The sequence below is a fragment of the Condylura cristata genome, unplaced genomic scaffold, assembly GCF_000260355.1.
Source record: "Condylura cristata isolate star-nosed mole 26May11 unplaced genomic scaffold, ConCri1.0 scaffold00005, whole genome shotgun sequence".
Lineage (NCBI taxonomy): Eukaryota > Metazoa > Chordata > Mammalia > Eulipotyphla > Talpidae > Condylura > Condylura cristata.
In genome coordinates this window covers 10,376,689-10,446,923 of record NW_004567106.1, presented here as the reverse complement: position 1 = coordinate 10,446,923, position 70,235 = coordinate 10,376,689, and the positions used below count along the sequence as shown (strand labels likewise).

General features: G+C 34.2%; 2 protein-coding genes across 7 annotated transcripts in view; one reads left to right on the top strand and one right to left on the bottom strand.

Annotated features, from left to right (window-relative positions):
- The window catches only part of SGCE (sarcoglycan, epsilon), a 66,145-nt gene extending 57,529 nt beyond the window's left edge, over window positions 1–8,616 (top strand). For 2 of the 6 annotated variants that reach the window (XM_004676696.2, XM_012721079.1), the window contains 2 exons: window positions 5,602–5,645; window positions 8,183–8,466. In XM_004676696.2, coding sequence (XP_004676753.1) covers window positions 5,602–5,645; window positions 8,183–8,199 — 61 coding nt within the window. In that variant the 3' untranslated portion in view covers window positions 8,200–8,466. Of the gene's footprint in view, window positions 1–5,601; window positions 5,646–6,496; window positions 6,532–8,182 lie in introns of all 6 variants that reach the window. The other 4 variants (XM_012721078.1, XM_012721077.1, XM_012721080.1 and 1 more) reach the window with 4 other exon arrangements.
- Window positions 8,617–33,473: 24,857 nt separating this feature from the next.
- Window positions 33,474–62,580, bottom strand: CASD1 (CAS1 domain containing 1). Its single transcript, XM_012720710.1, has 15 exons — window positions 62,540–62,580; window positions 61,492–61,554; window positions 57,181–57,225; window positions 56,628–56,751; window positions 55,182–55,396; window positions 53,194–53,616; window positions 52,086–52,175; window positions 46,109–46,228; window positions 45,033–45,189; window positions 43,562–43,641; window positions 41,275–41,376; window positions 39,857–39,997; window positions 39,227–39,304; window positions 36,826–36,918; window positions 33,474–34,964 (listed from the first exon to the last, which is right to left on the bottom strand). The coding sequence occupies exons 2-15, from the start codon at window positions 61,519–61,521 to the stop codon at window positions 34,698–34,700; spliced, it is 1,965 nt and encodes a 654-aa protein (XP_012576164.1). The 5' UTR covers window positions 61,522–61,554; window positions 62,540–62,580; the 3' UTR covers window positions 33,474–34,697.
- Window positions 62,581–70,235: the final 7,655 nt, after the last annotated feature.

Here is a 70,235-nt window from a genome sequence, read left to right as displayed (position 1 = left end):
GGTGGGTCAGGAGAGTTCTTCCACACCATGTGGATTTCCTCAAGGGCAGGCGGGGATCGGACTCATGTGGAAGTGGCTTTAGCTTCTTTTGCTGTGCTTTAACCTGCTGCGCCACCAGGGAAGGCCGATAAAATTTACTTTTTAATGATTTTAGAGGTGCAGAGAAGTTGCAGAGGTAATTGAGTTCCAAGGTAGCCTTCTTCAGTTTCTCTCATGGTTAACATTTAATAGCGATAGCATATTTGTCACAAGGAAGAAACCAATATTAGAGTACATTGTCATCTAGACTTCAGATATTTTTAGATTTCATTAGTTTTTCCAGATACCCTTCTCTTTCAGGATTTTGTCAAGGGCACAATCAGCATGTCTCTTTAGTCTCTTCTGTCTGGGTAGTTTCTCAGACCTGGATACTCTTATGGAGTGCTGAGATGCTGTAATAAAGCCTCCCACTTGCTAATATAGCTAGGGTTTTTACCAGTACTAACAAAAATATTTTCCTTCTTTAGGCAGCTTTTCATTGCTGGACATGCTGGGTATAGGTATATTGTATTATAAAAATATTTCTTGGAATTTACTTTGTGTAGAGAATCACTGTCCAGATGAGGGGATATGTTTTGCCCAGAGACTTAACATCAAAACTATACTACAAATTTGTTAGATACCTCCAAGGTATATCTTTATAATTATTTTAAAAAAATTAAATTTTGGCTCCTAAAATGAATGTTGAATGAAAGTCGGGTCTGGTTTTCACCAAGCCAACTTACAGGTCACATTTCTGGTGGGGCTTCTACTTCACAGATTCCAGGGCTGTACTTCTGGGCATTTTGATGGATGCATGTGATGGTGAAGCAGGAGAAAAGGTCGAGACTTCATGGGGAAGAGGTTGTTACTTATACTCCAGCATGTGGAGTTTTAAAGGGTGGACACTTCCTCCTAGTTCCTCCTGAGAGGTTTGTGCAAAAAAGTGTTAAAGAGGGTCAGTCTACGTGCACTATTGATAATGTGGAAATTCAAGTCTACCAGCCTCCAACCTCTTGACAGCTACCTTAAGTTGCCTGAAGAGATTGGGATAGAGAAGTGAGAGATGAGTCCATTGGAAAATAATGCCTGAAGGGGACAGAAATGTTAAAGCTTGATGAGAGACTAACCATCAATGGAAATTATAGGTGTTTTGTAATTTTACAGGAGGCATTGACTGGAGCATCCCCAAAATGTGGTAGTATCTGTCTATACCTTCATTCTTTTCATATGCCAATGGTGGTGTCAGATTTCCCTCTGAGTTGAGGCATTTTCATAGAGGATTTTTTTTTTTTTTAAAGATTTATTTATTCATACAGAACTGGGGTACAGGCCAGAGACGCGGAGGGTGAGAGGATTCACCAGAGACAGAGTGGGGAGCAGAACAGGCAGATCGACGAAGTACACTGCTGAGGGGAGCAGCGGGCGGGTCAGGAGAGGTCTGCCACGCCATGTGGACTCCTCCGGGGCAGGCGGGAATCGAACTCATGAGGAAGTGGCTTTAGCTTCTCAGTGCAGTGCTTTAACCCGCTGCGCCACCAGGGAGGGCCTTTCATAGAGGATTTTAATTGGCTATCTAAAATATTTCCTTATTCATTATACTAAACACCTAGTCCAGGGTAATTTAGTCTCCCTCAAAACAGGAGGCAGGGGATATTTAATCTTTTGCAAATTAACAAAAGTAGACTTCAGTCTAATTAAAGATATTTATTAAGGAATTATGAGTTTTTATCCAAAGTATTTTCCCATTTATTTTCTGTGGTAATAATGAGAACAAAATATTTTATTGTAAAATTCCATAAAATCAGGTTTTAATGAACACATTGGTTGAAGATAATGTGTGAGGGGACCAACGACTGTGGTTTTCTGTTGGACAGAAGTGTTAAGCTGCAAAGGATGTTTCAGAGACATTTGACTTTTTTAATTCACTGAGGATAGTCTCAGAATAGTAGAGGCAGTATTTCTGATAGCTGGGTTCTATCGGTTTGTAACTCATTCAATGTAAAGCCGTGTACACTTGCTTTTAGCTTTATACAAACAGTAGAAAAGAACAAGAAGTGAATGCCTCCCATATCCTTTATATTCCATGTTTATTCTGCATGGTTTTTAATGCAAATTAGGTTTAGAAATTACAGATTGATGATGTTTTCAATTTCCTTCCCTCCTTTTTTTCTTTACTTCAAATAATGGCCTGACTCTTTGGTAAAAGTAGTGTTAAGGTCCAAAATCATTATTTTGTAGAAAATTCAGTCTGAGCAATTTTGCTCTACTACTAATTGGGAAATTTCTAAAAATATTTTTTTTATTGTCAGATGTCTCCATACTAATTCATAGTCCACATAACTCTTCCATTCAGTTTCATATGGTATTTTCTGTGACTTTATGTAAATCACATAACCCTTTTTGCTTTGGAATATCCAAGCAAGTAGGGATAGAATTGATAATCATCTATCTTACTCATAGAATTACTCTATAGGTTAGCCAAGAATGTCAAATTACCTTAAAAATGATTGTATAAATAATAAACATTCCCTCCCAAATCACATACTATTGTACAAGCTATTACCTTTGCTTTCTTGAAGTTTGTACAATAATTAATGTACGTGATTGTCTATTTAAATGTAATTAATGGTAGAAAAATTAGAACATAATGCTAATAATTTAGAGAATTATAGCTTTAAATTTTCTTCTATGTAATTCAGTTTACATATAATATGGACTAAGTAGTTTTATGACTTTATAGGTCATTTCTCTGCAGGTCCTTTCAACTTCAGCTCCTCAAGTTGAAGTCAGTTTCCACTCTCCTACACTTAGCAGCCTGTTATCACCAACATGGAAGTGCCACCCCTAGAGCAGTGAGAAACCTGCTTAGGCGGTACCTATCTTCAGTTCTTAAATAGTTCTTAAATAGTTCTTCAAATATGCCCATCATAGATGCACTCACGGGCTCACTTGTGGTTGTGAGTTTGGGCACAGAGCTAAATGTGTGCACACACCTTGGGGAATCTAGGGAAGTTGAATCTGGCTTCTATCGAGTACCTTCTTGCACACATACACACTTTTATCTAACACATCTAAGTTGCATTTCAAGTAACAGAGAGTGCATATACAGCATTCAAACTTCACCAGTTGGGACACTTGATACAGAGATATCTTTAAATCCTGAAACCAAGATAATACACACAATTGCTGTCTATACTTCATATTTCCTACTCGCTTGTGTGTGGTAATTTCTCTTCCATCCTAATCAACCTTTGCTACTTAGAAAGTTTAACAGGGTAGCAGAAACTGGAAAAAAAAAAAAGAGGCTAGAGAAGAAATGACAGGATGTGGATTAATTTTGATCAGTGACCTTCAAACTGTGTGCACAAAAGGGTAAGTTGGGTGAGCCAGTGGGAGAAGCAGTCCAACTAACTGAGTTTTGGGTATCTGCAATCTAAGCCTTTTGAAGTTTTTTTTTTTTCCCCCATTGGTATTTTTATTTTATAAAAGTGTGGATTTAATCCATTAATAAGCAAGGTAGAACTGGAGATGATAGGCAGTGAGAAAGTACATATGTGTGGTTTGTGTACAGAAGGTCTAAGGTGTGCTAAAATAGATACAGATTGGTTATAACTGAGTACTTCAAACAAAATCATACCTCCTTCCCAAATGTCCATGATATTCCATTTAACTTCTCTAGCAAGGATGTTTTTCTTTAAATCTAGAATTTATTTCTTCTTTGCGTTTTATAAATTTTTTACTTTCATAATCATATATTCTGTGAAATACTGGTAACAGAAACAAACTAAAATCAGACCACACAAGGGTAAGTGGGCCTCACAGGTAATCACAGAAAATGTAATTGAGATTAATTATCAAATGTCTTCCTGAAATTGAGTTAGAATTGACTGTTATTTCCTTAATTGTTTTTTTTAATACAGTTTCATTTTTTAAATACTGTTAAGTCATTAGCACTACTATAGAGTAAGAATTTAAACAATATTTAATGAGCATGCACTTGTCCTTTGGAACATAACATGGCCTGATTGAAATCATTCAAATCAATGGTTTTCCAACGGTTTCTTAGAAATGCCTTAGGGGTCAGCATGCAGGGCAAAGGAAACAAAGCAGGTGGGGGATTCCTGGCTCCCTTACTTCATCCTGGGCCCGCCTCACATTTCTCTTTTGTACATCAAGAGTTCTGCTTAGGATTTCAATTGAAAGGAATTCCATTGCTGAAGAAAGAAAACAGTTGAAAATCCCTGGCTTGGAGGAAACCATACTCTGTTATAAGGGCCTGACTCTTAGAATTTCTTTCACACAGAATATTAGCTGTACATTTTGTAAACTAATTTTAATATAAAATTTGAAGCTACATGGTATGTCGAGAAACACAGGTATATGAATCTAAGTACTTCACTTTTATATGTACTCATTCAATATTTTGTTGTTGCATTCTTACTGCTGGAGATACCCAACAAATGATTTTTACTGTTAAAGTGCTTTGAAGCAATTAGATGTTTTGTGAATAGAAATAATGATAATCAGCACAATCAGCATGTGTAAAAATCCATGTATGCTAAGTGGTGGCCTAATTGGGGTGGGGGGGAGGGACTGCTTAAGGAGTGAGGAGATAGGAAGATGTCTTTTAACTTAAAAAAAAAAAAGTTACAAACACCTTAGTTACCTTTCCTGTGATTGTTAGTTGTACCAAATTTTAGAAGGTAATGCATTTTGAATTGAGTTTGTAAAGACAAGTGGTAGCTGTTTGAGTGCAGAAGATAGCAGTGACCATGGTGGTTGATAGTTCTGTTTCAGGCAGTCAGAGGATTCCAAATATAGTTAAGGCCTTCTAAATTACACTAAACAACTTGAATCTTATTTTGAAGGTAGGTATAAGGAAATACTGAAATGTGTGTTATTTGGATGACATTAGTCAGATATCTTAGAAAATCTGATAGCAATGTGTAGAGTACATCATAAAGAAACAAGAATGAAGTAATTTAGACCCGTTTCAAAGACCCAAATGAGAAATGATGTTGGTGTGCCTGAAATTTGCAATGGAATGGGGTAGAAGAGGGCAGATTCAGAGAATATTGAGAATTGTCAAATCCCCAAGTGACTAATGAGGGAGTTGAAAAGGAAGGAAGGTTTAATGATGACTTCTATATTTTGTCTCTTCTGGGAGAAGAGACAGTGTTATCCCTTGAATGGGGGTAGCAGACCACAGTGAATGCAGGGGATTATGTTTACATTGTTCCACAAGTATGTAGTATGTGTAGGGTTCCAGACTTATATCTGAAAGTGTACAGGTTACAGGGACAAACCCTGGAGGCACATTGTACATGTCTTTTTCCACTGCTTCCTCTTTCAAGCTTTGGGCTCCTAACCCCTATTTCCTCATCAGTAAATTGGGGGTTGGGGGGGGAGATAATTCCCAAGATTGTTGTGAGGTAATTTACTGTGTAGCATCTGATGGAACTCCATGAATGTTAGTCATTATCCTTTGCAAACCTCAGAGTCCTCATGTATAATCTGTTTGCTCTTTATTTACTTACAAGTATATAAACAGTTTTACTCAAAAATGTTTATCCTTTCTAGGAATTTGCCACATCAGACTCAGATTCCCCAACAGCAGACTACAGGTGAGTACTAAAAATACATTGATGCTTATGAACGAAACTAGTAGATATAATTACAGTACTATGTAATTTATGAAACTTTGCTTCACTAAGTAAGGCAAAGCAGTTGTTACTCCTAATCAGAGTTGGAGCCTCAGAATAATAGCTGAGATTATTGCATAGACTTTAGAGTGATAACCCCAGGGTAAATGATCACAGAGCAAAAGCATCCATGGAGGGCCTGTCTAATTAAGGAAAACAGAATAAAATCCCCTTTCCCTCACTGAAGTTTCCTATTCTTCATCTTGGTATGAAAGATTCTTGGTCTGGATGCATCCAGGATTTGTCTCAGTAAGTGAGCAGCTTGAAACCAACTCTTAAAAAAGGAAACCATTGTGACTAATCACTGAGGCTTTGGGGGATAAATGAGAATTGGTTGTCCTGGTTTTAATGCCGCTTTAAAAAGCTGTTATAACATGACCAGTGACGACAAGATGGTGGACAATTCTCCTGGGACTATTCTGTGTCCCTAAGACTTGCTTTCTTTAAGTTTACTTCTTTCAAGTGTCCCTAAAAAATTTCCACAGCCAATTATTTCATTCATCTTGGTACCAAGAAGATAACTTATTCATGATTGTCTTCTAATTAGTGGTTGATTCCTAGTTCTAATTGCCAGGCAACCGGTAATGCCTTTGTAGCTCTTTTGGAAAAGCACAAGAAGTTTTAAAAATGTAAGTTGGATGTGGAATTCTAAGTATGAATAGTAGCATTGTGGTCAGGAAGCTATTAAGTCTCAAAGTTCAGGCACCTATACAAATTTATTGGATGTTTCATTAAAAAATTATCTTCTCTATTACTGCTTTCGGGAATTTAAGGAGATTTTCGTTTGACAACTTTTCAAAGATTTGAGGCAAGTATAAATGAGAAGTTGCTCATCAGATTTTAATTATGAAATATCAGCATTATCCACCCCTGATTACTTATTATCATTAAATGCAAAACATGTTTCAACAAAACTGTTTAATATATTAATGTACTGCTGTTTAAGCTACAAATGTGTTGAATAAAGAGTAAAGAAACAATGAATCCCTACTACCACTAATTTGAAGACTTTTCTTTCTCAAGAGTAACTTTTTTAGTAGTTCTACAATGGAAATGTTAGAGTGCATTTCCTCTGACTCTTAGAGTAAATATTTCTTTCCAGATTTTAAAAATCCAGGTATTTCCCAGTAGGGAAAGTAGACAATATTAGGGAGATTTATTTGATAGTAGTCCATTTTTTATCAACTAGTGAGCTTGTTAGCAGGCTACATTTTAGTAATAGCAACATTTCCAAATACAACTTATGCCTGAGCAAATGTGACAGGAGACAAAACCCCCTAGGGGAATTTTAGGTTGTTCAACCTAATTTTCTAAATTATTTTCTGAAACAGGTTTGGGGGAGCAGGCATTTTGCTTGAGTCAAGAAAGCTTTGATCTTGCTTTAATTAATGCTATAACTTATTACCTTACTGTTTTCTGATATTCTTCTGTAATTTGGAGCAGATTGTTGACTAAAGTACAGCATCTCCCCGTTTGTTTTCTGTTGCTTTTGGTGAGTCCCAAAGTATCTATGTTCTAAAGGAAGAGAGATCACCCTAGCATGTTTTATAATTATGATAGATTACTTTCACATTCAAGGCAGAAGCATAAATAAAGAGCTGTACCTCCTGGAAAGAGCTAAATGAGCAACTTACATTTCTTATCCTCATTCAATTCATTGAATAAAAAAAAGTTTCTCAATTTTGAAATTGTTTTTTTGCATGGATTTGGGTTATGTATAGTCATGAGTACACTAGCTTTTCTGTTCCTTCATCCTGATCATCCTATTATGTCACAGAGGCAACATGTGCACAATGATCATGATTTGTTTTTTCCAAGTGCCTCCAAGCATTATGCTGGTGTCAGTTTCCATATGAAGGCAATTTAAATGCAAAGTTTATCTCTTGGATACCAAGTCATTTTATTTGTAACTACATATATGGAATTTGTGAAAGAAGCATCTGTTCTGAGGTTTGTTTCACCTAGTTGTTTTTTTGGTAAATGATCGTCAGAAGTTTAGGAAATGAGCTAACTGCTGGTGTTGTAATCCTGAGCTCAAGCCCTGACTGGGATAACAGAGTAGTTAAAAGCTGATAACTGTACTTACTACCTTTTGGACTAGGCCAAAGTCATTAGGTTTAATGCCCCTTCAGTTTGTTTCTTTGTTGTTGTTTTTCATTTTCTTTGCCCTTCCGGCTCACGTTTTCTACAAAGCCACGATTAGAAGGTGCAGTCATACACCCCACAGTTAATCTCATTCTTTTTGCTTACTGTAGGCGGCATTTAGAGGTAGTATCTTGAGAAACACAAGATCTTTGGCCCGAAAAGGCCAATTTTGACTTTTTCCTTTGTTTTGAAAAACCAAAGGTGGAGAAATCATACAACATAATCATTTTAATTGTTAATAGAATTTTTTTTTCTCAAAATGAGTCTCCATGCCCTGACTAATTCATGCCCATGTTTATTCTTACATGTTACAGGTAAATGGTATCCCTGAAGAAAGAAAACTGACTGAAGCAATGAATTTATAATCACACAATATACCAGTTAATGCTTACTTCTAATGGCTTCCAATAATGCATGAGCTTTTCTGACATTTGATTTGCATGTCAACAGTATTACATGTGTACCAAATAATACAGCATAATTTTCATTTTACTAAACTTTTTTTTGTACTTAAAGCATTTTTGACAATTTGTAAAACACTGATGACTTTATATTTGTTACAATAAAAAGTGATCTTTAAAATAAATATTAATGAAGCTTAAAGTATGTTGAAATTTATGTTAGGAAGTAGGTGACTGCCTCCTATTTAATAGGAACCTTTACTTGCTAGAACAGGTACATAGATTCATTCTTCAACAAAATGTTACTAAGCACATCCTATTAATATACTAAATGTCTGCTCTGCGTTCCAAGTAAACAACCTATTTAAATAATACTTTTATCCTTGTGACCTGCCAAGTCTGTTCTTTTTGTACCACTTTGTGGGGTGCTTTAGGGTGAACTGATTTTCTGAATTATGTATCTGATGACACTCAGTTCATAAGCAGTAGGCCAAATTGCTTGCTTACCTGATTCTAATCAGATATTTGGTTTTAGAAGCAAGTTGGAAATGGTTACTCAAAAAGAGTAGTTGATATGAGTTAGCTCTAAAATCTCAAGGTTCCCTCTAAGTAACACTCCTTTCCACCGTGTTGGTCAGCTCCATGCAATCTGGACACTATTGGAGATAGTCATTAGCCAGCTAGCAGGACCATATCTGTTGCAGACTTGATCAGTTGGGAAAGCCTTCTCTTAACTCTGTTCAACATGCATTTCTATTCGACTTCTAATTGGCTAGCAGACACACATGCTATTTAAATCTGATCCCCCAAATCCAGAAAGATTCCCCATTAACTCAGTATGCAAATTTATCTTTCATTTAGTGGGAAAACTCAGATCCTTGATTTTGGAGTTCTGCCCTTCTAACTCATTCCTGTGACTTAATCAAAGGTATCAGTTCTTCAATTTCTTAAACTATTTACCCTTTCTTACTCCTTTCCAAGACAATGCACTGTCTCTTGCTAGTCTTCAGAACTAACCATTTTGTGGCTGTAAATGTATAGTGGGGTTGGGGGCCATGTCCCAGGAGAAAGGAAAGTTCACCACTTTGGAAGACTAGATTATAGTACAGAATGTAAAGTCACTAAATTGGAAAGTTGCCAGGAGAAGTCAACTGTTCCTGCTAGTCCCAAGCAAAAACAAAATTATATATGATCCACAGTCAGGAGCTACATATAGAGTCAACAGTGTTATTCCTAGTCAAGGAAAGAGCACTGTGGGATTGGAAAATGCAGTAGGAATCTGCACCAGTGTTTGCACTGACTACACAGGAATTAAATGGGGGTAGGAGTCATTGGCCCACAGCTCTCAAAACTGTAATTGCTTTAATCTCTAAACCTCTTTCTGAAAAAGTGATCTTGTATCTGACTTACTATTTTGGTGGGGGAGGAAAAGTTCATAGAATTGCCTAGTGATCATTATTACCTTCATAGGCCGTACGTTAGGGATCCAGAATTTGAGGTTTCTGCTCTATGCTGAGGAGTTCCATCCCAACTAAGCACTCTAATAGTGGGCAAATGACTAGGCAGCGACTTTTGGGTCCAATCTTTAATTTTAAATTGACACCTTCTCCCCACCCCCCCCCCACACACACACCAACTGGCTGCAATAAGCCATTTTCCTAAGTAATAAGCTGCAGTGGCTTTCCAATGCTTTTCAGGAACACAAGAAATTCATATCTAGATTCTAAATATCCCCTAAAAATTTGACATGTCCTGCCTCTAAAATATAAAGTCATCCAATAAAAATTAAAGCTTATCTTTGGAGAGTTTTCATGTCTGCAAATACGCTCTAACCATAGTAAAACAACAAAAAGTAAAAATGTTAAAGCTTAAAGAAAACTAAGTAGAAAAATAGTTTCACGACCAGCTCCTCCAAGTACAGCCATCTCATCTCTATAGGTACCTCTGGAATAATGAGCCAAGATTTGAGCTGTCACTTACCCTGTCCAGACTATATGCAACTGAGTGGATAAACGCTTCGAAATAAGCCATTCTAAGATGCAGCAGCTTCTAAGTTTGACTTTTGAAATGTCCTAAGGGAAACATTACCAGCTGCTTTTCTATTGCATGCTTAGTGTGTTGAGAGTCCTACTGTGTTTTGAGGATGCCAGGTTGAGCCAACTAAAACCCAAGTTTGGCCCTCATGAAGTTTACATTAAAGTAGGAAAGACGTTAATCAAATGTAAGTAAATGTCTAATTGCTATTGTAATACTAGGAAGGAAAATAATTGCTGCTATAAAATCTTATCATGGGTGACCTGATCAAGTTAGCAGGGTCAAGGATTTCTGAAAATTTTGTGCTGATGGCAAAAAGATGAGAAGAAAGCCACAAGATGAAGCAGTGTTGGAGGAAGAAGAGTATATCTAAGTTCCTTTGGGAAAACAGATCTGAGTAAGTAGAGTTCTAGCAAAAAATTCCAAATAACCAGAATTGAAGCATAGGGAAGGGAAGTTGGGGAAGTTGGGAGGAAGGTATGACATAAGCTTGGTAGGACCAAATCATGCCTGCCTTTAAAAGCAGAAATTTGAAATCTGAAGGGTTATAAAAATAAGAATAGTGGGGCCCTCCTTGGTGGCACAGTGGGTTGAAGCACAGTGCTGTGGGGCTGTCCACAGGCACTGCAGCACGACTTTGATTCCCAACCAGCCCTGGAGCTGACCCACATGGCATGGCTGACCTCTCCTGATCCGCTCACTGCCCCCCCCCCCAGTAGTGTATTTGGTCAGTCTGCCTGTTTTGCTCCCCATTCTTTCTCTAGTGAATTCTCTCACCCCCTACACCTCTGGCCTGTACACCAGTTTTTGTATGCATAAATAAATCTTTAAAAAATAATTAGGATAATGCTTTTTTTGTACTTTATACAACTTATCATATAAAAAACAGAATAAGTGGGCAAAGTGTATCTGACTAGACCAGACAGCAGGATACTGAAAACAAGTAGAAAATAGTATCTTTGATTAGAATAATGGTGGGAGAGATGGAGAAACTCCAATAGTAATTTAGGAAGCTAAAAAAAATAAAAATAAAAAGTAATTGTTGATACACTGATACCTCAGAAATGATGTTAAAGGAAAAGGGTTAATTTGATTAATGTATTGTCTTGGTAAAATAGTGATTTTATCCACTTCCATTATGATAATGGTTATTAAAATGATTGAGGGAAATAATGTGTTGTCTTATGCCAAGCAATAGTAAAGAGTGGTTGGATATATGAATTTCAAGCTCAGAGCAGAGCCTTATTTATCTGTCATGTTGCCAGTTCAGATCAACGATAGACCCTTTGTTGATTTTCCTTGAGTACCTCCTAAACCATTCACTTTTTCTGACTTCCTGGACTCAAGCCCCAAATGAATACCCTACTTTGGAGGAAACCAAATTCAATACTTCTCTTGTATTGCTACAATACAACTTACATCATTGTATTGTTGAGTTGTTCCTGAGTGCATTAACTTGCTCAGGAGAGAGGCCATGTTAGTGGTGACAATAGAGGATGACTAAAGAATAGTTAGAAACCATTTCTCTTTGCTGTGGGGAATTGGATGAGTTTTCTGACATTTGAAGAAATTCTATAGCACAAGCATGTTGAGTGAGAGAAAGCAGGAGTCAAGATGATTCTGGGACCAACACATCGTGCACTTCAGACACATACACTTCTATGTCAATTATATCTCCATAAAATTAATTGGGAAATAAATGGCATTGAAACTACAAAAACAACAACAAAACCCAATTGCTTAAAACAACTTCACAGATTATTCTGCTCTGTAAACAGAGTTCTGAGTCCATAGATAGAAGGTATTATGCTTTGTGAAACATCAGAGAACTATAGCCTATGATTCCTCACAAGTAACACATAAAGACAAAATTAATAATTAAACCCTTTAGACATGTGCATCCTTGTGTTTACTGCAGTACAAGTTGTAAGCAACTGAAATGCCCCAAAATAGATTGGATCAAGAAGATGCGGTATATTTATACAATGGAATATTATTCAGCAATCAGAAAGGATAAACTTGTGCCCTTCGCAGAGACATGGAAGGAGCTGGAGGGGATTATGCTCAGTGAAATGAGCCAGAAAGACAAAGTATTGAATTGCCTCACTTATAGAAGGAATGTAGAGGAGCCAAGTAAGGAATCAGGAAAAAAGTTAATTACAATAAAGTAAAAATCAAAATTATCAGACAACTATAGATCAGGGGAGAAAGGAGAAGGGGAGCAGGTAGAAGGATCAGGACAGGAGTGGGAAGAGCACAAGCGACTATGGTGATGGTGCACAGGGAATTGGTGGTGGGATTTCACAGAAATCAGACACTATATGAAGGATGGTGTAATAAATGAAGGATAATTAGGGCCAGCTTGGCCCAGCTGTCAAGCTGATTTCAGACTTCTAACCTTGAAACAGAGAATATCACTTCCGTTGTTTTAAGCCCAGACTGTGATATTAAGTGGTATTTTATACCATTTATACCACTTAAGTGGTATATATTATATTAAAAAAAAAAGTTTTTGACAAATTAATGGAAAGGAAGAGGGACAAGGTCAGTAAATCTGGTAAAAAGAGGTCAGTTGTAGGATGAAAGATGTGATTGAGCTTCTAGTGGAAAACTTAATGTAGTATAGTCAGATATGGATTTCTAATTATGCAAACCCGAAAACTAGTCTTATACTGCAATGTTACTTCAGTTAAAAAAAAAAAAAAAAAAGACCTGAAGACGTGAGTGCATTGCTGCAATCTCACGATAAAACTTGAATGATGAATAGTTGCTTCTTGTGGAGGAGCAGAGAGAGGTCTCTCTTCAGATAGAATCTACTCCTGATGAAGATGCTGAGGACACTGTTGAAGTGCTGACAAAGGATTTCAAGTATTATATAAACAGTTGTTAACAGTTTTGACAGAGGTTGAGAAAATGGGCTTCAACTTTACAAGAAGTTCTACAGGGGTAAAATGCTATCCAGCAACAATGACATGTTAGAAAAAGTTTTGATTGAAAAAAGGGAACCAATTCATGTGGTAAACATCACTGTCTTACTTTAAATTGCTACAGCTACTCCAACATTCAGCAAATGCAACGCTGGTTAGCAAGCAAACAGCAATACTAAGGCAAGAAGAACCTCCCTGCCAGCAAATTGATTAAAATTCACTGAAGGCTCAGACTCTGGTTATCATTTCTTTTAGCAAGAAAGTATTTTTCAACTAAAATACATACTTTTTAAAGAAAAAAATGCTATGTACTCTTAAGAAAGAGACTAGTGTACAACATTGATGTAACTTACATGCAGTGGGAAATCAAAAACTCAGTGTGGCTTGCTTTATTGTGTTAACCTGGACCTGAACATGCAGTATCTTGGAGTTAGGTCTGAATATGCATGCATGTATGTATATACACTATATTAACTGGGTGTAAAGAAAAACAATGAATATTCTTTCTTATGAATTGTTACAAAGTGATATCCCAGATATATTTTTAAGTGAAAAATCTAAAGTAGATAATTTCCACAGTATTCTGTACCTTTAATAGGAGGAAATAATCAGGAAACAAAGATATTACGAGCCCTGTTTATTTTTGTGTAAGAAACACAGAAACTATATACCAAAACTAGTGAAACTGATTGCTTCAGGAAGTGAGAGGTGGAAGGGTAGTGACAATTTTCTGGTTATTTTTTGTTATGGTTCTGATTATCAGAACAATGTTTTGTGTACTCGAATAAATGAATGAATATGCCAATGATGGAAACATCTAAATGAATCAAATTATGAAAAATGAATTAACCACTCTCAAGTAATGGGAGTAGAACTAACTTTTGTAATTGAAATAGTATTTTAACTACTTGCTTTAAGGTAAAGTCAAGAATTCTAAATACATATTATAACCTAAAGTCGCTTGTTTTTGCTAGAGAATGAGTTTGCAAATCCAGAAACTGTTACATATTCCTCTAGTAATGTGTGAATAAAGGGAGATTTTGTGGATAAAAGGAGTCATTTTTCTTACCTTTAGAGAAAGAAGTAATGTAAAGGAAAGGGGAAGCTAACAAACTCTGTATTGTTGGATGAGCTTGAGGTGTAAGTAGAACCCATAGTTTTTAATAAACAGATGTATATATGTATGTATACACATATATCTATATATTCCTAGTTCTGTCTGCTAAAAGGACCTAGAAACAATAACACACCACAACAACTAGCACCACAATCTTGATTTCTAAGAGCCAGGGCTCCTGAGAAAAGGGCTGATTTCAAGAACTGAGAGAGGGTAACTCGTGTGAGAGCACAAAATACCTTGTGCTGGAAAATAAAGTGTTCAAAGAAGATTGATCAAAACAATCCAGGAACCAGTGAGAGTGGCTCACACTGATAAAACTTGGTTGACAAAACAAGTAAACTAACACATTATGAACTACAGATAAAAGTCCATGAATTTACAGTGCTAAGCAAATGGAGAGAACAAATGAATAGAAAGAAGAAATGAGAATGTAAAGCTTCCTTACCACAGAATGTGAACTGATCTATAAAATAAAATGGAATTAGGAAATCATTCCGTAACCAGCACAGAAATAATTGTTTATGTAAGAACCATAAGAGGATATTTACATTATCTCAAAATAGCTTCCTACAATGTAATGATTAATTATTGTAATAGTTTCCTGGGGCCACTAAGCAGTATAAAATACCACTTAAGTGGTATAAATGATATAAAATACCACTTAATATCTCAGTCTGGGGCTTAAAAACAATGGAAATGATATTGTCTGTTTCAAGGTTAGCAGTCTGAAATCAACTTGACAGCTGGGACAAGCTTCCTCTAAACTTGTAGGGGCACCTCCTTGTCTCTTGGTTTCTGGAGGTTTGCTGCCAGTCCCTGGCATTCCTTGTTTCGTTGTGGCAGCGTGATCTCTGCCTCTGTCATCGCGTGGCTTACTTCTTTCTTCTAAGGACAGCAAAATGGATTCATGCTCAATTCTATTTTAGTCATCTTAACTAAATACATCAACTTATTTCCAAGTAAATTCACATTCTGAGATACTGAGAGTTAGGACTTCCACATTTAATATATATGTTGCCAAGATGCTTTTAAGAAAGTGATAAAAACACACCCAGAACTGTGTAAAGATATGTTTGCAAAGATGACAAAATAGTCTTTGCTGGTACTGTTCTAATCAATATTTCTTGGATCACCACTGAGGATAAACATGTTTTAATGTCCTCACCATCTTCTTATATTGGTAAAAGCAGAATATTAATATTGCCATTATCATACTATTCAGTAAAGTTTGTTTGCATTTTATGTCTAGAACTTGACCTTGAAAATGGATACCATATAGCCATTAAACACTAACTCATCCTTTTCCTTCCTCAGTCCTTGCCAACCATCTTTCTACCTTGGTTCCATGATTTTGGACTACTTTAGATACTTTTTATAAGTATAATATTATTTGTCCTTTAAGGCAGTTATTTCACTTAACATAATGCCCTTGAGATTCATCTATGTTTTAGCATGTGAAATGATTTCTTTTTAAAAAGTAGATAAAACACACAAATATCTCATTTTCCTCATTCATTCATTCATCTGTTCATAGACATTTGGGCTACTGCCACCTCTAAGCTATTCTAACTAATGGGCAAGGCATAAATCTCTCTTTAAAATCTTACTGGAATATTAATCAGTAACCAAAAAAGATAAACACATGTCTTTTTCAACAACATGGATGGAGCTGGAGAAGATCATGCTTAGTGAAATAAGGTGGAAAGAAAACGAAAAATACCAGATGGTTTCACTCATAGCAGGAGTTTAAAAGACCAGGGGAGAAAATAATAATGAACAACTATATACCAGAGACATTTTATGGGGATGGAATGGGATCAAAAACAGTGTGGGGAGGGAAATGCACTGGACCATGGTGATGGCACATGGGCGATTTGGTGATAGGAAGCCTATGGGGATTACAACTGAGATGGAAAAGGGCACAAAATGATGTAAAAATAAACTATTATTTAAAAAAATGGTATGTTATCAACATATCAATGACGCAGAGAAAAGCAATAACTTCTCTAAAGAAACCTGAAAAACACTACTTTAACCAAGCATTTAATGTTAGCATTGCCAGTAACGTACATATCGATACCAAGTGCCTACTGTTAGGATGTACCAAAAATAACCACATTTCTGTCATAGTCCTGTGAAACACACATAGCTAAAATCTAAGAAGAAATACTGACTACCACCAAACTGAAGGCATTATACAAAATAACTGATCTTATTTAGTGAAAACCATAAAGTTCACAGAACTACAAACTGAAGAATTCTAGATTAAAAGACACTAAAGAAATATTACAGCTATGCACAATGCTATCATAATCTGGATTTCTCTACTCTTAGAAAATATATTGTATTGAGCTAGGGATGAATATATATGGGAAGTATGGTAAAATTTACTCAGATTTAGGAAATCTGAGTAAATGGAAATGGTTTACTAGGTTAAAGCTTTATACAAATTTGAAATGATTTCAAAATAAAAATTCTTAAAAGTAGGACTTTAGCCAAACTATGAAAAATGGATTAAAGGGCAGGAAATTAATCAACAGGAAAGCACAGCAACTGTTCAAGAATGGGATGAGGTAAGAAACAATATTTCTCATCTTTGAGAAATATTTTCTACATAAAGTTAATAGAATTTGTTAATGAGTTGGATATGTAGGACAGGAGAATCAAGACAGCTTCCAGAATCATAGTTTTGGCTCCTGAGAATATTTCTGATATGTTTACTGAGCTTGAGAGGCTGAGGGAAGAAAATTTAACCAGGAGAAAATTAAGAGCTCAGTTTTGAATTTTTTTCTAGTCATGAAAGTTAGTCCTTACTAGGGCAAAGAGCAGGGTAAACGTGCCACCTCAGGAATTCTCAATGCCATCAGCCAAATTTTTTGTGTATATAAGTTTGTGGTAAGCCCCTGAAACAAATTTGATTGGCTCCAACAGAGAGTATTAGTAAATCAATAACTGGACATGTATACGAATGCTTTGTAAAGTCTCTATCAACGCAAAGTGTTCAAAGGTTCTGTCATGGATAAAGATAGTGAAGTCCAGGGGTCTGTTTTAGGTGAATGTGTAACACAGGGCTATCTAAGACAAACCTAAAGAGGCACAAACATTACCAAAGTAAATAGAGGTATACTCAAATTTATCTGTGCTAATTCCTTACCCCCCCCCCCAATTATTGCAAAGTTAAAATGAGTAATTGAAATCACTTCCTTTTGTGTTCAGAGGTCGGACTATTGAGATCATGAGTCCTTATGCCAAGTCAAATAGTAAGGGTCATCAAAATAGAAAAATTTGTTATACAGCATCTATGGAATTCTAGTCACAGCAATGTGTATGGTGCTACCATGTATTGATGGATAAACACAGAATAGACATTTAATGTCCTTCAGGGTTCACATCTTTCATGTCCACAGGCTCTATCAAGTCTGCCAAGTCTATTTTGTGAAAATACCAAGTGCTCGAGAATGAAAAATGAGATGAAAGGGAAGCTGTATCCATTCTCTAACTTGATTATATAATGGAGCTTATTTCTTGATCTGTAAGGAATCACCTGCTAATACATATTTTTTTTTATTGCAGGTCAACTATTTAGGCTAGCTTTGATTGAGATTTCTTCTGGCCTCAGCCAATTTCTTCATATGGCCTGTAATTTTCTCAGTTATTGTCAAATCTAGCATGGCTTCAGTTAGGATAGTGGGAAAATTTGGTTTCCTCCAAATTGATGATCTTTAATTAGGGCACTTTTGCCTTGTATAAAATTGTATTTTTTCTTTCAAAAACATTTTTTCATTTTGTTTTTTAATTACATAACTAGGACTCCATTTATACTGGACTGGAGACATGAGAGAAGACCTACTTGCTTTCTCTCTGATGTTAGGGAGCAATAGGCATGGTGTAAAACTGTACTATTTTTTGTAGGAAATCCACTAATATCAAAACACTAGCAAGCCTATAAAGCAATGATAATTCAATAAACATTAAAAATTTAAAAGCCATACTAATTTATAACCTTAGGACAGAATACAATATAAATGCTCTGTAATTAAAACTGAGTGGGGGCCCTCCCTGGTGGCGCAGCGGGTTAAAGCACAGCACTGAGAATCTAAAACCTCTTCCGCATGAGTTCGATTCCCACCTGCCCAGGAGGTGATCACATGGCGTGGCAGACCTCTCTTGACCCGCCCGCTGCTCCCCTCAGCAGCGTACCTCGTCGATCTGCCTGGTCTGCTTCGCACTCTGTCTCTGGTGAAACCTCTCACTGCCCCTGAGCCTCTGGCCTGTACCCCAGTTCTGTATGCACAAATAAATAAATCTTTAAAAAAAAAACAAAACTGAGTGGGGCTGTTACAAGAATACCCTAGTATATGGAATAAAAAGTACATTCATTGCTCCATATACATCTAAATTCAATGGTGAACTATTAAAAATAGTATTGGCAAATAGGTACTCACCTAAAACAAAATTAAATTTCTAACATATCATAAGGTAGAGGGAAAAAGCATCAATGATTTCCTTTCACTTTGGAGTGGGGAAATTTACCTATACAAAATTCAGAAGCCATAAAAGATTGACAAAATTTTCTAAGTTAAAAAATCTACGAAGCGAAAATACTATAAATAATACAAGAGAAAAAGTACTTGTACAGCATTGACGAAAAGCTAATATCCCAAGCATACAAGGAATTTCTTGGAATTTATGTGAAGACTCATAGTTGGGCAAGTAGTATAAGCCAACTACTCATAAAAATAGAAATATTAATTAGCTTTCAATATGACAAGATACAAGTTAATAATCAACTGTTTTGCGGGCGGGGTGGAGAGAGCTGCAGGAGATAAGCACTGGTGCTCTGTTTGCTGGGAGTACAAATAGCTACCGTGCCAAAGGAGACAAATCTTGCTGTAAACATCAAAATAGAAGATGTATATATACCCTATGACTTGGTAACCTCGTATCTGGAAATATTTTACATATATACTCATATTGGTAGGAAATGACATAAATAAGGTTATTCACTGTAGTCATACTTGTAATAGTAATTAATTAGAACCAATTAATAAGGAAATGGTGGCTCAAACGGGAATCAATAAGGAACTGGTAAATTGATGATGTGATAGTCATCATAACAGTATGAAATGGTAATAAAAAATGGGGAAACTATAAGATGACAGGGGAAAGCTTACGAATACTGTTAAGTTAAAATATATAGAGAAACCTGGATATACAGTATATTTTACATTAAAAAGGTGAAATGTTGGCCCTCCCTGGTGGCGCAGTGGGTTAAAGCACTGCACTGAGAAGCTAAAGCCACTTGCACATGAGTTCGAATCCCGCCTGCCCCGGAGGAGACCACATGGCGTGGCAGACCTCTCCTGACCCGCCCGCTGCTCCCCTCAGCAGTGTACTTCGTAGATCTGCCTGTTCTGCTCCCCACTCTGTCTCTGGTGAAGCCTCTCACCGCCCCTGAGCCTCTGGCCTGTACCCCAGTTCTGTATGTACAAATAAATAAATCTTTAAAAAAAAAAAAAAAAGTGAAATGTTTTTTCATATTGAAGTGCATAAAGGAACTTATATGACTTAAAAAGCCAGTAAAAGTGTCTACATGTGCAGGAGGATATTGTACTCATGAGAATTAGGTAATGCAAAGACGAAAAAGAAAAATGTATTAATGAGTAGTTTTTAATTTTTATTTTGAGTTATCTAATTTCCTACTCAAAAATAAGCAGATAAAAATCATGCGAACTGGTCTCTGAAAGAGGAAGCTTAAGGACATGGCTGGCATCAGCACATATTCCTATTTCTGTTATCTCCACTATCTTCCCTGGTATTTTAAAGATGACCAGAATGCTGAGGAGAGGCTTACTAACACTCGGTGTCTTCTTTCTGATCTCCCCTTATAACTCCATGGCATTTTTCAAGACTAGCACCTTGCCAAAAATGAAGTGCACCCAAGCTTCGTGCGGGAAGTGATGGGCAATTTTAACTTTTGTTCCAATAAGATGCCTGTTCCTTTTATATGTCCCCACTTAGATAATATTAGAAGTCTGAGGAAAGAATTAAAGATAACCACTGGTATGGAAGAAGCAGAATTTATGAGGTTTAAGCCCAGAGAAAAGAAATAAAACCTACACCATTACAATGTTAGAAGAGAGAACAAATCAAAATAAATAGTAATTGAAATCACAAGAAAATTATAGTTAACAAAAAACATGAAAGTGTAAAACCCCTCTGGCAATATCTGGGTAGAGCTATTGTGTCTGGTTGACTGAGAGTGTGTATTTAAATATTAACTGACAGGGGATCAGGGGTGATCCCCTGATAAAGAATAATAAAGGATTGTCACATTAACTGTCACAGTACGATGAGTTATGGGCACATATAAGAACTGGACAAGATGTTCATCAGAAAAAGTTAAAATTTGCTCTTAATCACAGACAGATGTGCCACCAGGGGCCCAAATTTCTGCTCCTTGTAACACAGACTCAATAATCTTAATCCATTAGCCCCCTGTGGCACATTAAAAACAAAAACAAAAATTCAAGCTCCCACAGAATGGAGGGCACATCAAGAAAGCTAGCCAAGTTCAAAGTACTCATGTAATGTCTTCCAATGTGATGCACTATATGGAATCATAAATTATAATTTTGTCATAAGGTGGAGGAATTCTTGTTTTTTAAAAATAAAGTTGTGGTGGATTTGGATAGAAAACCCAGATATAAACCCACAGGTTTATGGACAGCTAATCTTTGACAAAGGAGCAAGCAAGATACAATGGAACAAAGAAAGTTTGTTCAGCAAATAGTGCTGGGAAAACTGGGAAGCTACATGCAAAAAAAAAAAAAAAAAAATGAAACTAGATCACTACCTCACACCATACACAAAAATGAACTCGAAGTGGATTTGAGACCTACACATAAGAACGAAAATCATAAAATACCTGCAAGCAAAGATGGGTCAAACACTACATGACATACACTTCAGTGACATCTTTAAAGATAGAGCACCCAATGCCATGATAGTGTAGGCAAGGATAAATAGATGGGACTACATCAAGTTAAAGAGCTTCTGTACAGCAAAAGATAGATTACAAAGCAGACAGCCCACTAATTTGGAAAAAATTTACTCACACATAACTAGTGATAAAGGATTGATCACTAAAGTATACGGAGAACTGATAAAACTCAACAAAAATAAACAACCCCATCAAAAAATGGGCAGAAGAGCTAAAAAGACACTTCTCCAAAGAGGAAATGCAGATGGACAACAAGCATATGAAAAAATGTTCAACATCACTCGTAATAAGGGAGATGCAAATTAAAATCACAATGAGATACCACCTCACCCCAGTGAGAATGACACATCTTCAAACAACTAGCAACAACAAATGTTGGCGAGGATGTGGAGAAAAGAACTTTCCTGCACTGCTGGTGGGAATGCAAACTAGTACAACCATTATGGAAAACTGTTTGGAGATTCCTCAAACTGCTAAACATGGAGCTTCCCTATGACTGAGTAATCCCACTCCTAGTTATCTACCCAAAAGACACAAAAACACTGATTGAAAAAGATACCTGCACCCCCATGTTTATTGCTGCTTTATTCACAATTAGAAATACATGGAAACAACTTAAATGCCCAAAAGTAGATGACTGGATTAAAAAGATGTGGTACATATACACAATGGAATATTACTCAGCAACCAAAAAAATAAAATAAAATAAACACATGCCTTTTGAAGCAACATGGATGGAGCTGGAAAAGATCATGCTTAGTGAAATAAGCCAGAAAGAAAAAAATACCAGATGGTTTCTCTCATAGCAGGAATATAATGGAACAGGCAAGAAAATAATGATAATGATGAACAGCTATATACCAGAGAAATTTTGTGGGGGTGGAGGGGGAAATCAGATCAAAAACAGTGTGGGGAGGGAAATACACTGGACTATGGTCATGACACATGGGTGATCTGGTGATGGGAAGCCCAAGGGGATTGCAACTGAGAGGGAAAAATGCACAAAAATATGTAAAAATAAACTATTATAAAATAAAATAAAGCTGTGAGCACTAGCTACAAATATTGGTGAGGCTGTGGAGAAAAATGTCCTTTCCTGCACAGCTGCGGGGAATGCAAGCTAGTACAACCACTATGGAAAACTGTTTGGAGGTTCCTCAAACTGCTAAAAATGGAGCTTCCATTTGACATAGAAATCCCACTCCTAGTTATCTACCCAAAAGACAAAAACACTGACTCAAAAAGACACCTGCACCCACATGTTTATTGCTGCTTTATTCACAATTAGAAAGACATGGAAACAACCCAAATGCCCAAAAGTAGATGACTGGATAAAAAAAGATATGGTACATATACACAATGGAATATTGCTGAGCAATCAAAAGATAAATACATGCCTTTTGCAGCAACGGATGGAGCTAGAAGGAATCATGCTTAGTGAAGTAAGCCAGAAAGGAAAAGAAAAATACCAGATGGTTTCACTCATAGCAGGAGCATAAATGACCAGGAGAAAATATAATAATAATAATAATAATGATGAAAAACTATATGCCAGAGACATTTTACGGGGGTATAGTGGGGAATGAGGTCAAAAAGGGAAGGAGGAAGTACCCTGGAATATGATGATGGCACCTGGGTGATTTGGTGATGAGAAGCCCACAGGGATTTTAACTGAGATGGAAAAGGCACAAAATGTTAAAAAAAAAAAAAATGTGGTACATATATACAATGGAGTTTTAAAAAATAAAAGCTGTGAGCATTCTTTATACAAGAATGTTAAAAGTGGGTCTATGAGCTTTGAAAATCTTTTTTAACTTATAATTAATGGTATTTCTTTTCACTGATTTCTTTTTTATAAATAACAGGAATTTTGCTTTCTTCTTTTCCTTATGATTTTAAGCTATTTTGTATTAGACACTGGATAAAAATTAAATTATAATTTATATAAATAAGAAAAGAATATATGTTCACATGAGTTATGAATTCTCATGAGTTTTCTAGTCCTTTGATGTAGCATATAAATTGTACATATCTAAATTATTGAATAAAAATTTTCATTATTCTTTGTAGTGGCCATGGAGATGAGATGCTTAGATCTCTCTTCAAAAAAATCCCACTGTGAGGACTGCAGAAGGGCTTGTCAGTTTGGAGGGGCAAATGATCCTGATTGAGTGGCAAAAGGTCAGGTTCCTTTTCACACAATGGTAGGTGGGAAGAATTCATGTGGAACTGAGGTGATTAGTTGGGTCCTACTCTGTAGTTCATTGAGTAAACAACTGCATCAAACCTAGTCATAAGAGAATATAACTGTCAAGACTTCTGACCCTTGTAGGACAATGTCAGTGGCAACGCTGGGTCAGCCACCAAGAATTGCCTAGGCAAGAACAAAAGGTGTTTAGAGTTGATGAGGGAGAAAGAGCAGGGATGGTGAATATCAGTTGTGACCTACAGACTAAATGCAGAGATACGGACTAACAGCAGTATCCTATTAATTTTTTTTTAAAAAAAGCATTAAAAAAGAAATTACCTATTTATTTATGCATACAGAATTGGGTTATAAGCCAGAGGTGCAGGGGTGGTGAGAGGACACACCAGAGTCAGGGTGGGGAGCAGAACAGGCAGATTGACATAGTACACTGCTGAGAGGGTCAGCGGGTGAGACAAGAGAGGTCTGCCCCGCCATGTGGATCTCCTCTGGTGTCGGGGATCAAACTTGCACTGAAGCAGCTGAGGCTAGTTTGTAGTGCTGCGCCCTAACCTGTTATGCCACAAGGGAGGGCCCCTGTTAACTTTAAAAAAAAAAAATCTTAAGAATTCACTCATGGGAATTATTAGGATAAATTCCTTGAAAATGTGTGGTTGTATACAACACAAGGGGTGAACTGTGATGGCTACCAAAGGGCCCAGTGCAGACTCCTGTCAAGAGAACCTGATGTGAAGGAAGTAATCTCAGACTGTCTACAGAAGCTAAGTAATCTCAGACTGTCTACAGAAGCTACACCTTTTCATGTTCCTCAGCATTCAGGTTGATGTCTGTAACTCTGGGTTGCTCCAAATGAATGGGCTGGACACCATGAACCAAACTATTCTCTAATACACAACTCCTCTCAACAGGTAATCTTTACTGTGAGATTCCCAAACAGTCTTGCAAGAGACCTCCAAGTTTCATGTACGGTGAAGCTCCTCCTACCCCAATCCTTACTTTCCTCTCCTTTTACAAATGCGTCATAGTTTGTAAGAAAGAGTAATCAAAATGACACAAAACTTGAGTGTGGGCATTTTTATATAAAAAGTGTAGTCAGGGCCCTCCTGGTAGCTCAAGGGGTTAAATCACACACTATGAAGCTATCACAGCCACTGTAGCATGAGTTCGATCCCCTGCCAGGGAGGTGACACACATGGTATGGCAGACCTCTCCTGATCACTATTCCCCTCTGCAGTGCATTGCAGTAAATCTGCCTATTCTGCTCCCCACTCTGTCTCTGGTGATTCCTCTAATCTCCCCCACTTCTGGCCTGTACCCCAGTTCTGTGTGCATATATAAATAAATCTTTTAAAAAAACTATAGTCAGAAGACAAATGACAACTGGGGAGTTTTGCAAAATTAGACAAAAATGTTATCATCCTTGTTAGACAAAGAACATGTAGAGAGTACCAAGAAAAAAATCTTTATGTAACATGTTTTAGTAAAAAACGAAAACTTTAATTAATTATTTGACTAATGGCCTAACTTCCAAAAAATTACTTTCCTGCAAAAGAATTCCTTAGCTAGGTCTAAGAACTTCCCAGAACTTTGATATCATCTCCTCAGAGAGCACTTTCTGATACTGGCATGGAAGAATTCTTTTCTAACATCGCCTCCCTTTATGATATTTGGAGAAGGAGTGAAAAGTTAAGAGTGTTCTACTACTCAACACTTCTTTTAAATTCTATGTTTCTTCTTGTTACTCTTCTCTGTCTATGGTCACTACTCACTTTGCTTACATCAAAGCAAAGCGACTAGAAACTCATGGTTTAGAATCCTCTGAAAAGTAACACTATTAACTCTTCCCAGGTGTCTGTGTGTAGGTTGGGAACTCATCCTGGGGGAAACCATACTCTCAACACCATCACAACAGGTGGTTAGGGTATCTCAATTCTTTCCTGAAGGGCAAGCAAACTAAAGTGAACAAAAAACAGGAATTTGCTTGCATATGCCAGCATCCTCTGGGTTACCAGACAAAAGTGACAGTTGAGCCTACATTTTAAAGGGGAAAAGCATCTGATTGAGGGTCTAAAATGAAGCCATGTTCAGAGATCGATGCGCTCAGAGCAGCAGTATGATGAAGTGGCAGTGAGAAAGAAGAACATTCAGAAATACTTAGATATAAATATGCCACAATAATATATACAGAAGAAAACACTGGTGACACATTCCCTGACATCATGATAAAGATGCTTTTGGAGACTCAATTCTATGGCAAGGGGAATAAAAGAAAAACAATTGGACCACCTCAAATTTAAAACATTTTATACAGTAAGAAAAAATATAAGTAGATTTAAAAGACATCCCACTGCATGGGGGGAAAATACAGATTACATACATACAAGGGACTAAGATGCAGCTGTATTAAGAACTTATGCAATTCAACCAACATATCTGAATACACATTTCACCAAAGATGATTCCCATGAAAAAAATAGTTCATCACTGATTCCAATAAGAGGTACAGGTAAAGCCACAATGAAATTATTGCTCACCTGTGAAAATGGCGCATATTGGGATAACAAGTAAAGGATACAAAACAAACAAACAAACAAACAAAACAACCTAAAACACTGTTGGTGGGAATGTAACCGGTGCAGCCATTATGAAAAGCTATCTGGATTTACCTTAAAATACTAAAAATGGCAATCCTATTCTTCAATCCTATTCTTTCCTATCCAAAGAATAGGAAACCATTAACAACAAAAAATATATGCTCTTTAGGGCTCATAACCACGTTATGTATAACAGCTGGAACATAGAGGCAACTTAAATGCCCACCAACAGACGATTCAATGAAGAAGTGATAGATGTACACTACAGAATACTATCCAGCCAGGAAGAAAGATAAAGTGCTGCCATTTATAACAAAATGGAGGATTTCAAGGGAACTATGTGTAGTAAAGCAAAATCAGAATTACAACAAATATTGGACATTTATAGAGCAGATAATTTGCAAAGTATTTGCAGAAACTAGTGCACATTAGTAATGAAATGAAGTTTCTGAAGTTATGATGGACAGGGGATGGAGAAAGCATCAAAGAAAATAAAGATGGTGGTGAGGGGAGAAAATAGTATCCAAACAGGTCACTGTCTGTCCTGAGGGCAAATGTATACTAATTGCTAAGGGGAAACAGAATTGGCAGGGAACAAACAGCATATTACTAGAATTTTGGATGTCTAAATTACAAAATCAAAGAAGAAATAGTGTGTGCTGAGAAGGAAGAAAACATGGAGGGAAGATGAGCGCTTTCAGCTTTGTTTTTATGAAGTCCTACAGAACATTAGCTATTGACACATTATACAGCTACTCTGTATGACTTTATTGCTTCTTCCTGCTGGTGTGTGCTGAAGAACACTATGTCCACCACACTGACTTGTTCCAAAAAAGAATGTAAGGTAACTTACAGGGCTACACATTTACATGTACATTATGCATCTACATTTTATTTGAAATAGAGGAAAAAGTAAAGGGGACAAGAATGAAGCTAAGATAACTATAAAAGACCAAAGAGTCCAGTTCTCTGTGCTGGAGAACAAATTTAACACTAGCTTTTTAACCACAAATGTGAAACACCATCTCAGTGTCCGTGAGATTTTAAAAAATGAACTGTTCAGGAGAAGCACAGATATTCTAATATTAAGGTCAGGATGAAATGACTCTTGGTAGTCTACACAAAGGGGCTATCACACAACAATCAATATTCTTAAAATTGACACAATAAAGAATTTCATGTGACTGCTTTTTAGAGAGTCCTGAAAAGATAACCAATGACTTGAAATCAAAGAGAAACTCTGGGTATATAGGGAAGATATTGTACTTCATTCTGGTATTTGCTGTGCTTGCTTGACTTCCTTCTGGGGTACATTTTATCTTCTTTTACCAATGTAACATTCGACTTTTGGTTTATGACACTACATTTTAGGAGCACAGGCTCATACTTCTTGAGATATTCGTTACCACACCACAGCCACCACGAAAGTTATCAGTGAACCTCCACCATAATCTCCTGCCATGGGGTATATTTTAAAGGATCTGAGCTAGTGATTGAAAACATATCTTTAATGTTCCTTATCAAATGGTGTTTGTGAAAGCCAAACACATAGCTGACAGGTTATTAGGGAGCTGAGAATTCAACTGTATACTGTACACCTGGAGTTTAGCTATTCCAGGCATCTAGAGGGAAAAAGTGGTCTCAACAGGGTAGTGAGACCCAGAACAGGAAAGAGCACCTTTTAGGAAAACTTAATAGTTTTATAATCAGTAGTTTCTGAGGGTACTTCAGTGCACTGGTTGAGTCTCTTAGAGCAGAAAAAAATATGCACTCAGTTCTGTTAGGTTCCAAACCTAGCTGCTCAGTATAGCATAGCCTTAATTAACGTTAGTCTGGAAAATGTGTAAGGAAGGCATAACATAATGGCCATTAAAAAAAAATCCAACCCTCGACTCCACAAAAAACATCCACAGAAAGTCTAGTTTTGAGTACTGTGATTTCCTGGTGTTTTTCCAAACTAAAGTATTTGTGTAATATACATCAAGGTATCTGAATGAAATGACCTTGTAGAGAATTAATCAGGAACCAACTGAAATTTGAAAGCACTTTGGTTTTTCTAAGCTTTAAGAGCTCTCTCTATATTATAGATATTAAATGTTTGTCAAATATCCACATTCTACAAATTTCCAGCTTGTATTTTTTCTATTTGTCTTTTGGCATATTCATTTAAATTTTTTATGTTATGGAATGTAACAATTCTGGCTTTACTTTTGCTCTATATTTAATCCTTTCTCATCTTGATATCAGCTTCATTAACATATTTTTAATTTTATCTGTCTTTAATGTCTTTGTATATGGATTAAGAATGAAGAGAATTTACTGCACTGACTCCCATAATTTTTTCTGGATATTTGAAAGAATATTTTTATTTTTCCCTTGTAATATGAAATCCAACTATTACCTTATTCTAATATATCTTCCATATTAAAAATCTGCTTGTGCTTGTTATTCTATCCATTAACCTATATAATCTTGCATCAATCCCACACTGATATAACTGCAACTTAATAAAGTATCTAAATACCTAGTTGTATAATTGTCACCCTTCCCATTACCCTATTTATAATAAGCTATGCATGGGACACATCCAGTTTATTCTATCAGTGACTATATCCAGGGTAGATTCTACTTTTTGGGTTTTATCATAATATCACGACTAGGGAGTGAAATAGCAGTCAACTTAAGTTTCATGAATTTGTGAAACAGTACTAATTTCAATTTCATTTTATAAGTAGGTCCATAAATCGTGAGTAACCATTAAGTATAAAGGAAGGTGTTATTGTGACTTTATTAATCTTTATCAATCTAAAATTTTCTCAAGTCAACCAGTAAATCATTTCCTTAAGAACCTCACATATTGGAATGACTTGGTAAGATTAGAGTTCTTACTAACCATACAAATATAATTAGTTGGGAGGTACTGCTGATGTCTGGACTTTTAACTGCAATGTTAAAATGCCAGACATTACACTTTTCATAATCTTTTTCTGTAAGTTTCAGGTATATCTCAACATACTGAGAGAATAATATTTGCAGTCATATTTTTAAAAGCTTATTTTTTGGCATATCATTTCTGTTATATTCAGTGGCTATGCTTTTAATATTTACCATCTTTTAAATACTTTGATGCTGTCTTTTCTCTTAATATATATCTGAATTTCACAGTATTATCATTGTAATGGAGATGGAAAATGAAAACATAGAAAGAAAAAGATTTAACTCAGAACCAAGGAGAAAAGTGAAGCTATTACAATAATCCAGGAAAGAGTTGGTGGAGATTTGAACCAAGTGATCACACTGAAGTGATGAAAACTGTTGAGCTATACTGACTCATGTATAGGTATTGAAGATGAAGCTGACAAGATTTACTAAAATACAAGACACAGGGTATGAAACAAAAGGTTTTATTTGTGGCCAAGAATGGAGAAGCTTAATTTTGGACATAAGTTTGAGATTTCTTTTATATATTCAAATGCAGGTGTTAAGTAGGCAGGTAAATATCTAAGTTTCAATTTGGGGGAAGCGATTCAGAGTGAAAATATGCTAGTTATCAATACATGGTTATTTAGTCATGGAATTGGTAACATCAGTTAAGGGGCAAGTATAAAGATCTGATGATTGAGCTTTGAGAAACAGAGGCTGAGGGTATAGAAAGGTTCCTAGAAAACAGACCATAAAGGAAGGCTTGCTTAGATAGCATGAAAGGAGGAAATGGGGATGTTCTGGAAGAGACAAGAGTGGGAGAGGGTTGAAGAGGTCAATGTATTCACATACTGCTCACAGATGAGGGAGGATACAGAGAACTGATTGTTCAATTTAGCAAACAAGGTTCTTGCTGCTCAACAAGAGTGGCTGTGAAAGATAAACAAGGCAATGGTCTTGGAATACAAGAGATACATGGGAATTGTTTTTAAGATGTGTAAATTAGCTGATCAAGGCTCTCTATCAAGGGAAAGGATCACATACTGGGAAACACTAAGATTGGCCAGGCTGGAATTCATGTTAATAAAAATGGAGGCTTTTTATAAACAGATCCTGGCTTTTTTATTTTGGCTATAAATATGGAAATAATCCACCTACGGTAAACTCTTTAAAAGAAATACTGATAATGATTTCTTAAAAATTGTTTTCAGAGCCCTGCCTGGTGGCGCAGGGAGTTAGAACGTCGCACTGCAAGCTAGCGCAGCTGCTTCAATGTGAGTTCCATCCCCCGCCCCGGAGGTGACCCACAAGGCGTGGCACACAGCCCTTTCCTGACCTGCCCGCTGCTCCCCTCAGCAGTGTACTTTGTCTATCTGCCTGTTCTGACCCCAGCTCTGTCTCTGGTACATCCTCTCACCTCCCCTACACCTCTGGCTTGTACTCCAGCTCTGTATGCTTAAATATTTTTTAAGAAAAAAAGTTTAAAAATTAAAAAAATTGTTTTCATTATTAGAAAATTTTCTCAAATGTCTTCTAAATAATGTACAAGAGGTATCAGTGAAAAAGCTAATGTACTAGGTGAATCAAAAATAAAAAAAAAAAAAAATAGGCCCTCCCTGGTGGCGCAGTGGGTTAAAGCACTGCACTGAGAAGCTAAAGCCACTTCCCGCCTGCCCAGGAGGTGACCACATGGCGTGGCATACCTCTCCTGACCCACCCCGCTGCTCCCCTCAGCAGTGTACTTCGTAGATCTGCCTGTTCTGCTCCCCGCTCTGTCTCTGGTGAAGCCTCTCGCCGCCCCTGAGCCTCTGGCCTGTACCACAGTTCTGTATGTACAAATAAAATAAATCTTTAAAAAAATAAACTTTGAACGTGAGAATTTTGTCTTACACGTGACAGAAACATTGCTAGGTAACAACAAATTCCTTTTAAAAATATCATGTAGATTCCATATTAATGCTCTAGAAGAGCATTTTAAAAAAGGATTTTATAAATAAGAAAGGATTTAAATAAACTTCTAATTAATCCATTACATATTTTATAGCTCATACCCCCCATACTGTATTGTTTACATTACTTTATGGAAGATTTACTGCTGATTCACTCCATTAAAGATACTCCAATGGATTTCATTAAAAGACAAATATGACTTTAAGGTATATTCAAATACATGTATCTTAAACTTCATCAGCCCTCAAAGTTACCTCAAACATAGCCAAACTTAATATTTATAATTTGTGAAATAGTTGTCAATATTAATTCACAGGGTTATTGCTTTTTTTTTTTTTTTCTCAACAAAGGTAGCTGTTGGGTTGAGCCAAATGGAATTGCTCTTTTTTTTTTGTAGGTTAAAAATTGGTAATTTATCAGTGATTTAATACTGTTAAGATACAGTATTTGTGTGACTGCCCACACAAAGTCCTAAATCTAAAGGGTGAGGGGCAATTTACTCCAAAAGTGAAGCATTCTCTTAGAAAGTGCACATTCATTGACAAGCTAGCTTTTCCCCCTGTTCTATTACATAGGAAGTTCTTCTGTAGGTTTCACATTTGATTTATTTCTCCTTAGTAGTTTACAACTTGGTAAAAAATAAAAACAAACATGCTTACGACTATTTTTACCAAGCTTATATGTGTCCTATATTAACATTTAAAATAAAGCATTTGTGGAGTGAAATTATAGTTATCTTTAACTTAATGGTCAACTTAAAGTAGAATGATAAGGTTTATTATCTTACACCAGCACCTAAAAAGCAAGTAATAGGACTTAACGCACAGACTCAGTGACTGGTTTCAACTGAAGGTTCTGAATATTTATTGCTGAACTGGCTAGCCACAAAAATGGGAAGGTTGGTAAACTTAACAGCGAAGGACTACAGTAGGTTTGAATCAAACAAGTACCTTCTGGGCCAGATGGTAGATTTCTCAGTATGACTTACACCACAAAATATTGAGTTGAAAGAACCTTTGTCGTTTTACTTAATTTTTAACAAACCTAAATATTCTGTTAAAATATATATATATTTTTTTCTTGCTGGATGGTATGACTGAGGAATGCAATCTGACTGAACAAAAAAATATTAAAACATACACCACACACTGATGCTAGCACAGTGGCAACCTCCGCCACAATAATCTCTTATCTATAAAGACAGTAAGAAAAATCACCTTTTCGAAAGAACAAACTGGCTAAAGCGGAACCGAAGAAAATTGGGAGCTTTGGCAAGATCCACCTACCATTGCGTGGATCTTGAAATGCTGCTGGATATGTCCAAGGGGGCTGGGGTGAGTGGCGGAAGCTACCTTGCTCCGTGAAATGCACGTTCAACACTGAGGAGGGGCCCACTTAAAAAGGCAGAGGTAGAAAAGCCTCACCTGTGGGCTAGGTGTATTCTGTGCACAATGATGGGCACGTGGGGGCGTCCACCATGGCAACACCGTCAAGCAGGTGGAAATCAAGATGATTGGCCATTATCTGCAAGAATTCTCCATCACCTAAGTCTAAGCCCCATTTCTCCTGCTTCATCCCCTTCAAGTAGCCTATTGGCCACTAAAGGCACAGACCTCTAATATTAAAAAGTATAAAGGAAAACATACGTAAGTAGGATACATCTTAATTACAAATGCATTATATTTAAATCAAAAGGTTATTATCTATAACTATGTAAAACTATGCTGTATATTAAATAAGGGCATGAGATGAAGAAACAGGGCTAGCCAATTAAGGTTTTTAAGGTTGAGTTTAAGTAGGAAAGAACATGAAATATCCGCTTGGAAATCACTATTGAAGAAATAGGGCTTCCAAAAAAACAAGGAAATGCTGGTCTTCTTTCTTTTTCAATTGCTTCACTGGGAAGAATCTTTTCCAGGTGATAAAACTTACAAGCTAAATTAAAATGCACTTTACTCATTGGCAAGCCACACCAGCAAGAATAATGTGATCACAGTAGTTGGAAGTTTTGATTTATAACTATACTATTCTCTACTTATAAATGCTGCAGTCTAGGAGGCAGAGCAATGAATCATTACAATTGTCTATCTGGGAAATGTCAAAAGATTAAGTAAAGGCAGAAGAAGAGAAGAAGAAAGAACACACATTTCTACCCAACAAATATTCCTGAGTTAATGGGAAGTTACCACTGGCACATAAATCCAGTGCTGAATAATTATTTAAAATCTTCAAGAAAAACTAATAAACCATAAAGCTTAAATTCCCTGATTATAAAAGGCAAGTTGTCTTCAGAAGCTCTGATAACTTAATCATTCCATACTCAACTATAATAATGATCTACATACTAAGGATCTGAAAAAGCAAATTTAAGCTAAGGAAATGAATTACAAATTTGAACTAATCATTAAATGGATCAAACTTTTTTTTTTTAAAAAAGAACACATATAGTTTAATTGATACTTTGCCAATACAAAAATAAGCATCCACAGAATGTTTATTTACTGTTTAAATTACTCCATATCTTTATATACCATGAACAGAAAATATATTTTACCCCACACACAGTAAAAGCAAACAAGTGCAATCTTTCAAACATTAAAAGTCATAATCAAATCTGTACAACAGATAAATAAATTTATACTTCTAACAGTTAGCCTGTAACAAAACAAAATGAAAATAAAACATTACCCAAAATCACCAGTTTACTTAAAATTCTATCTATGGTCACCATTTCAATCATAACAGTTTGAATCTTTACTACACTGCACAAGTTTACAGATTGATAAATATTTTTTTTTCAAAAGTAGGAGGGAGTAATAGGAAATACCAAAATGGTTATAAAGAGTTTTCCAAACATTGGAAATAATATACAAAAATTAATTAGTTGGGGGGAAATATCAAATGGATCCACAGGGCAAACAGAATATACCGATATAACTTAAGGAAAAGGAACAAGGTGAATACTCGAGTTGGGAAGAAAATTTGGCCTTTTTATAAAAAGAAACAACAAAACAATGACAGAACCCTGTCATGGAGCCTAGAACAACTGTGAGAAAAAGCATACATGATTTAATTTGTGTATCTGAAAACCACAGTTGGGAAGAAAAATCAGATTGGGAAACACAGAACATCAGAACATGAATATATATAAATTAAAGGCATACTGTTTATCGTTCCGTATCATTGCACATTGGTAAGAAAACAATACTGCAGTCATTCTTGAGTAAGAAAATGTTTTCAATGAAGTAGGAAGTTCTGTGATGAATATAGGTGTAGACAATCTTATTACCACAAGTTTAGTAAATATCAAAACACTCAGTGGTGTCACTAAACTAAATTATCTGTATTTTTTACTGGCAAGGTAATTCTTTACCTGCCATCACAAGTTAACAAAAAAATCATTTTATAAATTGAAATACAGATCCAGTAGAAAACTCTTTTCACATGCAATCCTGTACAATGCACTCTGCATCAATTTTTTTTAGCATTTCACACCAGATACGTGTATTTGCAATATAAAACAACCACTTTTCCACAGATGTCACTGAACTGTCCTCTTGCCACTCAAGTTTATATTTACATATACATTTATAGATCCAGATAGATGCTTTCCTCCTCTAGGCACCCCGAAAGTTAGCCTGAAGAGCTTAGTGTTTTTTGGATGTTAGGAATCTAATGTCTTGATTTGTCTTGAATTGATGATAAGATGAGGAGTCCACAAAAAAATGCAGCTACACATGCTAACCTTTTCAACAGAGATGAGTTATCCTTAGGAATAATAATCTGTGCAAGATCATTTGTGATCTGAGAAATTTCATGTGCCACACAAACAAATATGAATGAGCTGACAATGATGTTGAGCATAGGGTTTCCAGGTATGAGCACCAGGATACCCCTTGTGTCCGCTGCCAGCCATATGTGATATTGGCAAATAAACAGCTAGGAAGAAAAACATTTAAAGTTAGATATAAATAAATCAGTGTTTCTTACTTTAAACATTTCACAGCATAGCTAACATTAGCAAACTTTTCCAAAACCATGACATTCACTCTTGGTCCTGAAAAGTTTCTTGTAGTATGCTCTCCAGAACCCCTACTAAAGAAGCACTCTTCAAAGTTCTCAAGAAATGAATCACATGGATCTAATTTTAAAAACCATTTGTTTGCATGACATAGAAAACAGAGTGACAGCTATATCCATGTGCTCAAACCCCAAATAAAAAATTACTACATATGTATGTACCTATATATAATTGCATGCATTGCACAAGGGCATGTTTGTGAATGTATTTGTGAATGTGAATAAGAAGTGGGAAACAACAAGGTTTTAAAAGTCATTCTCATGTTTGTTCTGCCTGGTGACACATAAATGTCTGGAATTGCACTCACGTGTTTCTCAAGTGCAGATGCACTGCTATTTGTGTATATATGAGTATATACATTAAACAACACCAGTAATTCTTTTGATTGTGATTGCAAATGGATTCTTTCCTCACACTGCTGTGAGGTAGCAGTGGCGCACAAGGTGCTATGCTGGAGGATGACGGGGCCCTGTGGTGTGGGAGCATACACCTGAAGAGGCAGGAAACGGTATTTCTGAATCATACAGTATTGTAAACCAGCATTACCTTGAAAAATTATTAAAAAAAAAACCAACCGTAGTAGTAGGAGAATAGTGAGTAACTTCCACAAATATAAGGACAATGGAATTTTCCTATTTTATTTATTAATAAAAATAAATAAAACCTCAGACCCTCCCTGGTGGCCGATGGGTTAGAGCGCAGCACTGCAAGCTGGCCACAGCTGCTTCATTGTGAGATGACCCACATGGCACGGCAGACCTCTCCTGACCTTCCCGCTGTTCCCCTCAGCAGTGTAATTTGACCATCTGCCTGTTGTGCTCCCCTCTATGTCTCTGGTGAATCCTCTCACCACCCCTGCACCTCTGGCCTGTAACCAGTTCTCTGTGCATAAATAAATAAATCTTTAAAACTAAGTGAGTACGTAAATAAATAAAACCTCTCATTTCCAAATATTAAGGGAATGGCAAAATAAATATTACTTTGTCTACTAAATGAAATGGTAAGTTTTTTATGATCAGCAATTTCAAATTATATATAATTGCTCTTACAAGTAAGCCTAAATAAACTACAGAACATTTAATCAAGAATTGAGAAATTTATTTTCCATCATTCAAAGACAATTTAATTTCTCTTTAAAACAGTCTAAAAGATATTTTATGATTATTAGTTTTCTGTTTTAAAACATCCTGTTTCAAATAATAAGCTCAGAATACTCAGAATATATTTAAAAATCTACCTTAAAATGAGTTTATAAATACTTTATTATTAGGTATTACACAAAATGTAATGAGTTTAAAAATTTTCTTACTTTCTAATCATAAAGGTGCATTTTATTATAAGCATCAATAAGATAGATTCCAGAAATAAAACACTTGGTTATGGATACGAAACAAGTCAAAATAGCCTCAGTTTGACTTCATGTAAATTTACTTATATTATTTATCTCTATCATTTTTTTAATCTCTTGGTCTCAGCATTTTAGTTATGCTTAAAAATTTGAGATAATATAAAGAATATTTTGAAATTCAGTTAGAGCAAATATTTTAAAAAGGATTCAAAAATATTCTACAATGATTAATTATTAAAAGTTCTGTGTTATTTCCCCACAACTCTATAGATAACATAGCTTTGATTTAAAAAAGGTCTGTCAGACTTATATGAACACACACACACAGAACATTAAATATATGAGATCGAGCAAAATATTAATGTACCAACCTCTAAGGAAATTTTTCCAAACCAAGCAAAAAATGAACTGTAAACTGAACGGGCATATCCAGGGATATTCCTTATTAGGATGAAGGCTAATATCTAAAGGAAAAAAAAAAAAAAAACAAGGGCAAATATTAATCTTTTATTGAAAAAATATTTTCCATATTGTTTTCCTTCAAAAGGTAATTTTATGATCTTGACTAGATATATGTCCAATGGCTTTTTTCAATAGGTGAGGTACACTGTCTTTTTGTGTCCATAGAGAATTGGCTTTAAGACATTCTATATCCCTCATCAGAACATCCAGGAACTATCCTAAGTCAATCACTTTTCTTCTTTCCACCTTGGTCACTCACTTCCCAATGCGTATTTATTTCTTTAGCAAATCCAAGTCCTGCACTCTGTCATATACTTAGTGAACAATTTGATAAGAGAAGTAGAAAATCAAAGAAATAATACCCGTGGAAAAGACAACTGTGTATGGGGGTGGAGATGTTTTGCTTATTAGTCTGATACAGAAATAATAATAATGCTTCTAATGTGTTCAACATTTGTATTTTATTGAGCACTGAGCTACAACACTTAATATACATTACATTGTGGTTAGTTGCCTGTATATTGTTCTTTAGGGAAGCCTTCCCAGACATTTCTATCCAGATTGATGGGCAAAAACATAGTTCAGGATTTGAGGATAGATGCAAAAAGCTGTTTGCTGGGTCATGCTGGAAAAATACTTCCTAACAGGACACTAAGAATCTAACAGGACACTAAGAATTTTGTATATGCTTATAATCTTAGAGAAGCACACTTAATAAGTACTTAAGGATTTATAATTATACATGTTAGTTTTAATGCAATTTCCATGTAATTATATTCATATTCACTATTGTTGTCTACAGAAGTCATGAAAATCAGTGTCTTGTACACTTCCCAAACCCTTATGCTCACACCCCACACCTACACCATCTGTGAACGGAATGAGTAGTAAGAATAAGGTTATACCCTGTATCACTTCTGGCTACCTGGCTGCTTTCTAACTTTCACAAAGAGGGACAAGTACCCTTGATAAGAAGTACCAACTTCTAGCTTCAGCTTTAGTTCCAAGTTCTTTCTTTTCCTTTAGATTCTGCAGTGGATAAAATAAGGCCCTCAAAAAAGTAACCAAGGAGCTATAAATATATTTAAGATATGAATGTATTCGAAGGTAATAAGGCTCAAGAGTGCTTATGGGAGTGGTAACCTATGTGTGGCCACATTCTCCCTTAGCTTTCCTTCCACTGTTCTGTTCAGCCTAAGTAATGACTTTTCTTTCAATCACGTGAATTACAGAAATATTAGCTGTGATAATAAAAAAAAATTAATAGAAAGTATTATTGCTGTCTATGGAAGTCATGAAAATGACATATGAAGATAGTATAATGTTTAAAGTTTCATTATCATTGTGTTCAGAGAGTCGATTACATGCCTGGTGTCAATGATTAGCCTCATCTTAGAGGCTAGCTTCTCTAAGAACCCTGTTCTAATAAAAAGATGGATTAGGAAGAAATTCCATGTGTTTTTAAGGCATCCTACATCACAACCTAATCACAGTGTACCATGGTAATATCCAGGACCACAATTATCTCTGCAAAATGTAAATCTGATTTGAGTTGCCCAAGCTGCTACCAATCTCCCAGTCGCTACTGCACAATTCTGACTCTCTGATCAAGTTCCAGTGGCCAAAATTCCTTTGAATGTGCCATCATCCTTTTGATCAAAAGGCATAAGGACTTGGCCTGCTATGTCTTCAATCCTCTATTCTCAGCTTGGTTTTCTCAAGGGAACCACTGTAACTCCAACTAAGTCAGATTCCCTGACTATATTTCCTTATAGCATCATTTACCTCTGTTTATAATTATGTGGTGTTTATGTAATTACTATCTGTCATAGACTGAAGGTGCTCTGAGGGTTGGAACCATGATTTTGTTACTGCTGTATCCCTCATCATAATATCTAACATATAGAAGATACAAATATTGGTTAAATGAGTCAAAAACTTGATAAAGGAATAATGAGTGTTTATTGATCTGTACTGTAGGAACAGTATTGTTGTTTAACATTTAGCCTCTTACCTGGTACTGTATTTTGCCTAGCGAAATATATAGCATACAAGTGATACCTATTATTAAATAAATTTGAATAAACGAGTTACTGTTTTCTAAATGACTATCAAGTGATAATATTGATCATTTCCATAAACCTGATAAATTCTAATGTGCCTATTAAAATAGAGGAAAATTAAAGACTTTAGAAAGATGAAGCAATAATCCCAAATTTTCTGGAGTTTGACCTCAAATTTCTCTTCTTCTGAAGATTGAGTTCTTTTGAAGAATTAGGAGAAAAAAATTCTTGAGATCAAGGTAATTACCTGTACCACAGAAACAGATGGGTGGAGTTCATTGCACTCTGCTTTGTTTTTACAACTGCTAGCCCAGATGGAGTAAGTCTAAACAAAATAATATATGGGTCATTGCACAAGACAATTTTAACTTATGAAGGCAATTCTCAGCATTTAAAAAATAACCTGCTTTATAACATTATACTTCATTTTGTTATTTACAAAGTTTCAGTATAAATAATCCACTTTTTGGGTTTCCTCACTACATGTTTTGGGTATTCAAATATCCAAATATAAAAAAAATAAAAAAGACATAGTATATAGTTTGAATGTCTTATGGAAATAGTAATTATAAGCCAGTAATGGTTTTTCATATCAACACTTTACATTGCTTTTTCTGGAATTTATTGGTTTTTAAAATTTTTATTTCATTGACATCTCAGTTCATTTTAAACTTATATATGTAAATGTTTATATAGGTAACTGCATATTAAATTTGTATATGTAAATGCTTATAAGTATTTTCAATTAGAATAATAAAGTAAAAGTAACTTTAAAAGACATATTCAAAACAACTGATTAAATTGCTATTTCTTAAAATTAATTTCCTATTATCACTTAGGATCTTGGGAAATTATAAAATTATATTTTGAAACTTACCAAGAAAGAAACTACTGAAATAAACAATAAAAAATTTGAAATTTTGTTTGAAAAAAGAGGTTCACCCTTTCCTTCAGAAAGTACTTGACGCTTCTGTAAAGCCAGATAAATGAAAGCAAATAGCATTCCATGAAAGACTACCTGAAACGTAAGGAGGAAAAATTTGTTTTTAACTTCTATTTTTTGATACATAGTAAATATTTGGTAAATGAGGAAAATATATACAAAGGTAAGTAGCTTAAAGACTTAAAGGCTCACACTTTTAATCAAGGATTAAACTTCAAGAAATGAAACAAAGCCAAAGATGTTAGAAATCATCAGCAAAGACAAACAGCATCTCTAGTAGTATGAGGTATTTTGATCAGTTACAAGTAAAGAAATAAACACATTAAAAAAATAAGAAGAAACTGTTCTAATTACACATGACAAAATTTAAATGTACTCAGTCAGTTAAAACATTTGATATATTTTTGATCAAACAAAAAACAAAACAGTAATGCCAACACTCATACTTTTAAAAAGAAGTATATGCACATTAAAGCGAAAAAAATATGGACAGTTAGAAAGACTAAATATTAACTATCACATTATAGCAGACAATTCTAATAAGACAGTTGAAAATTTTTAATTATTTGATGTCAAGACTTCAGCGAAATTTTTTATCATAGTTTTGATATACAATGTAGTATACTAGAAAGTGCACAGGCGTTGAAAGCCAGGGATGGCATACAGTATGCACTAAAAGAACATTTTTTGAATGAAAAAAAGGAGGAAACAAAAGATGGAAAGAATAGGAAAGAGTGTGTAAAAGATAATTATTATTTATTCAGTATTATTTTTTAAATACTAGACTATTTATATATTGTCAGCTAATTGAATGTTAACCATCCCTTAAGAATAAATTCAGGGAATCATCCATGACATGCGTTCGTTCCTCTGTACAATTCTACTATAAAGTTTATAATACACATTTAGCACATGATTTGAAGTAGTAATACTGGGTTTTAAAATAGCCTGGAAGGTTGAAAAGCCTGGTGGTATGTCTTCTTTCTCCAACACATCCCTCACAATAGAAACCTTTAGAACATATATGGGAACTCAAAAAATATGGTGTTGAGAGGCTGGAGCAAGCAGATGAAGGATCATCTATATATCAAAATTATAACCCACACAAAGACCACTGTACAGACAACAATTTTATGTGCATTTCCTATTCAGACACACACACACATGCATAATATGGACCCTTATATATCCTTTAATTGCTATTAAAAAAGAAGGGGAAAGGCAGCGCTGCTTTGATTTAACAAATCAACATGTTTTCTTATTCTAAGACTAATATAATAGATTAAAATTTTCCATATTATTTTTTTAAAGTATAATTTAAAATGGCAAAATATCACAAAGTAAATACATACGTAACGGTCTAACCTCCATCTGAACCACCATTCATATACATTTCCTTTTAGTTCAAAACACTTGGACAGTGGCCAAAGAGAAAAGATCTTCTCAAATGCACCCTGAGAAAAGCAATCAGAAAATAAATTAAGATGGTACAAGTCAATAAACATTTTTCAATTCTGTAAATTGTAGACTTCTATAGCTAGGACTGTGTAAGAGGCATTCATAGTTATAAAATCCTATTAATTTCACTTAAAAATATCAATTTACTTGAACTTCATTTAACAATGAATTAATTCCATTAGTGATTAATAAGGATCACTTAAAACATCATTGTTTTAACTTAATTTCACTGATAGGAAAGGCTGAGAATGTATATTAAAAAAAAGTAATTGGAAAAATTATACTAGTCAAGATTTTTAAATCTACTACAGCTGTTTTAAAAAACAGCTACTATTTACTAATCAAAACACAAAAATACAAAATACTTCAGTCAATATGATATAAATAGCCTAAGATATTATGGCTAAGCTTAAAACAAAGTTTTTCCTTTTCCAAAAACCTTAATAATCAATAGCTAATCATTAGTGTAAAAGAATCCTTTGAATTTGTCAGTTATTTAACCAATCAAACCCAAATATCATTACTGCTTTTTGAGGTAAATCTTGCAATTTTTTTTTTGTCTGGTCAAGTTACTGAATGGTACCCTCTCATTAATCTGACAGCCTGGAACATCTGGAAATGAAAGCCTAAGTTTTGGGTACAGTGCTGCACATTAATTAAGTCTTTCAATGCAGAAAACAAAACCTTCAATTCCAGATTAAAAAACTATGACAATCTCCATTAGAAAAACTTCATTATTAGATCTCATGCCAGAAAATAAAATCTGTAACATCACAATTTAAGAGTCTAATAAAAAGCAAAGAACAAATATGAAAACAGTACTATATTTGGGGTAATGCTCAATCCTTAGGTCAGAAGATCTTACTATTTTAATAAATACAATATTCACTAACCACAGAATTGGCATATAGCTTATTAAAAATAGGTTCCATAAAGACTATGCCTCAGAAGAATAAGAATGACTCTTACCAAGAGTAGCAATTTAAAGTTACTTAGTAAGAGCCGACATATATATTTATGAAATATAGCAATATGATATAGGATAAATCGTCTAATATAGGTCATGTATATAATATATGCATCATATATATTATGTATTTAAACTGAAAAGGTATTACCGATGAAATTTCTTATGTGACCAATAAACAAATGTTAACTGTACATCCATTTTGTGAAAGACACTGGGCTATACTGGGCTATGTTCTCTTTTGTGTCAAGTAGTCAACTGGATACAAGTCTCCTCTATTTAACTGCTGATCTTCCTTGCTTTCTCTACCACAGAGCACTGGGCACTTTAATGAATAACTTTTAAACAACTGTAGTTACCTGGCTATTTCTTTATACCTTAGCCAACTGTTTCCTTGTTATTTTATTTATCGCCTGTAAAAACACCTTGGAGGTAAGGCAGAAATATAAATGTTTTCTGTATTTCTACGTATGAAAATAAGTGTAAAAGCGATTACTGACACACACAGACCCACAAACACACACAATGCTCACACGGCATTTGCATCTAATGCAGTCAGGTACAAGACAGAGAATTTTGGAGACAGGAGTAATGAGAATATGTCACAACTATAGGCACTCAAATTAAAATACTTTGTTATCAATCTCATGCTGCCCAAATAGTATGTCTGCCTGATAGGTCTGACCAGCAGGTAGCAGTTTGCCACCTGTGAAAGATAGAGATAGGAAAATAACCAACATTTTATGAAATTAAACATACTAAGTATACACAAACCCCTTTACTCCAAAGTTGGTTTTACTAACTACTAAAATTTTACTCTATGCAGTAATGAAAAAAATCAGGTATCACTTTGATGCAATGAATAATGCACAAACCAAGTTGCAAATCCTGTCAAGAAAATTTTGATCTCCACTTAGAGTAGTGTCTTATAAGAGGTATTCAATAAATGTTTGATTGATCAAAGTCAAGTAAAATGGATTTTGAACAATTGCCAGAGGAAGAGCTTTAAATTGCTCTTACAACAAAAACAGTGGTAACAAAAGTAGATAGGTCTCAAAAGAACTACACTGAGTAGTCAACTATAGAGTGACACTTTTATTACAGTCATTAAAAAATGAAGCTTGAAAAAAGCTCTGACTCTTCCTACATACTGTAATAGACTTGAACTTTAAAAGAAAATAGAACAAAATATAAACCAAAAAGACTGTACAAACCTGAGAATATGCCAAAAAACATATACATAACAGCAAGAAGGCTAGTTTCAACAGTAAGCCAAAATGCCAGAAACAATTTCCTATGAGAGAAAATATTTAATTTACTAAGAAATGTAAATTTATGTTAGAAAACAACACATGCTTTTTTCTACTTAATGTTTTTAGATTTTGCATAGTTCTTAAAATAATTTAAGATTGCTTGTAAGATAACACAAAATATATCTAAGTCATAAATGACAAGTAGAACAAAAAAGGCAAAACAGAGAGAGGATCCTCACTAGCAGTGCGGCTGTACAATATAACTGACACTCTATATACCTGTTGTTCATCTACTGTAAAAGTATTTTACAAAATCTCTTGGGTTCAATTATACTTATTCATTATTAAAAGTTACCAACAATTCTGAAACATCATTTCAGTATAGTGCTAACTCTCATGTTTAATATAACCTGGGCAATGTTGCTTAAATAATAATGCTCTAAGGACAGCTTCAGAATTCCCTAATGGACTAGCACTTAAGCAAAAAATCTGTTTTGACATGTACATATTTTAAGTTATTTGCTCACAGAGTTTATACAGATTGACTGTTTATTTGATTACTATGCTAGGTTTTTATGGAGAAATTTAACTACAAAGACTGTCTGAAGACATTACTAAAATTCATTAAAGGCTAAAACTCAATTCTTTTCTGAAAAATTAATATTATAATACTGGAAAATATTTTTTGATATACAGTATTGGGTAAAAAGTCAAGTTAAATATATTTAAAATATTTTTATTCTAAAAAAGGAGTGGGAAGCTTTTATTTTAATGTAATTGGGGGAAGTATAAAGATAATCTTAATGAGTAACTTTGAACATTATCAGTAACTAGTTATATGAAATTTGAAGATGACAACTTCTAGGAGCTGATGTTTCCTTATATGTAAATCAGACTGATAGCTGTTTTAAGTACTTTCTAAAAGATACAAAATGTCAGTGCTTTTAAAAGTGGTTTGATTTAAGAAGCCTCTTGCAAAGGAATGTTTAATCAAAATATCTATCTATCTATCTATATGAAATGAAATAAAGCAGAAATGCTAAGACTGAAGCAGGATGTAGGGTCTGGAACTCCAATTGGCTTTGACATTTCTCTTCTACTTCTCTCCAATCTGGGTCTCTACAAGATTGTTTGAAAATTGTTCCATTATTGAATACATAAAATGGTTTTGAAAATTTTAAGTTTAAAAAGGGAAAATACACACATACAATATAAATGCAAACTATTATTCCACATTGTTATATTACTTGAACTACTTAGCTGTAACACTTTGGAAACATAATCTAAGAATAAAATGTCGAAATGTCAAAACTACACATGAATTTAAATTGTCTACATGTCTCAATAAAAATGATAGCCTTAAACAACGAAAATGAAATTTAGTACACTGAAAGAATAATGTTATTAACATTAATATAAAAGTTTTATTTACCGTTTGCTTTTTTTTGGATTATTTGTGGCCAAAGTGCTAAAGTAACATATATGACCATGAACCATACAGTGACCAGAGGAACAAAGTAATAGAACTGATAAGGCCGATCCATGACTATACATAATACCACTACCAGGAAATTGAGACGAAATAAGACCTGTTAAAAAGGAGAAGAAAATGGTTTTCACTCCAGATACATAAGAAGAGCAAAGACATTCTCTAACAGAGTAAAAATGCTTATAGAAGTCTGAAAAAACTGTACATTTTACAAACCTAAAACTGCATTTGTTCAATAGTCACTGTAAAGACCTGAATATAAAATATTTATGTATCATTATATTAACTAAATCCCAGCAAACATCAGCCTGAGCATCCTCTGGGTCCAAATGCCATCTTGTTACATGCAGCGAGAATCACAAACCTCTTTCCTAGAGCTTCAGTTTATAAATAGAGATTAGATTACCCCAACAAAAGGGTGTCCATTTCATCTCTGTTTGATGCTGATTTACCACATTTGGGATTAAACTGAGACTTGTCGAAGATACAAAACCATGTTACTCAAATTACAAAGTGTCTTTGGGACTTTTATAAGTCATTTCAGACAATTGTGTAATGTCACTCAAATAACAGAGCAGATTGACATCAGAGTGTGCCATTTACTACTACGTGACTGTAGACAAATTACCCAGCCTCTCTGAGCCTCTGTGACCTTGGCTGTAAGTGTGAAGATCACTACTCAAGGTTCTAAGGAGGGAGAAATAAAATAACGATCAGAAACTGCCTGCCACAAGTTAGAAATTTAACAGATACTAACCTTCTAGAGGAAACATATTGTAATAATGCCTGGTACTGTACATTTCTACCAAACTGAAGTGAATCAGAATGTTGTCCCTTGGGTACCAGCTTTACCACATACTCATCTAAATTATATTTTCCTTTTCACAGTAACAAACTATATCAGATCATTGAACAAACAATACACAAATAACACACAACTTACATGTTATTTCATAAATTCAAATTATGAGTGGTCTTACAATGATCAACGTATTGAAAATAACTGAATGCATTCCTACCTGACATACTCTATGGATTCCAAAGTCTCCTTTGATCCAAAAGTATGAGAAATGCCCATACCCTGTCTGAAACAGATACGCAGCAACCAGAACCCGAACATGCATGTATACAGGCAAAAACTGTTGACAAAGAGAAATACATAAAATATACTGGCATTATACCTTCAACTATCATAACCAGTGCATTAACGAAGTTAACAGACTATTGTTACCACTTAGCACTAGCTAAATAAAAAAATTCAGTTCAAAAATAAGGGTATTAATAGTAGAGGTTAAGTTTTAGAATCAAATAGATCTAGATTCACTTTCTGGTTCTGGCATAAATTTGGGTTTTCTAAACTAGAAGACTATTACCACCTTCTTTGAAGCATTCTTGTAAGTTAATAAGTACTTAGTACATATTTAGTACTATTTCATCCATCAAACTTAAGTATATGCTAGCCATAGTTATTGATGCTTATATTTGCTAAGTAAAGGCCATTCTAGATTTCACATTTTCCCAGTGAGATGTAAAAAATAATAATAATAATAAAGTTTTGCCACACTGAATGAACAAATTTTAGACTTGTAAATGATAGTTACTAACACCATTTAGCAAAACTACATATTTAAAAATCATGCAAACATAACTTAGAAATATTACTTCTCTCCCACTCTTATATTATGAAACAATTTTATTTTACATCTCTACATCAACGTGTCATCATGACCAAGATTCTGAGAATCATTTAGCATGGTTTTTCAGAACACCACATTTTCGCTTCTATCTAGGTGGAATTAATATAAAACTTCTAATCTATATTTTATGGGAGTTAATGGAAATATTATCTCATTTACAAGTTCTAATTCTCACAACCTTAGAGAATTATTCTCATAACCTGAGAGAATTAGAACACTGTCATTCCATCTATCTACCACCCACTAGTCTTTTCTCATTTGTACAACATAACTTGTGCGTGCTTTTTAAAAATGATCCTTAAAAGGTTTGTTCAGTGACATCCAACCCTTGCAATTATAAGGCCATTCTTTTAGAGATAATTACTAAATCCATATAAAAGGTTTTTGGTTTCTATTTTATAGATGCTATCTGATCACCTTTCTAATTGATCAGTATTAACACTGCTTATTATTATATTATTCTAATACATATAATTATTTTTCTAATTATTCAGCATTAACACTGCTTAGACCAGTTAATGGGTCTTCCCCAAGTGATGCTTTATAGAATAAAGCAATTAAGCAGGCAATCTGAACTGATTCTATAAGGATTTGAATATATGTATCTTTTGTATATATTCGTGAATGCATGCCTGAATACATCTCCTTCTCTGAGGGATATTTTTCTGGAATGAAAACACTCCTAGATTTAAATAGGTCACAAATTATATAACCTCCACTCTCACCAAATTGTTAGGATTCTCTGTATCCTAAATGGAACACCTCCTGTGTTTTCCTGTCACTTCCCTTTTATTTACTGTTTTATTCTAGCATGGAATGTTCTAACTACATTTTGTTTATTCGAATGTTATCTTTCTTTAGAACACTGTTAAAAATTTCTGTTCTTTAAGTGCAAATGATAGACATTTCTTTTTTTTTTTCTGAGTTCCTATCAATCCGACCAATGTACATATTGAGCAAATTTTTATTTATTGTCCTTCATCATTAGTTCTTCCTAAATGTCGTATCCTTATATCAAAAAACTTCAGTGAAGATGTAACATATTAGAATCATAGGGATTAAGGTGGGAAATGTAGAACTGAAATAATATAGGCTTTATTTAAACAAAATCTTACCTCATTCTTGACTGTATTCTAAAATATTCCCTTCAAGTATTTGTTTGAGAAAATCTTAATAGCAGGAGACACACTAATTACCAAAGCAATCCTTTCCATTTTTCTGGTGGCAATTAACTGCTATAAAGTTCCTTTTTCATAACATGTTGAAGTCTAATTCTATGTAAAAGATACCAACTTCAGCTCCCTATGGCAATGCAGTACAACAAAAATAAAATGCAAACTCTTTATTTCTAATGTGACTGCCAGCATAAAAAGAAACAACTGTAACTAGTTTTAATAAATACATGTATTTATTAATAAATAAATAGAGTAAATGTATTTAACTCAATAGGCCCAAAACATTATTTTAATATGTAATATTTTTATTTTTTCAGTTTTTAATTTAGTATGGCATTTATACCCAATCTAGTACATTTTCACATTTACTGCACATCTCAATTTCAACTAGTTCCTCTTCAAGTTGTTAATACCATATATAGTTAGTGGCTACCATAATATAATAGGGTTGGTGTCTCCAAGTACCATATGTACAAGCTTAATCACTGATTCTTGACAAACTGAACTAACCACTATTACAACCATTTGCCAAGTTATGACTAGTGTTGGTTAGTACAAATTTTTTTTTAACTTTTTAAAAGAGATTTATTTATTTATTCATACAGAACTGGGGCTCAAGCCAGAGATGCAAGGGCGGTGAGAGGCTTCATCAGAGACAGAGCCCGAAGCAGAACAGGCCTAGTGATAAAAGTACACTGCTGAGGGGAGCAGCGGGCGGGTCAGGAGAGGTCTGCCACACCATGTGGTCACCTCTGGACCCGGGATCCAACTCAATTGAAGCGGCTGCAGCCAGCTTGCAATGCTGCATCCTAGCCCATTGCGCCACCAGGGAAGACTGGATTAGTACAAATTTCATGTGATAATTCTCTTACAATATTTTAACTGAGAGAAGTTACAAGAATGGTACAATAGAAACCTCTGTAATCCACTGACCCATTTAAACGTATGATTCACACTGCTATCATCCCTAAACTCTTTACCAAGTATAACCTTGCTAAAGAAAAAAGAATTACTGTTTACATGACTATTTAGTCACCACCATATGCATACATACCACATATTAAACTTAAGGGTTTATATATATATGATAATAATATCTACTGTACAACTTATATAAGGGTTCCCCCATATGTACCTGCAGTATCCTTCAGGGATTCAAATTTTTTTTGAATCAAGGAGTTTTGAGTTAGGGATCACAATTTATTTTTGTTGTTCCTCTTTAGACTCCTTTAATCCAAATTTTCTTTTTATATTTCATGAGTCAAGTATTATAGTATTTTAATATTAAAAGTATCCTTGGAATTTCAACTTCATTAGAACTAATAGCTAGGCTGACTACTGATTCTGTTCTTTTCTTAGTCTTACTAGATTTTTATTTAGGTCCCTTAATGGAATTATTTACAAACTCTGAGAGGGAAAAAATAAAACATAACTTCACAATGGAACATAAAATCATCAACTTTATATATATATCTAGTTTTCTTAACTCCCTGTTAAATTTACAATATTCATACATATTATATTTAAAGTATTTAATCCATATTTAATATAAACCATGTTTTAAAAATATTTATATCAACAATTACAATCTGCTAGACCACCTGGATTATTTTAATAATTCTCTAATTTTTATTACTACTTTAATTTCGATTTTAGTATAGAAACACATTTTACTCAAAATAGAAAACATTAAGATTAGGAAACTGAAATAACGATGGCAAATAAAAAGAGTTTTTAGGCCCTCCCTGGTGGTGCAGTGGGTTAAAGCATAGCACTAAGAAGCTAAATCCAGTTCAGCTTGAGTTCAATCCCTACCCTGGAGGTGACCACATGGTGAGGCAGACCTCTCCTGACCCGGCCGTTGCTCCCCTCAGCAGAGTACTTTGTCAGTCGACCTGTTCTGTTCCCCTCTCTGTGTCTGGTGAATCCTCTTACCGCCTCTGCACCTCTGGCCTGTACCCCAGCTCTGTATGCATAAATAAATAAATCTTTAAAAAAAAAAGTTTTTAGTGGGTATATTTCCTTAAATATCTAAGAATCAATGCCTCAAATAAGCTATAATCCATGATAGTAATGCTTTATTAGTGTAGATCCAGGTAATTTTTAACCACAAAATCCTATAAGAGAATCAGAAAATGTTAATTAATCATAACAAATGATCTGTTAATTTAAAGTATGTCCTTCCAGAGCATGGATTTTTAAAAATTATAATTTAGATGTATTGGGATGTAGTCTAATATGTATTAGAAAGCTAACTTGGCAAATGATTATAGTAGAATGCCAAATTGCCTTCATCTGTTTATGATCCAAGTATTCTTTGAATTCACTGAACTGAGAAACTTAATCTCTATTAATTTTTTGTACAGTTGTTATCACCCTTTAATATGTCAACAATAAATTATGTTTCTCAGTGGCATTATCTTAAAACACTTTTTTCATCAAATTAATTTAGTTTTTATTTGGATATCAGAGTTATTCCCAAGATTCAATATCTAGCTCTACTTAAATGTTAGACAATATACCAAATTTATCCCATTCTGAACAGATATTATAAACTAAGTCAACCATTTTCTTCTCTCCTTGTCCCAGTTCTCTTTTGCTATCTTTGTTATTCTATAATTGTTTGAAATCACTAGTTCTCCTTCAGCTGCAACACAGGAACTTTACTGCTGCCACAAATATATACATACATACATACATACATACATATATAGATATATACATGGCCTTGTGTTTTCAGTAAAAATTATAATTCGGCCCTCCCTGGTGGCGCAGCGGGTTAAAGCACAGCACTGAGAATCTGAAGCCACTTCCTCATGAGTTCAATTCCCGCCTGCAGCCTGCCCCGGAGGAGACCACATGGCGAGCCAGACCTCTCCTGGCCCACCCGCTGCTTCCCTCAGCAGTGTACTTCGTAGATCTGCCTATTCTGCTCCCCACTCTGTCTCTGGTGAAGCCTCTCACCGCCCCTGAGCCTCTGGCCTGTACCCCAGTTCTGTATGCACAAATAAATAAATAAATCTTTAAAAAAAAAAAAAATTATAATTCATCTCTCTGCCTTCCACCTTCAAACAAATTATCCACAAAACTACCAGAAATTCTTTTAAAATAATAGAGATGTAATGAAGAATAATATGATTTTCAAATAGTAATAAATGTATGAAAAACCTGCTATTGTTTACAAGCTTAACAGCAACTATGGAAATTTTAAAATATCTCTTACAGGGCAATATCTTAACTCAGTTGATCAGTGATTGAATTTACAGACATTTGCTTTATAACAGCAAATAAAGCAGTACAGTAGTATGCAAATTAAGAATAAAAATAAATTTCTTAAAATTTAAAAGTATTGTCCAGAAATTAGTATGCGGCTTCACTATAAAAAAACAAGTATGAAAAGTGGATACTAAAAAGCCAGGTTCGTCTTCAAAAAAGTTTTTTTAAGTGTAATGTAACTGAAGGTAGTATTTTTTCTACCTCTATCAAATCCAACGGGTCTTCAGACATGAGAATCCTAAGTTCTTCAAGACATGTAAGTAAAATTACAAAATGACTTGTCCAGATACAGAAAGCACTGGAAACCTTATAAAAAGGGTCCTCTGTTGCAGAAAAGGTAATACTTGAGAAATATGGCACATCATACATCAGTGACAAGCATTAGAGTCTGAGTTTTCTGAGCATGAAGTAAAGTAGTTCAAAGTTTTTTAAAATTTAAGGGTATACAAGAAGTTGGTCAAACTTTCTAAAATATGGTGGAGGGTACAATATAAAATACAATCTAACTTCATTTCTTTTGATAGTACCTTGTGTATTCTAAATCTTTAGAAATTGTCACCTGCAAAGTTTCTTGTTCAATAGTGAAGTGAATTACTATTCTTAGATTATCCGTTGTTTCTATTACATTAAAATTAAAGCAAATAAATAAAAATTTCATCTTCTGTTTAAAAAAATTCATTGTTCTTTTAATATTATATATTCTCAAAGATTCAGGAGAAGAAAGACTGGGTGGTAAATTAAGGTTTCTAAATGGAAGTGAGTGTAAAACACAAAAGAGCTGATTGCTAATAAGAAATATTAAAGTGACATTAATTCTGTATTTCTGTACTTAAATTCAAAATACTTACTGTACTTGCTCCAGAGATATGATAAATCAAAATCACAAGTTGCATCCAGCCTTTCCACTCATCTGTCTGTTCTCTATTTAGTACTTTAGTCTGTATAATAAAACCAAATTCTGTTTAAATTTCAAAATGAAGCTACTATTTAGAGAATACAATAACTGTGTTAAAATTTGTCTTTATGCTACAAAGCTGATGCTTCTGTTAAAGACCTTGGATGAAAAGCAGTTAAAGTGCCATTTTAGTTACTGATAAAAGATAAGTATATATTATTATATATCATGAAATTATAAACTAAATATTTACATTATATGTGTAAAGTATATTAATTTCAAAACTAAGATAAACTAAGGGATTTTAAATATTATCATTTATCTTAACATCAAACTTAAACTATAATCTAAAAGATGGCATTTTACAGTTTTAAGAAAACCTTAAAATTTTAGTTAGAAAAGATCTCAGAATTAGTTCTCTTCAAACTTACAGTGAAAATACAAACTCTTATTAGTGTTTACTTTCCCTGGCATATTCTTATTGAAGGGAAAGAACTAACTAACCATCTTCATATGAGAGCTAATTCTTACAACAGCAGTTAATTCAAGTAAATCACACCTTACAAAAGAAGTTACACAAATATGCTGAACACTGACAGAAACTCTAAATTATTCTAAAATAGAAAATTCAGAATATTGTGAGCAGCACCATGCTATTATGTAGGTTCCAATTTGTGTGAATATGTCTAACTGAAAAGATACATAAAATATGTAAGCAGAGAGGTATTTAGTATATAATTATTTTTATGTATAAAATGTTCAGAATATCTCGTGTTTGAAGACCACTTTCTCTATCTCCATGCAGGCAAAATAACACACATCTTTTTCACAGGTCATTTTCTAACTTTTCAACAAGTTTCATGTGACTCTTTAAATTTGCTTCAAACTGACTTAAAAAATTCACTAAGGGTAGCACATTCCCTCACTAAGTGTAGCAATATTCCCTCAATCTCTCCTATATACATATTTGTATAGTCTGGCACAATAAATGTTTTTATCTCTTTAACTAGTTTGTAATGAGAGAAAAGGATAACATGAACCAAAGAGAAAATGACTCTTACCTCTTTTGTATTTTCATTGTAAAACACTCCCAAAACCAAGATGTAGATAATTGGAATAAAGAAAGTTGAATGTGTATAAAATTTGTTTTCCTTCATAAATAAGTTTGCACGGTCACACATATAGAAATAAGCCATAATCAGGCCAAGTTTGCAGAACGACTGCAAAAGTACTTCTAATGGAGACACAGGGGTATTGATAATATTTTTCTTTTCCTCGCCACTTTCCAAATCAGTACACGGCTTAGTCTTCCGATGAGCATTACGATGTATTATATAAAAAATTAAATATCCAATAATAGATAAAGTGAAAAAACAAGCAGCTAGTTTTTGTATGAGAGTCAGGGGAGGCCGAGGCTGACAACAGGAACCATCTACAGGCTTCAAAATCTTATTGCAATACACGTTCATGAGAATCATTGCACTCTGTGAACAAATCAAGTTATTTGGTTATTATCTTGTCAGTAATGCATTTCACATTAGGTTTTCTCCTGTGAATACTACTAACTTTTCAGCATTAAACCAGAAAGCTTTTTGCTACTATTTCCCAAACACACAAGCAAATAATGGTGTTCCTTCTACTTGTAGTAGCTAATTCAGGGTTTTTCAAACTTCTTTGGCTATAGTCTATAATGTAAAATTGAAAAATTCATTTTACAATGTGATCCAGAGACACATAGGAAACAATACATGCCTTTACCATGTGGAATGCACTCTGACATTTGCTATTCTATTATTTTTTAAATATCTGATTTCCTGGTTGCTAATGAGTCATAACCTTCAGTTAAAAAAATAGTGACAAATGCCAAAGACCAAAGAATTTTAATTACCAGATTCTCAATACAGAAGATACCAGTATCCTTCAGAGTTCCAGTCTTTAGATGTGGGGAAAACAATGTAAAATAACTGCTACTAAAAATTAATTCCTAGCTAACAGTATTTGCACTATGCCATTTATTTGTTTTAAAGCTTATGGACTACTTAGGATTTTATAGCTTTTAGATTTCTAAGGTTAAATATGGCATCTTTAATAGGACTTCATGATAACAAAAATATTCTAGGAAAGCAGTCAAAAACACTCTAGTTGAAAGTACAGTCAAATCAAGTTTTATAAAAATATAATTTAGGCATCTTTGACCTATGATGATTAAATTACTTAAGTCTAAACATTCAAAGTACTCAGCTATTTAGAAAATCTCATCTTTTTAGCCCTGAGAATTCAGAAAAGGTCTATGCCTGCTACTGTTGCAGATACTAATCTGTAAGCTCATCACAAAATTCTTAACAAACTCAGAGGGTTCCTCAAAGCCCCTTAAAATATATGAGGAACCATAAATATGTATGCAAACATTTATTTTTCTAAACAAGAGGGATAGAGTAATTGCTTTTTATAAGATATGCAAAAAGGTTAGGACCACTACTTTCACAAGAAAACAATAATTATTATCTGGTGTACTATGCGAGAAAATTTGTAATTATGTAGTTCTCTTTCATATTCAACTGAAATCTCTTTCACCCATCAATCTGGATTTGTTCAGCAATGATATATATTAGGCTATACATAGGCTGTAAGAAATTTTAACAAAATAATAAAAACTACTCTACATATTAAAAGAATTAATTCTCCACAAAAGCTAATCTTATAAATTTAATGCAAAGAGAATACAAGCAGTAGGTTTCAACATGAGTGTGCGAAGGACTTGTAAGTGTCTTAGGAGATAAGATATATTAAGAGTGAGTAGCATTCAATAAATGAAGTTTCATTATGTCCCTTCCATAACTTTCTTCTTTCTTATTGTATACTCAAACTCCCACTTACACATTTCATTAGATGATGGAAAACAAAATTATTTCTAGATGTTTGCATAGACTATTTGGATCTAAGGTGCTATAAGTGTAATGAAGATTGCAATAGATAATTAGCGTGGCATGGTGACTTACAGCTATAACCATTAGAAATTAGTGTCTACGATAGATAAAAGGATTCTTACAGTTTCTCTACTTGATTCAGGAAGATGTAAGCCATCCAAAGATTCCATGATGGTTTCTTGAGCAATTAATTTGGAAACACTGAACATCTTAACATTTGATTTAGAATTTCTGATGCTACTATTCAAAATACTGACTGCAGCTTCATTGTAGGCATCTATCTTCTCATTAGTGATCATTTTCCTATTTTCACTTAATAGATCTTCATAAACTGGATCTGCACATGAAAGACAATTTTAAAAAACACATTTGAAAAATACCTTTGGAAGGAATTACGACCAGGCAAATTAGCTGACTGTATTTTATACATTCTAATAAAAGTTCAAATAACCCCTGGCACTTAATTAATTTTAAAATTAAGGTGCCCAAGATTTGCAATAGACTGTGACATTCATTTTTTTGTATCAATATTGCCCTCAAATTTAAAGATTTTATCCTTCTTCTCTTTTAGAAACAGTTTCCAGGAAATATTTTTATGTTCTCCTATCTTTTAAGAGTTTAATAGTTTGATGGTAGGGTATAGAAGGTTGTGGGAATTTCAAACTTGAAGATTGTTTAATTAAAATAGCAGCCAAGCCAGTCTTACTTCTGTTATTGCTTAATTTCGCAAACTTTGTTTATACAACTAAGAAGTAATATTACTAAGGAGTGAGGTCTCTTTATACTTATCATAAATCATTTTAATTTTTCTCATTTTAGTTAAGAAAAAGGGTAAGTATGAGTCTGTAAATAAAACAGAACTGTGGAAATGATTATCAGTAACCTTGTTGTCCCTCTCAGCTTGTCATTTACTTGGAAATACTCATTAAGTCTCTGACAATTTGAATTGCTAAAATACCCAAGGCATTTTATATTGTGTTAGGCATTAAGTAATGGACATTCAATAAACTCCTAAAATTACTTGATCTAATGTCAACTTTCTTTTAAAGAATTTCATTACCAAGTGTAAGCTAGATGGTATGAATTTAAATAGATTTTGTCAATTTCAAAGTATATTAATTTCCAGTGAGCTTAATAATATGAATTATAATTTGTTTTCTATATCTTCCAATCACAACAAATATACTTTGCCATAAAAAGTCAGATATAGACATTTCACTTGCCTTATTATTTTTGCAATGTAAAATTAATAACAGATTTCTCTAGTACCAAATCTTCATTTGCCTTTAGAACTTACTCTTTGCTATTCTACACGCAGGCAGCCAAATGAGGTTCTTCAGAGGATACTTTTATTTATTTTTAATTTTTTACTTATTACATTTATTAACCTGTCAGTTCCTTAAGTTCAAAAAGGAAAGCAAATAACTCATATTTATTCTAATTTTGCACACCTTATTTCAATATTTACTCTCCTGAAGCAATAATTTTGCTTCTTCAAACAAGAGACAATAAAAACTCTTGCCACAAAATATATACAAAATGACAGTTTTTCATTATTCATTCCTTACCTTGTAAGACCCAATAAACATCACTTGTCTTTGCCAATTTTTCTAAAAGTGGTGCTATAGAGGTAATGTTCATTTTATATTGTGAAAGCGCTTCACTGCTACCATTGTGAATCTTGATAGACCACTAAGAGGATGTAAAAATTAAGCATTAATTCAGTATTTGTCAGAGAAAAATTAAAGTATATAATCTGTTCTATTGTAACAGGTTATTATTTTGAGATAATTCCTATTTTCATTAAAACATTAGAATAAAATTTGATCAAATTAATGAAACTATGGAAGCAGTTGAAAAAATTTAACAGAAAGTTAGACTTTTGAATGTATAATGTTCATAAAAAGGAATGTTTAATTTTAGCTATAAAATATTATCATTTAACATTAAATTCCAAGCTTCATTCAGATTTTTTCTTAAAATAAATTTTCATTAATTATAAAGAAATAGGAATTAAAATATAAATATAATCATGAATTCCATTTAACATAAATTAACTTTTCTAGCATGTCCTTAAGTATGAAACAAAAATCAAAAGGTAAGGTACAGAATATAGCTTACTGTGGCAGCTCCTGCTACAATCACATGGGGCTTTGCAACAGAATCCTAAAAAAAGAAAAACCTTTATAATAGTGCTATATCAAGCTCAGGGAACTAATACAAGTAACATTACTTAATTTTTTTTCTTTAAGATTTATTATTTATTCATACAGAACTGGGGTACAGGCCAGAGATGCGGAGGGTGAGAGGCTTCACCAGAGACAGAGTGGGGAGCAGAACATGCAGATAGATGAAGTACACTGCTGAGGGGAGCAGCGGGCAGGCCAGGAGATGTCTGCCACACCATGTGGATCTCCTCTGGGGCAGGAGAGAATCGAACTCATGAGGAAGTGGCTTAAGTCTCTCAGTTCTGTGCTTTAACCCGCTGCACCACCAGGGAGGGACACTTAATATTTTTCTTAATTTGAGTCTCTCCTTTTAAATGTGCTTGACTTTTCTAAAGTTCCTTATTGGAACTCTTGTAACAAGATGAACAACCAATGATGTCTCAAACCTTTACATGGTTACATAGTTATTCAGGATGACATGAGGCTTATATGATTAATTTTTTGGTGTTCTTAAAATAAACCCCAAACATTACTGAACTATTACTCTGATTTCTGAGTACATTACTTCGAGTACAGGTCTATTATATTATGTCAACCATTAAAAAGTATTCATGACCACCTACAGGGTACGCAGTTTGGATATAGTCAATGCCCTAAAAAAAAAAGCAGTCTTTTAGGAAAGCTAAATCCAATATGTGTGTAACAAAATAAACTGGCAATTACTATAGACCACAATGTAGAAAAAAACAGTTGTTAGAAAATCTTTACCAGGTGTAAATTGTACTATTAATAATACTATCAACTCTATAGTACTAAGTAACTTAATAAGTTCTTTTCCCAAAATTAGCTCTTTTTTCATAGACTATTGGTAGCCATAAAAAAAGTAGGACGTTACTACAAGTATCTTATACAACAAGAATGCAGAATAGTAGAAAGGTTTATAGAATATCACTGCAGTCTGTTAAGAAGAGACAGAAATTAAGTCTCCTGACTTCTTTGCTAAGTGCCTTTCACAACACAGAATACCTGATGTTACAACCATGCATAGAAGAGACATCTAAAAGTAAGAAATTTAATTAGAAAAACAGTAAGACCATAAAAACTACTGACTCATTTTAAAGGTAACACATGAACCATGACAGAAGAGAAGAAAAATCACAAGTAAATGAATCTATGTCTTTTTAGAAATATTCCTGTTTCCAGTACAATATGCTCCATTTTATATTCTTATTTTATTAAAACTTCCCCTCTCTCTAGATGTCTCCTCTTCTCATTCTCACAGTGGTTATCCTAAATCTTATTTTGTTTATACAAGTCCCTCTTGTTCATACTCCTCATTTTCCATATAAAGTCTAATTCTCAAACTGCATAGAGAAAACAGAATTTATGTGGCCTGTATATTCCTGCCTCCCTGCCTCCATTTTTACAAATTCATACATATACTTACCTAGCCTATCTCCCTCTGACTAGAGGGTAAGGATAATATAGCCCTATTCTTTTAATAGCTAAATCATTTATTCTGTGACCATATCCCTTCACTTTTGACTTCTGTGGCTAGAGGTAGAATTATGTCCTCTAGTGTTCACATTATAAATTTTGTCCTCCTTTCCACTCTCCTTCCTTCCCCCAATCTATAGTTTTTTTTTCTTTAAAGATTTATTTATTTGTGCATACAGAACTGGGGTACAGGCCAGAGGCTTAGGGGCGGCGAGAGGCTTCACCAGAGACAGAGTGGGGAGCAGAACAGGCAGATTGACGAAGTACACTGCTGAGGGGAGCAGCGGGTGCGTCAGGAGAGGTCTGCCACGCCATGTGGAAACCTCCGGGGCAGGCGGGAATCGAACTCATGCGGAAGTGGCTTTAGCTTCTCAGTGCTGTGCTGTAACCTGCTGAGCTACCAGGGAGGGCCCCAATCTACAAAGTTTTAAACCATCTTTATCCTCGAAAAAATGTTCTTTCAACTCAGTCTCACTCTCAAATTCTTCCCCCTCACATCCTTAACAGATTACTAGAAAAGGCATTCTGTCCTCAGCATGCCAATTTCTCATTTATCTCTCATTTATGCTTCCAACCATCATATTTTGATTTGGGCTTCACCAATCATTAAAAGTGCCCTCATGACATTAATGAATTCTAGAATGCCAAGCCCTACAGCTTCATTCTGTTTTATCTAGTTTCTAAATGACACTTCTCACTATCTTCTTCAAAAAATTATTCCTCCTGGGCTCTCCCTAGTGGTGCAACAGGTTAAAGCACTGCATTATGAAGCTCTCTGAAGCCTCTGCTGCTCCAGTTCAATTCCTGGCCAGGGAGTTGACCCATGCGGCATGGCAGACCTTTCCTTACCCACCCCCCGTTGCTCCCTCAGCAGTGTATTTCAATAGATCTGCCTGTTTTGCTCCCCACTCTGTCTCTGGTGAACATTCTCACCTACCACACCTCTGGCCTGTACCCCAGTTCTGTAAGCATAAATAAATAAATCTTTAAAAAAGTTTTTTTCTTCCTGAGTGTTAATATTACAGTCCTTCTTATCCCCTTTCTTCAAGCCCCTTTCACTGCCCCTCTCTACAATTCTTTTGATAGCTCCCTTCTTAAACTCTCTTCCTTCACCTCTGTATTTTCTTCCTATTCAATTTCTTCTGTTCAAGTAACAAATATCTCCTCACTCTGTACCACTTCCCAAATTCATAAAATATTTCCTCATTCCTTATCAAGACTTCTCAAATTAACCTAAGTAGTTCATATTTCTTAATGATTACCATTACCTATAGAATTAAATCTAAATTGCTGGTTTCTTCACAATTTAGCCTAATTTTCTATGGCAACCCCCCCTCATACACACACACGCGCGCACATTATCTCAGCATTCTCATGTTTAAAACTTTCAATGGTTCTTCACTATCTCAAAATAAATTCAACCCACTCTCCTCCTCATTTTTAAGAAATACACCCTACCCTTAAGTGTTTAGAATGAATAAAAAATAGATAGGTAGATCTATTCCTCCTAACTATAGCTTAGGATATTATTTGTAATGTAGTATCTGTTTATCTCATCTCTCATAACTCGCTCCCAAAATTTAACAGACAAAATTAACAACTAAAATCCAACGTAAATAAAGTAGTACTTTACATTCTAGCTCTAGTAACGTAAAAATGATTGGCAATTTCCCAAACAGGCTATATTCTATTCTCAGCATTGTTCCATACGCCATTTCCTTTGCATAGAAAAACCCTCCTTTCTCACTCTAGGTCATCATCTTTACATCACTTTATCTGCAAACTAGTTTTGAGAACTTTAAACACTGTATTTATTGTATATGTCCTTTAATACACTTACACTCGATACTTCCTCCATTTTGGTACCAATCATCACACTACTTCCTTAATTACCTCTATCTACCAATCATCCAGCTCTTTTAAGAGCAGAACTCTACTATATTGATCAGAGTATCAACAGTATCTACTCTAATCCCTAAAATATGTAGGTGATTTATAAATACCTGTTTATTGAAGTAGGTTCCTTTATACTCAACTTTACTATTTGGCTGTACATTATTTTAGTATTAATGATTGTAGCTTTCTAATCCACAACTGTGGAAAAAATTAAGTATTATTTCATCCATATTAAATACAAATAGTTCAGGCTAAGAACACAAGTTTGATTAAAGGACCAAGAAGTGTCTTCAAAAGGAATGTTTTCATGCTGACATGAAGACTCCCATAAAGATTCTAAAGGGGACTTGTGAAAACTTGCCTACTTTTATAGCTAATTTATTTCCAAACACTATGGGTCAAAACATACCATGATCATCTTTTGGGTCACATAGATAATGATAAAAGAAAAGAAAACAAACTATTTAAAAAAAAAAAAAGCCTCCTGAATTTTCTGGACATGGGCTTTAAGTACAAAGTGAAAAAACCTCAAGAGGATGTGCACTGTGCTGGAAAGATGATAAGTGTTTGAATAAACGGAGCTATAGCAGTAACAGAACATTTTAAATCTTTAAAGGGGTATAAACATAATCATCAGGGGTTATGGTAATCACCCTAAGATGTTAACAGTGGAGAAAATGGTTCAATACATTCTCCATTCAATCAAGCGAATAAAATTAGTCCAGTACAGCTTCGTAGCTATCAATAAGGTTGGCATAAAATACAGTGGAGAAGTTAGTGAGTAAGGGAGAGAAAAACAATGGATCATCAGGAGCTTTTAAAAATCTAGTTGTTCAAAACCAAAAAAGCCTTGTTATTTTCAAACACAGACCTCAGTCCACATTTTGATACACTGTTTCATAGAACCATTAACTTCTGGATGCCACAGAAAATCCTAAAAGAGAAATGAAAAAAGAAAAAGTCAAGGAAACATATCTCTTACAGAGTACTTAAAAGAAAACCTCCCCTTCATCTACAATACTTCATCTCCCAGATTAATTTGACAAAGTTTCATAATAGTTCTCCTTATACTCACTTTAGCTTTCTTCTAAATTCTCCACAGTTCAGTCAGAATAAATCTGATCTTGACATATGGATGCTTAAATATTCAAGGACTTTCAACTGTCTTCAGAATAAATTCCAGTGTTCTCAAACCTGCTAAGGTATAGGATTTCTCCAGTGCCTGGACATTCTACCTTTTCTCTTGCCATTTTTCTCCTAGCATTTTTGGTTCCTGTTCAGCTCCTGGAATGTTCTATGTGCTTCTTTGCTAGACTCCCTGCCTCACAGAAGTTTATAGATATAGTTCCTTCTGTCTACAATGCTAGGTAAACTTACACTGAATCTGACTAGTCCCTACTTAGCACTACCGTCTCAGTTAAAATAACACTTCCTCAAGAAAGAAAACTACTTACAATTTCTTGCTCTACACATTCCTCCTAATGCCTCATTTTTTTCCTTTTTCCCGTCTTTATCCTACTTTAATTGTTTGTAGAGAATTATATTTTGTCATCTCTACTGTATTCTCCTACAGTATGTAGGAGAATTCAATACTGTAGGAGAATACACTATCACTGCAAATTGAGAAAATTCACATACTTGTCTTATGGATATTAAGCCTGAACATATATACTGGTTTTAAATTAATGTACAAGATGTAGTACTTCATACACAAAAATCTGAGAACCAGGATTCTATTTATTGCATAAAACAGTACACAAAACATTTATTCAATTACTTTATTATTCTTATCTACTCTCAGTGTAAATGCATGGAAATATATTTAAATATGCACAAAGCACTAGCAGACCTACAAATAAATTAACCAATGAATATAAAAGTTTCAACATTGAAACATTTAGCTAGTACATAAAACTTACTACTTTAATTGCTGCAATTTTGTCTTCAAAAGGAATGTTTTCATGCTGCCATTAAAAAAAAAGGGAGAGAAACAACAGATAAATATTAATGTGCAGATTAATTTTATGTAAATAATGCCCTCTTTAGCTGCATATGTTGACTTATTTATGTACCATATCTCAAATATCTACATTCATCTTGAAGAGGAAAATACCAGCATTGAATATCAAAAAATAAACATTAGTTAAATTGTATGTGCTTTTCAACATCTAAAATGTAGCATAAAAACAAAACTTCAACTACAAAAGAAACAGTAGAGGTAAACTTGGCCATATAAATGATAATTTTGCCAAGCTTGCCAAGATTTCAAATTAGTGCCTAAGGAGAGACATATTGCTTCCCTACTTTTCCTCACAATTTCACATTCCCTACATTTCACTTAGCCAAGGCCACATGACTAACTCTGGCCAGTGTAATGTGACCAGATGTGATGTGGGTCACTTAGGAACTAAATTCCCAAAGCAATTCTCTAATGTCCAGCTTAATCTTAATATGCAGAGTCTGATAAACTGAATATTCTGAATGATACAACTATATAATGGTTAATACTTCAACAGCAGGAATTCCTAAATGACTATATGGAGCAAAGCTTCTTGCCAACATAGATAGCGAGGACATTTGCTAGGTGAAATATTAACATCTAATGCTTGTTGTTGCAACAGCATTTAGCCAACTCTCATCAATAAACCAGTATAAGCACTCCAATTAAAAACAGGAATTCTTTAAAAACTAGAAATCTAGGATAAGGAATAGAAGAAATTAAAAATAAGCTATTGATGTTCCTAAATCAACAATGATGTTCCTAAGTCAATGTTCATTAATTTAATCAGAGAGTGTTCATATTTATATATCCATAAAATAATGTTTGCTTTTATCAACAGTTTAATGTTGGTCCTGCTCAAGCACCCCTAGCCAAAAGAACCCTCTGAACCACTAATTCAATGGAATTTTAAGGTATGTCATATGAAAAAAGTTTCCTTGGTCAAATAAATCTGGAAAATACAAGGTCAAAACACAAAGGAAGTAATGGAGATATTCAAATAAAACTATAAGATATTATTAAAAGAAATAGAAGACACAAAGAAATAGAAAGACATTCCTAGTTCATGGGTTGAAAGAATTAATACTGTCAAAGAGATTATTCTACCCAAAGCAATATACAGATTCAATGAAATTCCTATCAAAGTTTCAATAGCAATCTTCAAAGATATAACAAACATTGATGAAACTAATAAACTTCAAACTACTGCAGGCTACAAAAATCAAAATAGTATGGTACTGAAACAAAAACACATAGATATAAACTCATACCTATAGAGACAGTTAATCTACACTGCAATAACACAAATCACTTAAATAAATGGTGTATAGAAATGGGACAAGTATATGCAAAAGAGTGAACCTAGGTCAGTATCTCACACCATACACAAAATCCAACTTGCTTGGAATCATAATATATATATAAGAAAACACAGGCAAAACACTCCTTGAGATAGGCTACAAAGTCTTGTGGATATTTCTCTAACAGCAAGAAAAATACAAGAAAATATAAACAAAATAGCTACTGCACAGAAAAACCAAATAAGCAAAAAACGAACACACACACACACAAACTGATACTAAAACAAAAAGAAAGCACACTAACAGGAGTATGTATGTGCACACCATACAAGCAATAAGGGGTCAAAAATAAAAGATCTATAAAGAATTCATCCAACAAAATGAAAAAGAAACAGGTAACTCCATCAAAAAAACGGGCAGAAGAATTAAATAGACACTTCTCCAAAGAAGACATACAGGTGGCCAACATGGACATGAAAAAAAAAAAAAATGCTCACATCATTATTTACTGTCAGGGAAATGCAAATGAAAATCACAATGAGATACCATCTCACACCTGTGAGAATGGCCCATATCAAAAAGACCAGAAACAAGCACTGGCAAAGAAGTGGAGAAAAAGGAACTGTCATACTGTTGGTGGGACTGCAGAATAGTCCAGCTCTTAAGGGAAACTGTATGGAGATTTCTCAAAATATTAAAAATGGATTGTATGACCTAGGAATACAAAAATACCAAATTGAAGGGAAACATACACTCCTATGTTAATTACAGCACTATTTATTATAGCCAAGCTATGGAAACAACCTAAGTGCCCATGGACAGATGGGTAGATTAGGAAAATGTGGAATATGTGCACAATGGAATACTATTCAGCTATCAAAAAAAGGAAACATACCATTTGAAACAACATGGGTGGACATAGAGGGGGTTATGATAAACAAAGTTAATCAGAAAGAGAAAAGACAAATACCAGATGGTGTAACTTTTACACTGAATACAGAGAAACCAAAGAGTCTGATAATAGCAAACTCAGAGTTTTTATTTTACATGTAAGTCTAACTTTATCTAGAATAATTCTGTGATGGAATGAAGAAGAGGCCTAGTTTCACTTTCTTCCAGATATATAACCAATTTACCCAATCATCATTAATTGAATATTCCTTCATGTCCTCAAAGATCTTCAATAGCACATTTGACACTTAATAGTCTATACACACACACACACACACACACACATCTATTTTAGAGTTCTTGATTCTTTGTTTAGTTCTATCATTATCATAATGCTTACTTACAAAGAGCTACAGTTAAGTCTTGATACTGTAGAAAAAGTCCCTTCTACCTTTTTCTTCAGAACTGTCATAATTAATCTACACCTCTTCCATATAAAATTCAGAATCAATTAATAATGTTCCACAACAAATCCTCTTATGATTTTATTTGTGTTAAAATGAACCTATAGGTCAATTTGGGAATAACTGAGATATTTACAATATCAGATCTTCTTATTCCAGAATGTAGCATATATTTTCCATTTAACTATATTTTAAATTATCTTCCAATAAAAATGTATGGTTTATTTTACATACTCATTTTGCACATTAGGTTTATTCCTAAAGACTATACCATTTTAGTTACCATTGCCAGTGGTAAATTTTCTATAGATTCTTTGGGATTTTCTATGTAGATAATATATCATATGAAATTCTGCTTCTTTCCGATTATTAATCTTTAAATTATCTTTCTTTGGCTGATAGCCTCTAATATAATGTTGAATAGAAGCAACAGTAAGGACATCCTTATCTTCCTCTTGAGTCTAACAGAAAAATGCTTAACAATGCTTCATTAAAAATATCTACTGTGGTCCTCCCTGTGTGCACAGCAGGTTTTAGCATAGCACTGAGAATCTAAAGCCGCTTCCGCATGAGTTCGATTCCCACCTGCCCTGGAGGTGACCACATGGTGTGGCAGATTTCTCCTGGTCCGCCCGCTGCTCCCCTCAGCAGTGTACTTCATCCATCTGCCTGTTCTGTTCCCCACTCTGTCTCTGGTGAAGCCTCTCACTGCCCCTGAGCCTCTGGCCTGTACCCCAGTTCTGCATGCACAAATAAATAAATCTTTAAAAAAAAATCTACTGTGGGTTTCTAGAATTTTTTATCAGTACATAAGGAACTTATCTAACAAAGAACAGTACTAAACCTCTGTTTCGTTGGGTCTTATTTAAAGTTCCATCATGTGGGCAAAAAGAGGTTCCATAAGCGCTTTGAAAAATATATATTCTCTATTTTTTTTAATGTGTTCAGTATGAGGTGTAAGTATAAAATTAACAAGGTAATAGTCTACAATAGTTCCTCATTTTTTTGCTTGCTTTATGATTAAATTATTGAGAAATGAGACAACTCTGCCATTATAAGGGAGCATATGTCAACTTTGCCCTCTAATTATGCTAATGTTTGCTTTCTATATAGTAATGTGAACTTATTATATGCCTGCAGGTTTGAAATCTTCTTAGCAATTTGAGCTTTTGTCAATAAAAAGTAAACACATCCCTGATATTTTTTGCCTTAAAATCCATTTTATCTTAAATATTAATGAGCTATCTTTCCTTAATATGTATTTGGTAAATTTTGTCTCCTTTTTATTTAAAACATTCCTGTACAATTCATCTTAGAATATCCTTTATGTCATTTTAAGTAGCAGAGAGTGCTGTTTAAAACAATATGGGGCCTCCCTGTTGGTATAGGGCTTAAGTCTCAGCATTATCAGACTATCACTAGGATATATAGCCTGAGTTCAATCCCAGGCTAAGGAGTTAACCCACACATAACACAGCAGAACTCTCCTGCCTCATCCACTGCTCCCATTAACAGTGTATTTTAGTAGATCTGTCTGTTCTGCTCCCACCTGTCTCTGGTAAATCCTCTTACTCTCTACACTTTGGGCTACACCCCAGTTCTTCCATGAATAAATAAATAAATCTTAAAAATAAATAAGACCAAAATGTGGGTTTAGTTGACAAGGTACACTATTTCCAGTTATTTTTACTATAAATGTCTCCATGGTCACACTTTTTCATTTGTGGCTCTCTCAAATAAGGAATATTTTCATATTCATAATATATATGTAAATACATATTCTTATATTAATGTTCATATATAGACATATTTTCATAAATACATATACAGTTATTTATGTGTGGGTCGTGTATATGTGCACACATGTGTATGTATGTGTGGTTATATATTTGGCATTAAATGAGTTATTTGTTTTTTTTCTTTTAATTTGGTATTTACACATCTTAATTCTTAATTTTTTGTATGATTTGCCCTTGAAGTTTTACAGTGCATCGTTAAATTCTAAAGACAATGCCTTGAATAGTTAACAAAGCATTAGAAAACTTTCTCATCACCCCCCTGACTTATAAGCTATTAACTGCTAGTTCTTTAAAGCTAGTAACCTCAAGCACAAAAGGAGCTAATTATTATATTATACAGACACATGTTTAGATTTGCAGAAATGTTTACTGCTTTCTTTAACTATTACTTTTAAATTTCAAGTAATTTTTTCCTGAATCATCTTCCTCTTTACTGAATGATTTTCCTAGTGTATCCTTTAGAAAACCTTTAAATCTATGTGGCAATAACCTTCATACCTTTTGTTTATCTGAAAACGTTGTGTATTTCAAGAACAGAGAAACTTGTGTGTTAAGTATCCAATTCTACGGTGAAATTTATTTTCTCTCATAACTTTAAAGGTATTGCTTTACTGTCCTCTACCTGCCAATATTATCACTACTGAGAAACATGCCAGCCAAATCAGAGTTTTCTACACACTCCAGACAGGTCTCTGCAGCTACAGGCATCTGTTGTTGTTCTGATTCCTGGATTGGTCTCACAGCTTTTTCCTTTGGGGAGTAAGGGAAACATCTACTATTTCTTCAAAGTCTAGATATATGTCAACCAGTATTTTTTTAAACCTAGGATCTAGTTGGTTTGAGTTAGTTGGGGTCCCCAGAGTATCTAGCCTGCCCTCTGGCTGGGTGCAACACAAGTAGATTTCTTTACTGAGAGACTTCTCAAGTTTTTAATATCCTAGCCTAAATTAAAACCACATAAGAGGAGGATTTGATATCCAGTTCTGCCCAAACTTATTTGAGCAGTGCTTCTCACAGAACAAGACTTCTACAAAAATATAATTTGAAAAACAATCCCACTCTAAAGCTTCTTTTTAAAAGAAATTACTTTGCTAGAGAAAAGAATTATCTTTAATACTTCCATTGTACCCAACTGAGTACATACTGAGTAAAAAAAAAAAAAAGTAAATAAATAAATAACTCAGCATTTATGCTATGCTAGTCTGTGCTAGGTACCAAAAAAATGTACTTTAGGGCCCTCCCTGGTGGCGCAGCAGGTTAAAGCACAGCACTAAGAAGCTAAAGCTACTTCCCCATAAGTTCGATCCCCGCCTGCCCCTGAGGTGACCACATGGTGCGGCAGGACCTCTCCTGACTGGTCCACTGCTCCCCTTAGCTGTATACTTCAAAAATCTGCTCTTCTGCTCTTCACTCTGTCTCTGGTGAATCCTCTCACTGCCCATGCACCTCTGGCCTGTATGCATAAATAAATAAATCTTTTTTAAAAAATGTACTTTAAAAAATAAAATGTATAGTTTCTGTACTCAAGGTGCTCAGAAACGTGAAAACTAAGTAAAATACAAGTGGACAAATGTTCCAAAAGCAGTTTGAACTGTTTCCTCAATAGCTGTCTCTTTAAGACCATGACAAGTTATCTTTGCTTGTTTTTCTAATGCATGTAAATCAAAATATGACCTGTATGATAACTGTGAAATAACTGGGCACCTTAGAAAATAAAAATTGGAGATCTAGGTACCATTACTAGGACTCAAAAAAATGTACTATATTGTACTTATTTTTTAAATCTGCAGCCTACACCGTAATAGTTTTACTTTTTGAATTAACTCTTGATAAAACTATATTACAATTTTCATAAAATTCCACTATGCTAAGCCTAAAAATCATTTTTCTAAGTATATTTAAGTTTTTCTTTTACTTTAAGCCGTGATAATGTCATATAATTAAAAAGTTCCACCTCCTCAGTGTAAATTTGTATGTACATACACAAATGGTAAATACATATACAAATAGCAAATAAAATAAAAAATTGACTTTATTATTTTCATTAATTCAGCTTTAACATCTATACCAACGTCTAAAAAGAACAAAATAGTTTAATAGCCTAGACTCTTCTTGCAAGTAATATATCCTAAGGATTTTAGTAACCACTATGTGACTAGCTACTTAGCACTACAGTCCCTAATATTTGAACTTACAACAGGGAAGGTTGATATGTATAGGCAGAATTTTATCATAAATTTTAGAGTTATTCCTTATCCAATTCAGAACTTTCTTGTGTTTTACTTTTCTTTTCTTGCCATTCCCCATATTACATATATAGTTAATCAGTATTGGGTCACTTAAAAATTTGTAAATGGAACACTATAAGTCACAGCAAGTTTAATTAACAAATTAATTAACATACATATAGAGAGATGCTCATCCTCGTTTTCAAAAACTATATATATTTTAGGTGAGTTTCTTTTCCATAAAGAAAGCATAAATTATTGCCTAGTTTTAATTACATAGCATGATGGGCCAGTGTCAACAAGGCTGCAGAAAAATTTGGCCCCACATACATTGTCAACTACAGCAAAAATTAAAATTGTTTAGCAATATAATCAAATTATAAGGTTTTATATTTTTAACCCAATTTTATATTGAAGATTATTCCAGTCTAAGGAAATAATGTAAAAAGCAAAGTTCTTACACAAAGAAAAAAACTGAAAAAGTCCCTTTCAAAATTGCAAATTAAAAAAGATTAAACAGTTAAGAAAAAAGATTATATAAAATAACATTACACCCATTCAACAATAATGCTGCCATTGTGAAGATATGTTATGTTGACTATATAATCAACATATATGTTGATTATATGTTGATTATCTGTGAATTAAGATAAATGGTGGACGGAAAGCAAAATATAAAATTGTATATATTAAGAAATTACAAAAAAAACATTTAAAATAATTCTTAAAATTGAAAAGAAATATGGCAAATATTAAAAGGAATACAAGATATTTTTTCTGTTTTCTAAGGAATTTTTAAAAGTTCTTACATAGAAAAAGTTTATTTATAAAAAAACTGGAAGGTTAGATAAATAAAAGATTTGCCAGTCCCCCACTTCTTTTTCCTATGTCTTCCATAAAAGAAAATAATTACTTTTCTTCCCTTCTTTCCTA

Coding starts and splice junctions, on each gene's coding strand:
- CASD1 (XM_012720710.1), bottom strand. CDS start 61,521: ATGAAACAGTGTATCAAAATGTGGACTGAG. Junction 56,752..57,180: donor TTGTAGCAGGAGCTGCCACA/GTAAGCTATATT, acceptor ACATCCTCTTAG/TGGTCTATCAAGATTCACAA. Junction 43,642..45,032: donor AATCCAAAAAAAAGCAAACG/GTAAATAAAACT, acceptor TTTCTCTCATAG/GAAATTGTTTCTGGCATTTT.